Raw genomic sequence first — 72,089 nt, forward strand, 5'->3', positions numbered from 1 at the left:
CATATATTGTCTCCAGTCCTGGAGGCCGGAATCTGGGATCCAGGTGTCGGCAGGGCTGGTCCCTCCTGAGGCCTCTCTGCTTGGTGTGTAGACGGCCCTCTCATCCCTGTGTCCTCACTTGGTCATCCCTCTGTATGTGTCCTAAGTTCCTTTTATTATGAGGATACAATCATGCACAGTTTCTGGTTCATGGTTAAGGCTACATGGAAGTAAAAAAGTGAACAGTGCAGGTTCCTCAAAATGTTCATGAAAGGGCTTCCCCGGTGGCACAGTGGTTAAGCATCTGCCTGCCAATGCAGGGGACACGGGTTCGAGCCCTGGTCCGGGAAGATCCCACATGCCGTGGACTAGCTAAGCCCATGCACCACAACTACTGAGCCCGCGTGCCACAACTACTGAAGCCCACGCACCTAGAGCCCATGCTCCGCAACAAGAGAAGCCACTGCAATGAGAAGCCCGTGCACCGCAACAAAGAGTAGCCCCCGTTCACCGCAACTAGAGGAAGCCTGCACACAGCAACGAAGACCCAACACAGCCAAAAGTAATAAATAAAATAAATAAATTTTAAAAAATATTAATCAAAGAATTACTACATGACCCAGCAGTTCTGTTATGGGCTGAATTGTATCTTCGCCCCTGCCACCAATTCATATGTTGAAGTCCTAGGCCCCAGGACTTCAGAATGGGGCTGTATTTGGAGATGGGGTCTTTAAGGAGAGGATGAAGGTACAATGAGGTCACTAGGGTGGGTCCTGATCCCATAGGACTGGTGTCCTTATGAGACGAGGAGATCAGGACACAGACACACACAGAGGGACGACCCTGTGAGGACACAGGGAGGAGACGGCCGTCTACACGCCCAGGAGAGAGGCCTCAGGAGGGACCAGCCCTGCAGACACCTTGATTTTCAATTTCCAGCCTCCAGGACGGGAGAGAATAAATGTCTGTTGTTTAACCCACCCCATCCATGGCACTATGCTATGGCATCCACAGGACACGAATGCACCCATGCACTGGCCATACCTGTCCAGGTAGTCTGCATACCTGAGCTGGATACTGTTTCTCTCTCCCCAGGCGTTTACAATGCTGATGAGAACCAAGGCTGCTTACCTCAAGGTATTTGGTTCATGGTTGTTGTTTTTTTTTTTTCCATTTTCAACTTAGATTCATTATCTTTAAATCATTTCAAGGCTTATTTTAAAACAATATGGGTCATAGAGTTTTGAGAGTTTCACACAACGTGTTTGTGGCAATGAGTTTCAACTTTTAGGGATTAATATATTTTGCTCATCTCTCTTCCCATTAACAATAAAGGCTGCCATTCATTAGTAATGTGTCAGAAATACTGATTGAAGCAACTCTTAGTCATAGCAAATGTCCAGTCCATTCAAGGATGCAAGAGTAACTCAGAGAGTTTCAATGGGAAAGTTGACCCTCTTGATTAGGGTTGAGGAAATTCATACGTCACCAACATGTTGTGAAACACAAGGAAAACTGCACGTGGATGAATTGGTATTTTTAGAGCATCGTAATAAAGTACAAAATCAACTGAGGTCAAGCCCTGAGTAGGTTTGCATTTTTGTCCAATACACCCAACACCAATAGATGGTGAAGTGTTTAATAGGGCTAGAACAACAGAGCTGGCAAATAAGATGACACACACACACATACACACACACAATCCTCAAAGACTGAGGAGGCATATGAAATATCCCTGCAATGGAATAATGTTCCTGGCTTCAAAAGAAGCCATGCTAAGTTATTTTTCCTGTGTCTACTGGAGGTGAGCTATGGCAGACGGCATCTGGTGGCTTATCTTTGCAGCTGGCATTCCTACAAAGACGCCATGCTTGGGTCTAATCAGAAGATTATCTTCATGCCTAGACCCTGAGTTCCGCTCTCCTCATGCACACAGAGTAGGCTGGCCCTGTCGACCAGAGCTCCTCGACCACAAAGCCCGGGGACAGCTCTGTTGTCTAAGAGAAATGGCATCCATGCCACGAATTTGCCTTCTGGAACCCAATAGATACACTGGATATATGTGATTAAGAACCTCCCACGCATTACTTACCTAAAGGGTTGCTCACTGAGATCGTTTTTGGCCAGAGTCATGGACTCTGATAAATCATTATTTTCTACGCTTCCTATTGCTGGTCATTTTTTTTTTTTTGCATGTTATTCTGTAATTCTCCAGGGATGTTTGCACATCCTAATGGCCCATCTCCTCAGCCCACAAATCTTATATTATCTCAGCATCCTGTCGGTACATAGCATGTCTGGAAGAGAAAGAAGCAAAGAAAGAGCTAATTGTAGGATTGGTGATAAATGAAGACCGCGATGAACCGACTTCTGAAAGTGTTATAGAATCATCATCACAATACTATCAACTGAATGGCCTCTGTGTGTGCTTGGTCCTGGGCTAATGGCTTCACAGACATTATCTTTGTGAGTCAGGACACTTATTATCCAATTGGGAGCTGGAATCCGAACTCAGGGTTTGGCTTCTGTCTCTGAGTGCTTAACCACGAGTCTACACAACAGAGCATTTCAGAGCTCAGCATAATCATTATATGTGGGTTTTTTTTTTTCTTTTCACATCAGGACCTTGGAGTTCTTTCAACACACAAATAAATGTGGATTTTGGGTGTCTGTGAAACAGAAACGTTTTGCTAGAAATTCTTTTTTTTTTCTTTGCTTTTTCTATTTCATCTCCCTCCAAGCAGAAGACTGTAACTGAAGGGAAAAAAAAAACGTGATTCAAGTAAGAATAGCTTATGATGGGGGAAAAGATATGGACAAGACTTGCAGTTTTGTTCCAACATAAACCAGGAGTGAGGCCATAGGAGAAACCATGCCTAACCACCCTCCTTGGTTTTGAATCTGCAGGTGTGCTTCCCTTGTGGTTTCTATGAGGTGCCAAAGGATATTTCTCAATGTGAACTCTCTCAACAAGAGAATCTGTGCCAATCTGTTTCTTATGTTCCCCTGAAGCCCTCGTAGCTGTGAAAAAGAAATCATCTCTTTCAAGAAGTACAGACTTGTGGACGGCCCTGCCTTTTTCCCTGCTCCGTTTAGCTGCAAATGGATAAGACTGGCTGAAGCTCTGTATTCCCTGCTCTTTACCCCTGTTTGTTTCACATTTCCATAACTCTAAGCTGGGAGAAACTGTCTGCCTCTTGAAATCACCCTCACCAGCAAGACATGTTCAGGCCGTTCTCATTGTGTGGTTGGTGACAGCTGGACTTCAGGCATGGTTGGTTCTAGCAGCTCTTCAGGACATTTCTTTTGAAAAAAAATTATCTAGCACTAGTAGTAATAATGTGTTTCAGATGATGCAAGGGGGTGTGTCAGGGAATGCAGATGGGTGGACCAGGAATGGGTGCACCATCCCCGTGGAAACTATGACTCTGCAGAGGTGTCTCTTATGTAGGCGTGAGCCCAGGGCAGCCCTGACCAAAGGCTTCTGTTGCCACCATCTGTATGTCTTGCTTTTCCTCTCCCTTATTGTCCCTATTACCACCTGTCTCCCCATCCTATCTCATCCAACTACTTTCATCAAGGATGGGGATTGACCCCATCCCAACTGGCAAGTGAGAACACCACCAAAGAAGGAAAGAAAATGTTTGTGACTGATTTTTTTCCTCCAATCTCTTAGCTGTAGCCTTTGAGACATGAGTACATGCTTTGTGTTCTCATCCATCAAAGTTCTTCAGATCAGGGATGCTAAGGTGGTACAGAATAGATGCCAACACCTGGGAATCAGGGAAGTGGGCTGTGGTTGCCATGATTCCTCCTTGTTGTCATGGGAACATGGCCAACTCGTAAGAACACTAGGTCTTATGTTTCCTCTTCTGGAAAACCAAGGAGTCGGGGTCAATCTGGGTTTTTCGATCCTGACCGCATATTAATGTGACCTGGGGATTTGAAGAACAAATCCAGTGCTAGGTTCTGGGCCAAGAGATTCTGCTCTAATGGATCTGCTACTCAAGAGTGTGGTCCATGGACCCATAGCATCAGCATCACCTGGGAGAGTCTGAAATGCAGAATTTGGGGCCCCTACTCCAGGTGTACCAAACCAGAATCTGCATTGTAACAAGATCCCTGGGTGATTCAAAAGCACATTAAAACTTTAGAAGCACAGGTCTAGGAAGATTTCTCAGATCTGTACATTATGGGGTTTTCTTCTTGCAAAGCGTTACACATGATACCGTATCTCCTAAACTTAGGAAGTGCTGACTGTATTTTAAGAAGCTCTTAACAGGCAGTCCACCCATGAAACACATTCCCCCAGCACCCTCTTCACATGTTTTATAGATATTACATCTGCATTTTTATTTTTAGATTGCTTTAATAGATGCCTGTCCTCACAACCCTTTAATTTAAAGCAGGATAAATTAAGAGCCAGAAAGGAACCTTAAATGTCTTTCAAAGTAAACAATATTGAGAAAGAATCTTTTGATGGCTCATCATTTTTTTTCTAAACCAAAGCTAAACCCCCAAAGAGCATCGATTCCAATTCCAGGGCACCATGTGGACTCTTAGAAACAAGTTATATGTTAACAATTTGCGACCACAAAGTCCCAGATGTCCGGTAACCGGGAAGGTAGGCACAACTTACAAAGAATAAAGAAAAACTTGAAAAAAGGAACCGTTCTTTCAGCAATGGCTTTATTTTTTAATTTGGAAATTGGCTTCCTTTTTGAATTTGTCTTCCAAGATGTGGAGCGACTTAACGGATGGCCACTTGCCATCTGCTTTATTCAATTTAGTACTCCTCTGATCGTATTATTATTTTTTTTGACCACCACTTTTCCTTTCTTTACATCTACCTGCTTAGTGACCGTGAAAATGTGCATTTGCTCTAAAAAGCTGCAATTTTCAAGGTCTTTGCCAAAATCGTAAAAGGAGATTCAGTTGCTTTATTAAGTTAAAAATTTTTTTCTTTAGACACTGACATGCTATAGATCATGGTCTATTCTATTAATCTGTCTTTTGCTTGAAATGAATATTCACCATATGCATTATTTAGTGAAGATATGTTATGTTTTGCATTTGTGACATATTCTCGTAGAGTAAAATCATGGCAGATTTTTTCTTTGCTGAGGTCTCTTTAAGAACTGTTCAAATAAAAATGTCTAAAAATGCACATTTTTCCCCTTTTGCATGTAGTTGAATTAAAGTTTCCAAGGGTTTATAGATCATCAAAGGTTACCCCTGACTCCAGGGTCAAAACGAAGACGTTCCAGTGTTTTGAACTGATTTCACTTTTATTTCCAAATGCTAGTCCTGTAACCATTGGCAACCGCAAAGGACATCCTTTAAAAACACCCAGAAGGCAGGTGGCTGAAAATGATCAAAGAAGGATAGGATGAATACGTTAGTATCAGATATGGAGATGAATTTTTAAAACACATTCAGGTTAGTTAAAATAAATAAATAAATAAATAAAAGTTTTTTAAAATTTAAGAAATAGGGGCTTCCCTGGTGGCACAGTGGTTGAGGATCTGCCTGCTAATGCAGGGAACACGGGTTCGAGCCCTGGTCTGGGAGGATCCCGCATGCCACGGAGCAGCTAGGCCCATGAGCCACAACTACTGAGCCTGCGCTCCACAACGGGAGAGGCCGCGATAGTGAGAGGCCCGCGCACCACAATGAAGAGTGGCCCCCGCTTGCCACAACTAGAGAAAACCCTCGCACAGAAACAAACACCCAACCCAACACAGCAAAAATAAATAAATTAATTAATAAACTCCTACCCCCAACATCTTCTTTAAAAAAAATAAAATAAAATAAAAAATACATACAAAATAAAATAATAAAATAAACTACATTCGGTCCGCATTTCTACTTTCAAAGAAAAGCCTCCGTTTCCTGTGGGCTTAATGATTTGTCTCTGCCTCTTAGTATCCTGACCCGGAGATGTGAGAAGAAATGGCAAACAAGAGTCAGCACACAGGTTTGACTTTGGATGGGCATTAGGACAATTCCTAACACAGCGGGATCTGAGGCAAACGGAGAAATTCTTCCACCGAAAGACAACAATAAAATAATAATAATTATTATTGTTATTGATATATTGCTTTATGTATTATAAACAATCAATAGAATAATAATTTTTATAGAATAATTCCTCTATAAAAGTTACTTATAGTAATTATTCTGTACATAATACTGATGCAATAGAATAGTAATAATAATTATTACTACTCTATTGATGCCAAAGGGTCCAATATTTGGTCTAATATCAAGCCACTTATCTTTTATTTCTCAAACTCCAAATTGCCAGTGATAGGGTTGCCAGGTTTAGAGGATTCCAGTGAAAGGTGAGTTTCAGATCAACAATGGATAATTTTTTTAATTTTTATTTTATATTGGAGTATAGTTGATTTACAATGTTGTGTTAGTTTTCAGGTGCACAGCAAAAAGATTTGGTTATCCATATACATGTATCTATTCTTTTTCAGATTCTCTTCTCATTTAGGTTATTAGAGAGTACTGAGTAGAGTTCCCTGTGCTCTACAGTAGGTCCTTATTAGTTATCTGTTTTAAATATAATAGTGTGTATATGTCAATCCCAATCTCCCAATCCTTCCCTACCCCACCCTCCTCCCCCTTGGCAATCACTGCTCTGTTCTCTATGTCTGTGAGTCTGTTTCTGTTTTGTAGATAGGTTCATTTGTGTTATATTTTAGATTCCACATATAAGCAATGTCATATGGTATTTGTCTTTCTCTGTCTGACTTACTTCATTTAGTATTGATCATCTCTAGGTCCATCCATGTTGCTGCAAATGGCATTATTTCATTCTTTTCATGGCTGAGTAATATTCCATTGTATATATGAACCACATCTTCTTCATCCATTCCTCTGTCAATGGACATAAAGGTTGCTTCCATGTCCTGGCTATTGTATATAGTGCTGCTATGAACTTTGGGGTACATGTTTTTCTCCAGATATATGCCCAGTAGTGGGATTGCTGGGTCATATGGTAGCTCTCCCTTCATACAGTATTACTTCTCTGTCCTTGAATGGTGTAGGTCATCGGGTGGAGACACTAGCTTCCTCTGTTTAGGGTCAAAACTCTTGCTGGCATCTCTTTGGGTGTACCCTGATTTTCTAGGTGGCTTCTGGGAATGACACAAGGCATTCCTTAGGATGGAATTACATGGAAAAAAAGATTTACTGTCCCTTTGGGAGCTAATAGGCAAACACTGCCTACACACTGTTTCCCTTTATAAATTTCAATTTATGTGCGTTCCCACAATCTCAGACAATTAAAATTCTGTCAGTCCCCCTTATGTCTGAACCAAAGCCAAAAAATGGGATTGGCTTCAAATCAGAGAAAATTACCTTTTTTCCTCTAGGGCACTGGGTATAAAACACTGTGAAATAAAACAATTTCAGAAATATAAATTGATAGTATAATGATTCAGGTCCTTAAGGGATAAACACACACACATGCACACACACTCTAACTCAGGTTAAAAATTGAGTTCTTTTTACCCTGTAGAAGGAAAATATGACCACCTTGATTTTTTAAAATTAATTAATTTATTTATTGGCTGCGTTGGGTCTTTGTTGCTGCGCATGGGCTTTCTCTAGTTGTGGTGAGCGGGAGCTACTCTTCGCTGCAGTGCATGGGCTTCTCATTGCAGTGGCTTGTCTTGTTGAGGAGCATGGGCTCTAGGTGCATGGGCTTCAGTAGCTGTGGCTCACGGGCTCTAGAGTGCAGGCTCAGTAGTTGTGGCGCATGGGCTTAGTTGCTCCACGGCATGTGAGATCTTCCCGGACCAGGGCTTGAACCCGTGTCCCCTGCATTGGCAGGCGGATGCTTAACCCCTGCGCCACTTGGGAGGTCCCAACCACCTTCATATTAAAGATCTAATTTTTCAGGATTTCTCTTCTTCCCTGATTCCTTGTGGTGCCCCCTCCTACATCCTGAGCCAAGCTAACATCCCCGTAATTTTGTTTTTCTCTTGGGATCTGGGTATCACCCCATCCATACATGGGATGTTCCAATCACCTGGATACATCTACCATCCCACAGTCATGAACAACTAAGTCAGAATCTCTGGGAAGGACCACAGACATGGGTATTTTCTGAAGCTCATGGTGATTTCCCTGTGCAGTTGAGTCTGAGAACCATGCCTTGAAGGAGCTTCACCCTACAGCCAGGGTCTCAGAACCAAGGTGACACATCTGGTACGTGGGTGTCCTCTGATTCTGGTTTCCAGTAGATGTGCTTCTGTTCCCTTTGTAAGAAACCCCATGGCTCTCTCAATCCGTGATTAAACCTAATGTCTTTTCCCTCCTTCCTGAGACGATACTTTGTACTCATTCAGCACACCACCCCCTAAACCTGGGCACGCCCATTTCTTCCTCCAATATATACTGATGGTTCCAGGCACTTTCTTAGAAAAATGCAGTGAGAATGCTGACGATCCCGTTGACCTCATGTTCCAGGAGGAGCGATTAGAGACGATGCAATAAATACCACATCCAAGTATTTACGACTGTTTCCAAAAGTCCATCAGGCCACAGGGAGGGGGGAAGCTTATTCTGGAACAAAGGGAAGCAGGAGAGCCACTTTGAAGAGACGGTATCTTAATAAACCATTCAGCATTTGGAGAAAGAGGCTTCCAGTAGGTTTAAAGGGCCTGACAGGGATCTATCTTGTGCTGTAGCTTGACCAGACAGGATTTAAGTCTATTGTCTCCTAGAACTGCTGTAACAAACTGCCACCACTTAGCAGCTCAAAACAACACAGATGTATTCTCTTAGCGTTCTGGACACCAAAGTTTTGAAATCAAAGTGTGGGCAGGGTTGGTTCATTTTGGAGGCACCAAGAGAGAACCTGTTTCTTATCTTTCCAGCTTGTAAATTCTGTCCAGGGATTTCCCAGCTGGTCCGGCTGTTAAGACCGTGCTTCCAATGCAGGGGTCACAGGGTCGATATCTGGTCGAGGAACTGAGATCCCACATGCTGCGCGGCCAAAAAAACACACAAAAAACAAAAAAACTCTGTCTGAATTCCTTGGCTCACGGCCCCTTCGTCACATCAATCCAACCTGTTTCTCAGATCACATGTCCTTTTCAAGCTTTGAGCCTCTGGCCTCCCTTTTCCAAGGACCCCTGTGATGACGTAGGGCCCACGTGGCGAAGACACGTGCTTCCGGTCTGCACAGCAGCACTTGTTATCGCCACACCCGATGGGCAGAGACTGAAGCTGAATCCAGCCTCTGTTACCCCGACACTGAATTAATTCTCGGAGACAGACCTTTGGGGTGAAGCAGAAGAGAATAGCTTTCTTGCTTTGCCAGGCAAAGGGGGCCACCATGGGCTCATACCCTCAAAACTTTGTGCCCTGATTTGGAGGGGGTTAGGGAGGAGTTTTACAGTCATGGTTCAAAGGGGGCGTGGTCAGCTCGCGGACCTTCTTCTGATTGGTGGGTGGGGAGGTAAGTGGGAGTCGGCATCATCAACCTGGTTTCAAGTGTCTGAGGTCTGCGTGCTAGTGGGCAGCATGCAGTTAACCTCTCCTGCCCCGTGGAGGTTTCAGTATCTGCAAAACAGCTCAAAGATATTGTTCTGTGTATCCCTGGAGGGGGAACCAGGACCCTGTCCCCAGGCTGCACTGTTGTTTCTTCACGGTTCCTCCCTTGTCTCTGCATCCCCTCTCTTCCCTGATTAGCATCTGTCTGAACCTGCCCTTTGGAACTCAAAGGAAGCCTACTTCCTATAATCAAGAAACGGGGGACACAGAAAGGCTTTTGTGCCCAAGAGCCCCACAGCCCCCTGCTCGGTATCAAGATTTCTAAATGCCTCTGAAAGCTTTTACAAAAATCTACAATGGATTCAATGAGAATTGGTCATAAGAAACACCTTCCCAGATCAGATGATGTATTTTGGGTTGGCCAAAAAGTTTGGGTTTTTCCATAAGACGTTACAGAAAAACCCGAATGAACTTTTTGGCCAACACCACACTATGACACTCAGCTCCATCAGCTGAAGTGTAGATACAGCCCTTGTCCCTACCTAGCCCCACCTGGATACGCATGAGTGAAGAGTACTCTTATTTTGAAAGAATATAGAAAAGCGAAGCCTGGTATAAGGGCTTTTAACCAGGACGTGCACGAACATGTATGTATTCTAAAGGAAATAAAACACGGGAAGCACAGGGATTTTTTTTTTTAACTTTTAAAGGGCTACCATGGAGATGAAGTACCCCAGATATCTTACATGTCCACTTGGGGCATACCTGTGACCCATGAAAGTTACAAAGAGATGGATTTGGGGCTGAATGTGATAGATTTTGGCATGCCTCTAAAAGAATCAAGCCCCCATCATTGGAGGCAGTCAGCTCATTTAGGAGCTTGGCAAGGATGGTATGGAATTACTTTAGCCATTAATGGGGTGATAAAATCAGATGGGAACTATATAAACAAATAGGAAACTGCCCTCCGTTGAAGTTTTTCCTTTTGAAGTACACTTATCTGTTCTCTCACTTTTTTCTGAAACAGGTATCCTGAGTTAAGTCCATGGGCTATTATTTCCCTCTCTTTATAGGTCTCCTAACCACTAAAATTAAAGAAGGATCTAGGTCATGACTTCCTCCGGATCTGAACCCATTTCCCGCCCCAATCAAGATTGTACTTGGTATTGCAGCAGTGTATTCCTTTGCAATTAACTTAGCTCCCTAGATTATATACACAGACTATCATTTCCATACGTGGAAAGTAGGTAAACTGTATCTATTCCTTCAAAAAATATACAGTATATATATATATATATATGTATATACAGTATATATATAAATATATATTTATATATATAAATATATATTTATATAAATAATTTTCCAGGTGTTTAATAGGTGTGTTGGCCCCAGGGTTGAACTTTACGTATGAACATGTTACTTCTTCCTTCCTTAACAGTCATGAAATGTTTAGTCTCTCTTGGAAGCACTGTTATACAATGTCCGTGCATGACATGTGTCACTTAAGGATACAGGATATTTGGCTAAGTAAACAAAAGCAGCTTCTCTCAGATACCTTGCGTGACGCGTGGGGAGAAGGTGGGTGGTCCATTTAGAACGCAGACCTCCTATTTCAAGATTCCAATTCATATGCGCTTAGCACTTGTTTCCAGGACCTGCTGAAGGAGGAACTCAAAGGATGTTCTTAAATTCATGTCACGTTTAACGATTCAATGATCGAATCTAATTTGCAGTGCGTGGCTCAGTAAGCATTTTTAAAGAAAGAAGGTTTGAGGGGAAACTTGGGAAACTAGGATCATTAGATTTATGTTGTCCTCTTGACAGTGTGATCCTTAGGTTAGAAGAGTATCCAGGTGGTAAGTCATCACCAGGGTTGATAAGTTGGTGTAATTAAATTATAGGGGGAGAAGCAAGTAGAGGGCAAAGCTTTACAACACTAGATTTAGCAATGATTTCTTGGACAGCATACCAGAGGCACAGGCAACAAAAGGAAACATAGAGTGGACCTCATGAAAATTAAGAAATTTTGTGCATCAAAAGACAATATCAACAGATAAAAAGGCACCCCTCACCATGGGAGAAGACATTTTCAAATTAAATACTTGATAAGGGATGCATATCCATAGTATATATCAAACTTCTAAAACTCAACAACAGCAACAAAACAATGGCAGAGGACCCCAAATTGGTGATTTTGACTCAAAATACCCAATTAAAAAACAAGCCAAGGACTTGAATAGACATTTCTCCAAAGAAGACATACAGATGGCCAACAGGCACATGAAAAGATGCTCAACATCGCCAATCATCAGGGAAATGCAAATCAAAACTACAATGAGGGTAGCACCTCACACTCATTAGGGTGCCTACTATAAAAACGAACAAACAAACAAAAAATACAAGCACACAAACAGAAAACGACAAGTGTTGGTGAAGATGTTGAAAAATCAGAATTGTCGGTGGGAATGTAAAATAGCATAGTTAGTAGAGAACACATTATGGAAGTTTCACAAAAAATTAAACATAAAAGCACCATATGATCCAACAATTCCACTTCTGGGTATATATTCAAAAGAATTGAAAGTAGGATCTCTTTTTTTTAATGTGGAATGCAGTTTATTATTATTTTATTTAAGAAGAAATCATCAGACTCAAAAATTTCAAGCAGGGCTTCCCGGTGGCACAGTGCTTGAGAGTCCGCCTGCCGATGCAGGGGATACGGGTTCGTGCCCCGGTCCGGGAAGATCCCACATACCGCGGAGCGGCTGGGCCCGTGAGCCGTGGCTGCTGAGCCTGCACGTCCGGAGCCTGTGCTCCGCAACGGGAGAGGCCACAACAGTGAGAGGCCCGCCTACCACACACACACACACAAAAAGTATAGGGGGAGTGGTCAGAGAAGGACTTGCTGAAAGGGACCCCCTGAGCAAAGACCAGGAGAAGGTCCAGAGGAAGGCATGGGGGAATCTGGGGAAAGAGCATTCCAGGTAGCAGACACAGTCAGTGCAAAGGTCCTGAGGCAGCGTCTTTTGTGATAGTTTATCTGTAGTTCCCCACAACAAACCAACACATCTGAGGGCAGAACATCTGTCTTTATGGGGCTTGGGGTGGAACACCATCCAGTGGGCATTTCTGCTTTGATCCATAACAGGAAAATCTATCAACTCAGCTGAACCCCCTCAGGCAAGACAGGGAGGTTACCGGAACCCACATGAACCTTGAGAAGGAAGCAAAGGTGGGAAGTCCCTGGTGGTCCAGTGATTAGTACTCTGCGTTCTCACTGCCGAGGCTGCGGGTTCAATCCCTGGTCGAGAAAGTAAGACCCCCCCAAGCTGCACACCGAGGCCAAAAAAGAAAGGAAAAAAAAAAAAAGGAGGCAACTGCTTTCTGCTCCATCTCCCCTTTCTGCTTCTCCAAAATGTTGACCTCACTTTCGTGAACAGCCTTCCTCACCATGACAAGAAATACGGCGGCTATGGGGCTTCACACCTGCCCACTGGGCATCACCTGAAACTGCATCTCCCTCTCTGTTTGAGAAATTCTAGGCATGGATCATGACTGGCCTGGCCTGGGTCATGTGCTCACCCATGCACTAATCATTTGTATCCAGGAGCCAGGCATTTTGATTGGTGCAGAAGGTCCATCAGAGATGGCTCACCTTGGTGCCAGCCAATCATGGCCCAGCATTGTAGGATGACATGAACCTGGCCAATCCCACTTGAACTCAGTTTAGGACTCAGAGACGAACAATGCCAAGAAGGACTGTGTTTTTGCTGGGTCTGGAGGTTCTGGATGCTGGAACAAGAAAAAAAAAAATCCATCCTATATCAATGTACCCCATACCAGGGACCTACATTTTCAGGTAGGCAACATGATAGGGTTCAGTAGAACCCTATCTATTCCTCTATTGCAATATTTCTATCATTACTTTAAAAACATGACATTTTAAGGTTGTTAGGGGCTGATTTATTGCTTCTATGGTCGATGTCAATGTGACACATTTTACCCTCTTACAGCACAAACAGGTAGTGCCGTAAGGCAAACAGTAGCCCCTCAAAATTCACGTCCAACTGTGATCTCAGAATGGGACCTTATTTGCAAACAGGGTCTTTGCAGACGTGATGCAGTGAAGGGTCTGAGATGAGGTCCTCCTGGAGGAGGGTGGCCCTACATCCAATGACAGGGTCCTTCTAAGAGACAGAAGAGGAGAGACACAGACACAGAGGAGAAGCCCCGGGAAGACAGAGGCAGAGACGGGAGGGATGTGGCCACAAGCCCAGGGACGCCTGGAGCCCCCAGAAGCTGGAAGAGGTGGGAAGGACCCTCCCCTGGAGGCTCTGGAGGGAGCGCGGCCCTGAGATACCTTGATCTCAAACGTCTGGTCTTCAGAGCGGAGAGCCGTCAGATTTCTGTTGTTTTAAACCACAAAATTTATGGTAGTTCATTACAGCAGCCACTGAAAACTCATATAGGTACGATCCAAGTTTGAAGGCTAATTAGGAGTCATAACCACGCCATGCAGTTTCCGTTTCAACTAAGTATTTTCTTTGCCTTTTTCTTCTTTGGAAAACCATGAACAGAACATCCAGGCACATCATTTTCTGCTCCACACTTTCTAATTGTTTTGAGTCATGTGTTCCTTCCACTTTATTCCTAAGTAAATTCTCTTTGCATCTTTAAAGACCATGTCCCACAGCCTGTTGATACTTCTTTGAACTCATTTTGCGTTTGGGTGCCTGTCTAAGCTATTCTGCTTACAACACTTGCCTGTGTGTTGGCAGTGCCCATGCCACTGACAATTCGGCAAATCTGTGTTTCTCTTCCATGATGTGCTGGGAGAACTGACGGTCGCCAGACACAAGAATGTCTTCCCGCTTGTCTGTTTTCAGAATGACTTAAATTCTCTGCATAAGTCATCTGTTGTCCATAACTGAGGCTGCCCATCCCAATTCGTGAAAGAGGCATGTTCCCAAAGCATAAGGGACCTTGCCCAGTGTCTTGAATGCATCCACAGGTGACAGAAATACCCTGGGATCTATCCTTATGAGACCCACGGAAGGGCCAGGGATCAAACCCTCGCCCCCTGCAGTGGAAGCACGGAGTCTTAACCACTGGATCGCCAGGGAAGTCCCAGAAGTAGCTTTTAATGATCTTTCATTCCAGCCTTTCGTGCACCTACCGTATGAAATCCCGTAGAAGCTACTTGATTTGTATTCCTAGAGGCAGGACGTAAAATCAGCATAAATGCAGGTCAAAATGCTTTGTCAAAAAAAAAAAAAAAAACCACACCAAAAACCACAAGTCTTGACACTCCATAGAACGTTGAATAGTCACCATCACAGGACATCTCTCTGAAGTGAATAATTTCACATTGAGGTAGAGACCGCTGGTAACTTTTATTTCGAAAAGGAAGACCGATCTTGGTTTCTGACACGTTGCCATCCAGAGCTGAGGTCTTTGAATGGCTGCCTTGGCGTGGGCTGCTTACCCGTCTGCATGTTATCCCGTGGTATGGAGGAGACAGCTGAAATTCCATTATCTTATCCCCCTGCACTTGGTTTCCTACCCAGCAGACTTTGGAGACCCAGAGTGGAAGAGCCTGTGTCTGTGACTTGTCCTAGATGCTTCTGGCTCAGATAAGGAGGAGGGATGGAGAAATAGCTTCCAGTTTGCTGAGCAATCCCCATCAGCGCGTCCCCCATGGTGGGTCGGACTGAGTTCACGACTGTACCTGATGCTTTTTCTGTAGATGTCTACCCTCCCCGCTGAGCAAAATTCGCTCCAGCCCATTTTGCAGATATAATCCAACTGTGCTTGGGAGATCTGGGGAGTTCCTCTGATGTGTACTTCTTATTTTTTGTTCTGTTTAAAAATTTGCTGTTGAGAAAAATCTGGAAGCATTTTAGTAAATGCAGCAGAATGGGAGACTTCCACTGACTGTGGTATGAAGGAACGAAGCAAAACAAAAATACCCCGTCATTTTCAGAGAGGTTGCCAGTAGCTTGTATTCTCATTTAAGGCTTACCCTAGACAGACCGGGGGCAAGTTTCACATGCAACATTCCTGAAAGTCTGTTTCTGCTCAAGTAAAGATACATCCCCACTAGCTATTAGTCCACCCCTGGGATTTCCCAGTCATGCGAGTAGACATTTCCTGTGCAGACTTTTTTTTCCCCTTTCTTTCCAGTCATCCTAGAATATTCAGGGTCAGTCCTTCATCTGATTATGGAGGCTGGGTAGCAGCCGGTGATGCAGGATTTACTTTTACAATCCCTGTTAAGCAAAAAACCATATAATCCCGTGGTCATGCACAGCCTCCCCTGGAACATGAAACTCACCCATTCAAGATTCAGAGCTCCAGCTCAAGCAAGAAACAGCCACTATATCCCCAGAGATCCTGTCTTGGGGAGAAATCAAGTAAGAGGATGAAAGATACAAGAAAGGAGTAAAAAATAAAGGAGTGTAGGTTCCACAGATGCTGTGTATTAACCACAGGTACGACACAGGTACTGTGTTCAGGTCTTTGTCTACAGGATTGCATGCTGTGGTCACAAGAGCCCTGAAAGATGGGCATCATTGTCTTTATGTTACATTTGGGGAAGCTGATTTTAGGGAAGGTTTCTGCCCAGCCAAGAAAGAATGGGAAGGAGGAAAGCAGGGGGGCGTAAGCCCAGCTGTCTGTACTCTTTACCAATGGCTCTGCTGTTAAGGGGGTCCAATGAGAAGAGTGGACGGGAGGGCTCTTATGGTGATGCAGACAAAATTCTTCAAGAAGACAGATGCTGCTAAAATTAGAAAGATGGAGAAGCAATTGCTGATAAAATCGTTGGGTGCACCATGCAAGGAGCTGCCATCCACCAAATCACATGGTGTTTGGTTACTCTGGAGGACTCCAACCTCTTGTCACTGTGGAGGTCAAATCACTCCTTTCCTCAGAAAGCACGTTACACGCTGTCCTAACTTACTGACCTGTCCCTTATCCCCTCAACCCTCCTCAGCCTCCACCTTGTGGAACTGTGGGGAAACAGGTAAATTTAATTCAACCAACATGTATTTAAAGCCCTCTGTATTCAAGGAATTTTGTTGGCACTTCTGGGGATCCAACAGTAAATCAAACATGGCTTCTGGAGCTAACCACTGAGGGAGCAGAACAAATGTCAAAACAAAAGGAATAAATACACCAAACTATTGATTTTTTTTAAATTATGGAATCATGGAGAATCCGTAACGCTATATTCATGGATTTGTCATATCCGTTATGTACTGTGACTTTTTAAATCTACACATTTCTAAGTAGGATTGAACCTCATTCATTTCCTCACTCACTTATTCATGCATCTGATTGAGCACCTAGTGTGTGCTAAGCTCTGTGCTAGTTTCCGGGTTTCGAAACGTAACCATATAATTAGACAAGGGCAAGTAATTGGCCATAAGACAAGCAAAGGGCCACATGGATGGGCAGGAATGCTGGAAAGTGCTATGAGATGGAGGCTGAGGAAGAGATCATCAAACAGCGGCAGGGAAGGGACTGAAATACGTACCTCAAGATGAGAACATGTGTGGACATAAGAAGGAAGAGGAGGAGGAGAAGAAGAAGAAAAAGGGAGGGGTCTGCTACCATTTCTTCAAAGCCAGAACATCAGCAGATACAAGGTCCCTGGACAGGCTGGCAAGACCCTGCCGTGTCATGTGTCACCGTGGACAACTTCAGAACTTGTTTTGAGCGTGGGGCAGCCCTCCAGGTTTGGGTGACCCGCTGGTGATGGGACAAAGAAACAATTGATGCAGGAAGAGGCAGGCAGGAGCTCAGACTTGAGCACCAGACTACAGTACCAAGGGGGCGAGGCCGTTGGGCTCAGCAATTCTTAGGAGTCACAATCCACTGGACTTGGCCACCAGTTGACTTCAAGGTCCTAGAGGAGAGGCACATGGGGACCGTGACTTGAGTTTCCAGTTTAGCTGAGTAGGTGGATGGCAAAGCCACGAAAGAAAGCTAAGGAGATGTTCTGGGGACAGGTTTTTAATAAATGTAATTAAAGGGTTTGGGGCATTTCAAGAAAGAGGATCCCTAAAACCAGTCCCTGGAAATATGTCAACACACATTATTGCTATGGACGCAGTGAATGGACCCACTTATGAACTGGCCCCTGATCTACCTGGTGGATGCCCGCCACCTTGGGCAAGGGGCAGTGAGGAATTCCTAGACACTTTTTTGTTGTTGTTTTTGGTTGCAGTGGGTCTTAGTTGCGGCATGCATGTGGAATCCAACCCAGGCCCCTTGCACTGGGACCACAGAGTCTTATTCACTGTGCCACCAGGGAAGTCCCTCCTACACACTTTTCAGGAGAAACCAAGCCAGTCCATACTCGGTGCATCAGAAGCAACTCATCTTAAGGTTCATTTCTGGACACCTCCTAGCAGCTCTTGGACAGGTACCAGGCATGCAGCAGGCTCACTCAGGACAGCTGGAATGTTCCCCTCTTGGATGCCGGCCCTGGGACACCCCTGTTTTCTTCTCTTCACAGTGGGTGCTCTTGTCCCAGCTCTGCCCAGGGGGTCTGTGCTGATGACAGTCCTCACGTGATCCCTTGGTCCCTTTCTCCAGATCTGATTCCTCCTGGGAACCAGGATACCTCCTTGTCTCCCTTCCCCTTCTGCATTGCGGACGCCCGGTCCTCTCCAACCTCCGTTATTTCGCCCTGTCCACAGGCGGTTCTCACTTGCCCCAGCAAGTACCACCGGGCTCCCCAGAATGCCGGCCCCGGGCTCTCCAAACGGGACGAGAGCATTCCACCTTTTTGGCAGGAGGATTCTGGCAGGGGGAGGGAGGCTGGAGGCCAGGAGCCACAGCAGAGGCGGGAGGGCGTGGCCGCGGGGCTCACGTGGCCGCCGCGCCTGCCCCTCGTGGGTGGGGGGGAGGGATGCCGGCGGGCGCAGCCGTCTCTTGCCAGCCCCCGGGTTCGGAGGCGCGGCCAGAGGACACTCCGGCCCGCCCGGGGGAGTGCAAACCCTGTTCCCTCTCTCCTCCGCGGAAAGCAGGAGACCCTCTCCAACTCCGCTGGGAAGGGCGCTCCGGGTGCGGACTTCGGGCTGCAGCTCGCACCGCGCTCCGGGCCTCTGCCGCTCCCTCGGGTCCCCGGAGCTCGTCTCGGACCCGCCGCCCTCCTTCCCAAAGCCGTGTGCGCTTGGCCCCTGCCGTTCCTCCCGGCGGCGTGGACGAGGCGTGCCCACTCGGGACGCGGCGCCATGAACAGCCGAGAGGAGGGCTGAGCGCAGAGCGGCGCGGCCAGGGTCCCTGCGCCGGGGCCCGCGCCCCGTCTCCCCGGGGTGGGGCAGGGCGGGGGTGGGCCGAGGCGTGCACTCGGGGAAGTCTCTGCGCGACGCGCATAAAAGGGCGCCGGCTCGCCGCGCCGCGCTGGGAAGCCGCGCCGCCTCGCCCCCGGCCCCGGGAAGGGCATGGCCCCGGCGGACCCCCGGCGGTGACGCGCGCGCGCCGGCCCCGCGGATGCTCTGGGCGCAGGGCTCCCGTATGCCGCGGCTTCCGAAGGACAGGTGAGGCCCGAGGGTGGCCGGGGCGCGCGGCGGGGAGCCGGCTCTGTCTGCCAATGGTGGGGGGGCGGTTGACGAGAGTGCGGGACGGACCTGTGTCGCGGGGACCGAGGGCAAGCAGACGTGTTGGACGGTTTCCTGGCACTGCAGTGCAGGGGCCGAGGGGCCGGCTTCCGTCCAGGCGAGAGGCTGATGGAATCCTCCGGGAAGATGCGCTGAGCAGGTCTAAGGAACCCCCGAGCCTTTCTCTTCTCCTCCCTCCCCCTCGCGACCTCTCACCCATCCCTCCCTGGTTTCCAGGGAGCCACCAAAGGGATCCCCCAGCGTAAGCGATTGCGCTCTTGCGTTGGCGGGGGAAACCGCAGCTGCAGGGCCGCCTCGCAAATCCTCCGGCTCCGGGGGCTAAGACTCTCGTCCTCCAACCCCCTCGTCTTCCCCTGGAAAGGGGGAGACGCGAAGCCCCCCTCAGCCGGGGGCTGAGCCGCGCGGGAGCTGGGGAAGTCACCATCTGGGAGAGACGGTCTTTGCTGCCCGGGTGCCAGGACTCGGAGACCCGCGGGGCCACCCGAGCCAAGCTCGGCGTTCACCGCGTCGCCTGCCCGGCGCGTGAGCGCGGGCGCTGGAAGCCGGCCAGGGGCGCAGGGCCGCGCGCCCGGCCCCTCCAGGTTGTCCGCCGTCTGGTGTCCCGAAGCCAGCCTCCCGGGGTTCTCCGGGCGTGCCGGGAGGTCCTGCAGGCTCAGGGCGCTTTCCCTCGAGACCTCGGGATGGGGGTTCCCTGGGGAGCGTTCCTGCGGTCCTCCGGGGGGAGCCGGCTGGAAGGCAGAACGCGGGGCGCGGCTGGGGAGGGGCATCGGGAGGCCGTTGGCAGAACGCCAGGGCGGAGGTCAAGGGCGCGGGTGGGAGCGGGGGAGGCCTGGGCTCGGCGGAGCCAGCTGGCTGCCCTCCGCAAAGCTGCACGAGCCCGTTCGTTCCAGGGCGCAGCGGAGGAAGCTGCGCTTGGCTATTGCGCGGCCGCCTGCACCGTCAGCTCTGGAGGGGCAGCTGAAAGGCGAGACGCGTCCGGATTTTAGAGAGCGTCTCTCTGGAGGTCCTGTAACGGATGGAAGAGCTGCGGCCTCGGGGTGTCCCTACCGCGTGTCAGCGGAGGGAGAGTTTATGATCAGAAGTGAGGGCTTGCCCAGAGCAGGGGCGAACCGACAGGCGCGCTTCTCTTATGTGCTCTTTACTTTCCATGTGTGTTACTTATTTGCAAATAAACTTCATGCAAGAGTTGACAGAATATAAGTCGATGAAGGAAGGCATGACCGATGCATGAAAAAATAATCACGGACATTCTAAATGAGGTAGCGGATGCAACCTAATTTTTTTGTTTTTTGCGGTACGCGGGCCTCTTACTGTTGTGGCCTCTCCCGTTGCGGAGCACAGGCTCCGGACGCGCAGGTCCAGCGGCCATGGCTCATGGGCCCAGCCGCTCCGCATGTGGGATCCTCCCGGACCGAGGCACGAACCCGTGTCTCCTGTATCGGCAGGCGGACTCTCAACCACTGCGCCACCAGGGAAGCCCGCAACCTAATATTTATCTGACCGTTTCTTTCCTTCTCTCCCTCCCTTCCTTGCTTCCTTCCTTCTTCTCTCTTTCTCCTTCTTCCTTTTTTTTTTCTTTTGTCTTACTGATCTTTTTTGTTTGCCTCAAGATTCTTCATCAGGAAATAATTCCTTTCCTCTTTCTCTAATGGCAGATTTTTCAGAGGTTTGCCCCAAATTTCCTCTCTGGTAAACTATGATGCTGCACCATCTCAATATTTTGGCTTTTCCAAGGAAAAAGAAAATTAAGGATCATAAACAAAACCACATATAATGGAACATATTTCGCTTTAGTGAATGCCTCTGTAAGCACTTGAAGAAGATATAATTAAAGCTTTAAGGAATGTCATTAAAAGAAGGAAACCCTTCTGATAATAATGGCCTTCCTGAGAAGCTTTTTATTCAGATATATACACTAAGTAACGGCTTGGCAACAACGTTGGAGGTGGATGCATAACATTTACTTTTATTATTTATTTTATTATAGAAACATGAATGTATCCTCTATCTATAAGGACAAATATATATACACATTTATACAAATATATACGTGTGTATGTATACATTTATACATGCACATGTGTATGTAAGGATATTTATGGGCGTCTATGTGGGCATGTGTATTCCGTACCCTCCTTCACAGCATAGTGAGATTTCCAAGTCATCTCAAAGTCAGGAGGGAAGGTTATATTCTATAGTAACGATTCAAGTGAACAGCGAAAGATTTTAAAAAATCAATTTTGTGTTTCTTGATGCACGTGTTTTGTGTCACTAAAATATACCGTGTGATGTCTTGAGAAGCTTACCCCCATGGCGCACAATTCAAGTAAAATCCGCTGGAAATACGGAAGCGCTACCTGACCTCTGGTTTTGTGGTTCCACGACAGGTGTCCTGGGATGACCCACCCCGACAAGATGCCAACGCGGGCGCAGTGGCAAGCACTCTCCGTGGTGCTGATTCTGCTCTGGGGACACCCGCGCGCCGCGCTGGCCTGTCCGTATCCTTGCGCCTGTTATGTTCCCAGCGAGGTCCACTGCACGTTTCGCTCCTTGGCTTCCGTGCCCGCTGGGATTTCGAAACATGTGGAAAGAATCAATCTGGGGTTTGTACCACGTTCTTTCTGAGCGATCTCGGCCTCCTCGCATGCGTGTTGATTTGGTGGTTCGTTACGTGTGTGTGCGTTTATGTAACTGCGAATATATATTCCTTTATGTGTCACTGTGTCTTGCGTTATGTGCTCCTATATGGGCTGAATCGAGGGGGCATTTGTAACTATACTAAATGGGGTCCTTTGGGGCTGTTACCTGAATTGATCCATCGCCGGAAGCTTCTATCACAAGGCTTCATAACGAACCATCTCGGACAGCTTCAGTTCCTTGATAAGGCTCCTTTGAAAACAGTTCTTTAATGTATTGTAGATATGAAAGCATATGGCACACACATAAATATACTAATAGTATTCTAAGTAGACTTCGGGAACTATTACAGAATAATAAAAAGAATAAGTGAGACATCTGTGACATTTTGTAAGTTATCTGCATGACGCAGTTGTGACTGAGGAAACAGGAGTTCTTTCAGATTTTGCCTGTTTAAAATATTAATATCTTTTAAACAGATATTTTAATGCAGCATTTCAAGGTAGAATTTTTATATTTTTCGTTTCCTTTTATACCCATACATGCTTTCTGTACATTAGTGCACATTGCTATGAATTACAGGTAGTCATGTACAAGTTTCTTATTAAACAATGTACAACTTCAATAGTAAACAATCATTTGGACTTCTTCAACAAAACATATTAGCTACTTTCTACCACCCATAAAACCACAAAATTATTTAGGGTTTGATGAATAGCCACTGTGGGGACATTTTAATAAGATGAAATGGCCTAACCTGAGGCAACGAACAAAAAATTGTAAACATGCCTAGACGTCTCTGAGTACAGAGCTTCAACCATTCTTGCATTTATTGATTATAAAGTCCAGTAGTAGAATAAAAGGACGGGAAGTTAAGACAATAAGAAAAACACTTTGTGAATCCATAGCAATAGACCATTAAATAGCTTCCTCCAAAAAAGCTTGGCAAACTTTACGATTTGATGCTCTGAAAAATCTAACCACAATGATGACTGTTCCATGGGGAAAACAGTTTGGCTTTGCCAGGAGAGAGAATAGGAACAGTTTCCTTGTTACCATCTTTAAATCATTTTACAATTTTAAAACCAGTTTCCTTTTCACAATCTTACAATTCATTCAGAAGAGGAACTGGAGCTGCTTTGAGTCAGGGTAGGATGGGCTGTACTAGTTTGTAGAAAGGAAAATAGAGTTTACCTCTGATTTCTCTTCTTTCTTACACCTCCTGGGGTGCAAAATAGCTCTGTCTAGGGATCGCTCCTTTCATGAGCCATTTTCAGCATAGTGTCCCTCTTGCTGGGTTAACTACCTAACCCCTCAAGGCTGACCCCTTGTCAGGGCACAGAATCGGGGCTACCGTTAGGCCTTAGGGGAGCCCCCTAGACAGTGTGGGATTGAAGGCACAGGGGGACTGTTTTCTGCTGTGCTTCCTGTGTAGGATCCCCGAATGCCTCACCTGTTGTGTGTTGAGGGTCTGGGCTGTCAGGTTGGCTAGGGGTTTGGGGAAGAAACTGCATGTATCCTCCCCCAAAAGTTAGCTGTGTGATAGCTTGAGACTTGCAAGACCTATAAACTATTTTTTTGTGTGTGTGGAGCTGTTTGCATCTCATTCACAGTTTCCAGGATGGTTTTCTTCCACCCGTCTTTAAAATGACGTGTTTTGTAAGCGTGGAACCTATGTCCCATCTCAATGAGAACATAGTTCTTGGTGGTTTCGTTTTAAACAATTAATGGTGAAGACAATGAATTACAGTGTCCTAAAGGCTTTGCCACTAGAATGAAAGACAGATATCAAAATGATTCTTTTTCCTACCATCTCCAATAAGATCTTGAGATGGTTTTGTGTGATATTAAAGATAAAGGAAAAAAAAAGTAAGGAATAGCTTCACTGCACCCACATATATTACTTCCATCTGGCTTTGTAACGTTATTCAATGTGCCACATTTTAAAAATCACTCTTATAATATCACAGCACTATTTCTGGAAACCAGTCTCAAAGCAGATAACGAGGCTGGTATTGTGCCTTTTCTTGGGGGAAAAAAACCAAAAAACAATAGCAATGTCTAATACAGATAGAACTCAGGGTCTGAGTTTTCTATTAGCGGTCTGGAAAGGGTTTAAAACTCTCAAGGAATGGGATTATTGGCAGAGCAGTCATGAAAAATTTTCATTCCCACACAGATGTTTTTAGGGTTCTCACTCAGCACTGAAAGGAAGATCTGCTGTTTCCTGTTTGGACAGCCCCAAAGCTTTTTCAGAAATCACTTTCCAAATATTTCTGAGTAAGAAAATATCATCCAGTTAAATGTCTGATTTATAGACCTTTAAAGATTTTTCCCCCTTTGATTAAAAGATGAGTTTTGATGACATCTTTCTGAAATTTTTCCAATGCCCATACTGCTCTTTTTCATTTTAAATTTTGCTTTGGGATCCTAACGGGTATCCGTGAAGCAATTTCACATATATTTGTTTTTCTTTCTTTTTGATTGCGATATCACTGACACCATGATATGTGTTTCGGGTGTGCCACATAATGATTTGATATGTGTATATATTGCAAAGCGATCCTATGTTTCTGATATAAAAAATCATTCCATTTAGCTGGTTATGTAGTCGGTTATTGCCCGTCAACAGGTGAGGAAGATACTTTGGGGAGAAGGCTGTTAAAGAATGGGACTCTACACCAAGTCATTTCAGTGTGTCGGTCAGATTCTTTTCCTGACTGCCACGTGAGTTTCCCCGTCTCTCTGCTGGCTTTTAGACAGATGCAGAGAGAATTCACCCACACCCCTTGGGTGTGCAGAGAGAATACCATGCTTCCTGCACTGGCCGTTCAGGTGATTCCCTTGTCTCTTGTCTGTCCCGGAAATATCCCCCCCACACCCCCACCCCCCGCCTTCATAACCTTGACACCAGCAGCACCTGCATCTGTCACTCTCTTAAAAGCAAGCACCAGGAAGGTGATGCAGGAAGGAGGATTCCTGAGCTGACACGCCCCCCATCCAGGACTTTGAGGGGATTTACTCAGGTGGGGAGAGAATCCAGACAACGGTGATCCTCGGCACCCGGGCATCTTCCTCTCCTTCATCTTCTCCCCGCCGCGGCATCCACCGTTGTAGCTGGACGTCAAGTTGGAAGTGAGGCTTTGGGGAGACACAAAAATGCCAGGAGAGGAAACACTGGCGAGCCTAGCACAGCCTTGAACGCAAACGTGCTGCGAAACATCACGCTCTTTCTGACCCGTCTGAGAGACGGAGCCTTTGACTCGCCCCACCGTTGCCTCCGAGTCAAGACCTGTCTCTTCCCTCCGGCCTCTCTACTCTTCTTTACCTCTGGGGCCTTCGCAGGTGATCTCACCTCCTCCCAAGTCCTTAGTCCACGGGTCCGTTCAGGAATGCTTCCTGCACGTGCACATCTCAGGTCTTGATATGCCTCCTGAGTCCCACCCTCGCCGTGGCGTCTGACTAGCCTCTTCTGCATCCCATGGCAGATATAACTTGGAAGGGTTGCCCCTGCAGGCTTTTCCTTATTTGCAATTCCATCCCTCAGCCACGCCTGTGGCCTCTTCCTCTAAGCGCGTCTGGAAACTTCCCATGTACGTTTATCTCCACAGCTCCCGCCCTGCCCGCGGACACCGGTGTCCCCTCACCGGGATTCACGTGGTCTCCTCATCCCGCTCTTGTCTGTCTCTGACCCATTCTGCCCAGAGTGGAGCTTTGTGGTTTTACCACGTCACCTTCTTCATGTCACAGCCTTCCTGAAAGCCCTCTAGTGACTTCCTGGTGGACTTGGAACAAAGGAAGCGCTTTCCTTTCTACATCCTCCCAATTCTGAGATCACCTGGTCCCTGCCAGCCTCACCTACTTCCCCTGATGCTAGTCTCCCACTAACTGTTTCCAGACGAGCCTCAGGCAGCAAGGAATGGAACAGAGTTTACAGGTTGATATTCATCCCCTCTTGGGTGTTCATCCCAGGCAGATTTCTTGGTAGAATCCTGAGTAATGATGAGCACATGAGGTAGCACGTCAGCCCCCCATACTGTCCACCCTGGGTTAAGGCAGGGACTCTCCACTTCAGCACGTTTGACGTTTGGGGCCCTCTTACCGTTTCGGATACCATGGTTCCTCGTCATCGGGGCTGGCCTGTGCATTGCAGGAAGTTGAGCGACGGGGTGGACCTCACCTCCCTAGAGGCTGTGATCACCAAGGTGTGGGGCACGTAGGTGTTTCCGGAGAAATCTGGGCCTGGCTATATCATCTGCTGGGTTAGCTCTGAGCTCTCTACCGGCCTTCTCTAGAGATGCATTTCCTTTTGTTCAGGTGACAAGGGGAAATACAGAAATAATGTCAGGATAGATGTGTTTGATTTCCGCAGAAGCCCTGACCCCGGGTTCCTGCCCTACAACAAACACAGCAAGGTACAGGAGTCTCTGTTCATCTTATAATTGGTTCTCCAGGGATTCACTTTGGGGATTCCCGGGTGTCACAACAGAGCAGTGAGGAATTCCCAGACCGGTCAAGGAAGCGTCTTTACCAATCTCTATGCAAAAACAACACCACAAACGCACCAGAACGTTTACAGATCACTTCCATCACCCATCAGAAATGGGAGCTTGTCTTTGCGAAATAAAGGTGTCTGTTTCATTTGGTCCTTTAGTTCAGAGAATGTCCTTGTCTTACTATAGGCAAAGCCACTTCCAAAGCTGTCTTTTTGGTTTTTGGTTTTTTGGTTACCGTTCATGCTGGCCACGTGTCTTTGTTATGATTTCCAATGAGGGGCCCTTTTGACCAGCTGCGTTTAAAGGTCTCAATCTTATGTATCTCCCAAAATAGCCTGTGACCACGTAAGTGTACTCCAAGTCAGAATTCCCAGTGATCATGCCTTCACTGAATGAAGGCTAATAAACACGTGTCGGTTTCTTTGCAACCTTAGAAATAGACAAGGGCACAGAGAGAGAGGATTATGCTTTGGGAATGACACTGGTACAACCTTAGAATCAACATTTTGCTAAGTTGCCCCTGGGTGGGCTGGGACATCCTCCCCAGATGGGATTTAACTTCACTGTTCCTCATTCCAGTTATTTATTTTCTAGGTTTAACAGCATACAGGCTTTGTCGGAAACCTCGTTTGCGGGACTGACCAAGTTGGAGCTACTTATGATTCACGGCAATGACATCCCCAGCATCCCCGACGGGGCTTTGAGAGACCTCATTTCTCTCCAGGTGAACCCGGGCATTTATGAACAGCATGCATAGCAGCCTCTAGGACCAGTCGTGAAGAGGGGAAACTAGAGAGCGCTCCCTAACGATGATTAAAATGGCCATTTTTTTTTAACATAAGAAACGAGCTTAATGTCATTATTTTCCTGCCCTTTGTTCTGGTTTCTGTTCCTGGTTGTGGGTTGGTTTGTCTTTTGGTTTTTAATTTAATCTTAAACAGGATTTTCCATCCTCCCTGTCTTTGTAGGTTTTCAAGTTCAGCTACAATAAGCTTCGAGTGATCACAGGAGAGACCCTGCGGGGGCTCTGGAGCTTAATAAGACTCCACATGGACCACAACAAGATCGAATTTATCCACCCACACGCGTTCAGTGGCTTAACGTCCCTAAGGCTCCTCCACTTAGAGGGAAACATGCTTCACCAGCTACACCCCGCCACGTTCTCCACGTTCACGTTTCTGGATTATTTCAGACTCTCCACCGTAAGACACCTCTACTTAGCCGAGAACATGATTAGAACCCTTCCCACCGGCATGCTCCAGAACATGCCACTTCTGGAGAATCTTTACCTGCATGGGAATCCATGGTCCTGTGGTTGTGAGATGAAGTGGTTTCTGGAATGGGATGCAAAATCCAGAGGTAAGGACAGGAGAGCGGCTGCGTGACTCTTAGCTGCCCAACCTTTACCTCTCTGGACAAATTACTTTCTGCACCGTTGCTTCATCTTAGGTCGGGTGAAATCACATCCTCAAACCAGTGAGGCAGGACATGATATAACTGAAATGTCAAGACATCTCCATGGCATAATTCGAATGCATGTATCCTTTATCGAAATGTAGAGGAATTATCATTTAATCAGTTATAGACAGTTGACTCTGGTTGCCATAGCATGGATGTTTGGAGGATTCTTTTCGACCTTGGGTTGCAGCTAAAGGTTGGATTTTCCGTGCATCCCCGTCCTACAGGAAGTATTCAAGGATGCTCGGAAAAGAGAACACTGGGCTGGCTATGTGATTATTCTTTTGTGATGGGGGATACAGGTGTTCTGTATTGAACCGGGGGGAGGCGGGGGGAAACCAGGATTGATTGGTAGAAGTTGCAAGAAAGTAGATTTTGCATCAAAATAAGAAAGATTTTTTTCCTTTTTCTTTCACACCCCCTTCCCCAAGCCCCACGTTGGAACCCACCCTCAGAGCCCGTTGAGCTTATCCTACCTGAGTCTCTTAGCTCATCTCCATCCTTACAGCCACCAGCCTGGGTCTAACTCCTTTTTGCTGTCTCTAAGGAGGCAAATGGAGTGCTCTGAGTAGGTCTTTTTATTTTCTTTTTTAAAAAACATTTCTTATTTTATTATTATTATTTTTAACTTATTTATTTATGTTTGGCTGCTTTGGGTCTTTGTTGCTGAGCGTGGGCTTTTCTCTAGCTGCGATGAGCGGGGGGCTACTCTTCGTTGCGGTGCTCGGGCTTCTCATTGCGGTGGTTTCTCTTGCTGCGGAGCACGGGCTCTAGCTGTGCAGGCTTCAGTAGTTGTGGCGCATGGGCTCTAGAGCACGGGTTCAGTAGTTGTGGTGCGTGGGCTCTAGAGCGTAGGCTCAGTAGCTGTGGCACACGGGCTTAGTGGCTCTGCGGCATGTGGGATCTTCCCAGACCAGGGCTTGAACCCGTGTTCCCTGCATTGTCAGGCGGATTCTTAACCACTGCGCCACCAGGGAAGTCCTGAGTAGGCCTTTCTGCAGCCTTGGTGGGTTACCCTGCTTCAATCAACTTCCCACAGAGCAGTTGTCAGACACGTTTTCAGAGTAAACACCTGCTCATGCCTCACCGCTGCGTCCATCTCCACTGGTCTCCTGCTGCTCCTAGGATAAAGCCCACACTTCTTACCATAGTTCCTATAGTGGTGCTCCCCCTCACTGCCTACCTCCTGCAATGGGCTGGCCCCACCGTCCCCTGTGCTCACTCTGCTGTAGCCACAACATGCTGCTTTCTGTTCCGTGCACCGTCTGAACCTATTTGTAGCTCAGCGTCATTGGACCTGGTCGTCATCTACCAAGAACACTCTTCTGCTAGATGTTCAAGGGTCTGGCTTCTTTTCAGCGTTCACATCTTCACTGAAAGCTCTCCTCCTCTGAGAGGTCTTGCTATCATTAATTTCGGCTTAGCCTCTCAGCCTGTGGCCATCGAGGAACTTCCAGCCCACACACCTTGTCACAATTTTGTTTTCACACATATATATTCTTTTTCAGATTCTTTTCCATTGTAGGTTATTTATTGAGTATAGTTCCCTGTGCTATACAGTAGGTCCTTGCTGTTTATCTAGTTTATATATAGTCCTGTGCATCTGTTAATCCCAAACTCCTAATGTACCCTCTCCCCCCTTTCCCCTTTGGTAACCGTAAGTTTGTTTTCTATGTCTGTGAGTCTGTTTCTGTTTTATAAATAAGTTCTTTTGTATCATTTGTTTAGACTCCATATACAAGCGATATCATATGATATTTCTCTTTCTCTTTCTGACTTACTTCACTTAGTATGGTCATCTGTAGGTCCATCCATGTTGCTGCAAATGGCATTATTTCATTCTTCTTTATGGCTAATATTCCATTGTATACATGTGTCACATCTTCTTTATCCATTCATCTGTCGATGGGCATTTGGGTTGTTTCCATGTCTTGGCTATTGTAAATAGCACTGCTGTGAACATTGGGGTGCATGTATCTTTTCGGATTATGGTTTTCTCCAGATATATGCCCAGAAGCAGGACTGCTGGGTCATATGGTAGCTCTAGTTTTAGTTTTTTAAGGAACCTCCATACTGTTCTCCATAGTAGCTGTATCAACTTACATTCACACCAACAGTGCAGGAGGGTTCCCTTTTCTCTATACTCTCTCCAGCATTTATTGTTTGTAGACTTTTTTTTTTTTTTGGCGGTATGCGGGCCTCTCACTGCTGTGGCCTCTCCCGTTGTGGAGCACAGGCTCTGGACGCGCAGGCTCAGCGGCCATGGCTCACGGGCCCAGCCGCTCTGCGGCATGTGGGATCTTCCCGGACCGGGGCACGAACCCGTGTCCCCTACATTGGCAGGCGGACTCTCAACCACTGTGCCACCAGGGAAGCCCTGTTTTTAGACTTTTTAATGATGGTCATTCTGACTGGTGTGAGTTGGTACCTCATTGCAGTTTTGGTTTGATTTGGTTTGCCACAGTTTAATGTAGGCACTTGCAGTGGCCAGGTGTCTTTCCTCCATGGAGACGGTGAGATTCAGGTTCTTTCATCGATGGCTCCACTTTACATTTGGCATCAGATTTGCTAAATCAGGCAAAGGATGAGGAAGGACAGGTATACTGACCTCTTAATTTTCTTAATCAGAAAAGACACATGTCACCTCTGTTCATATTTCAATGCCCAAACCCCAGTGGGTCCAAGACAGGCTGAAAACCGTCATTTCCCAGCAGAAACACTACACGATGGTGGTGGAATCATGAAGCTTTTGGGGGTAGAGAGCCACCGCAGCCATTCTGGAGATACATGCCTGTGCCTTAGTGTGCTCCTATGTATGCATTATGTCTGTATATGTTTGTGTGTGTCCATATGTGTGTCTGTGCGTATGTGTGGTATGTCTTGTATTTGTGTGCATGTGTGTTTGGAGAGGTATGTGAAACCATCCTATTTGCATCTTGAGATTTTTACTTTGAAACTCGAATAGAAAACTGCATTCAGAGATGCAAAAGTAGACATAGTGACATTGGTTGGAAGGTTTGTAATACTCCAGGTGATGACAGTTTGGCTGTTTTATTCCCAGCGCGAATGGAAAGAAGTGGACACATGCCGAGAAGACTGTCAAAAAGCATCCTAGTTTTCTGGTCTCCCCAGTTACGAATACATAAAAGCCACGAGACGTCTAGCAGGGAGAAAACACAATTTGGTTCTATAGGTGTCAGTTCAAGGAAATTTTGTGCCATTTAATAGACGTGTCAAGTAGAGCATTGGGTGTGGGACTCATAAGAATGAGTTTGGGCTGGAGAAGCACAGATGGAATTCATCATTGGCGAGTGAACGGTAACTGAAACCATGCACGTGGGCGAGGCCATCTACGACCTCAGAGGAGGAAGGGAAAGGGCCAAGACCGACTCAAGGAACACATCATCCATAATGAGTTGGGCAGAGAAGGAGGAAACAGTGAAAGAGTCAGTGTTGGCCAGAGAAGGAGAAAATTCTGGAGAATTTAATGTCCGGGAAGCCAAGAGTAGAATGTGAATCCAAAAAGTAAACACTGCCTGAAATGAATAATTCTAGCAAGAGAAAACATAATTATAAAAGGTAGACATGATACGATTCATGACCACTGTTGATCCTATGACCTGGAAATATATTCATGGGTAGCAGTGACTTAACGTAGATTCTCCTGGACCCTCATAAAAGGTGACTTGTACAATACGTATGAATAGACATTCTTTTTTAACTTAAAAATACCTTTTAAAAAAGTACTCATTACTCACCGTCCAGAAGTTCCAAAACCCTGGTTAGTTACCATGCACTGTGCTAAACTGACTTAAAGTCAGAGGTGACGTCACAGAGGCCAGGGGGGTGAGGTCTTAAATCATTGTGGAAGTGCATCCAGGTGATAAAGATGCAAACAAAGGCTTTACCCTCTGACCATTCTTTGGGTCATTGACTTATAGCATGTTTGTTTGATTGCATGTTTCAGGGATTCTGAAGTGTAAGAAGGACAAAGCCTATGAAGGGGGTCAGCTGTGCTCCGTGTGCTTCAGTCCCAGGAAGCTGCACAAACAAGAGATTCAGAAGCTGAAGGACGTCACTTGTGAGAAGCCTTCTATCGAGTCCCCTCTGAGACAGAACAGGAGCTGGAGTAGCGAGGAAGATCAGGGTCAAGAGGAGGATGGTGACAACCCGTTCTCCCTGCAGGGCTTCCAGTATCCTGTATGGAACGTCTCTCTGAATATGAGCGACGAGCACGGGAATACAGTGAACTTGGTCTGTGACATCAAGAAGCCCATGCACGTGTACCAGCTACACTTGAACCAAACAGACCCTCAAGAGATAGAGGTAAATGCCACAGTCGTCTTGGATTTTGAGTGTCCGATGACTCGAGAAAACTATGAGAAACTCTGGAAGCTGATTGCCTATTACAGCGAGGTCCCTGTGAAGCTACACCGAGAACTCACGCTCAGCAAAGACCCCAGACTCGGCTACCAGTACAGGCAACACGCCGACGATGAGACCCTCTACTACACGGGCGTCAGAGCCCACATCCTGGCAGAGCCAGAGTGGGTCACGCAGCCGTCCATAGACCTCCAACTCGACCGGCGTCAGAGTACGGCCAAAACAGTGCTGCTGTCTTATTCCTCTCAACATGCTCTCACCGTGTCTGCCAAAGACGCGAGGCCGTCTCGGAGCAGAAGCTGGGTAATGATTGAGCCTAGCAGAGCAGTGCAGAGAGCCCAGACTGTCTTGGAAGGGAGTCCGTGCCAGCTGAGCTGCAACGTGAAGGCTTCTGAGAGCCCATCCATCTCCTGGGTGCTCCCAGATGGCTCTGTCCTGAAAGCACCAATGGAAGACAAGGACGGTAGATTCTCCATCCTCACCAGCGGCTGGCTGAAGATCAAATCCACGGAGCAGTCAGACGCTGGTTTGTACCAGTGCATCGCTCGGGTGAGGGATGAAATGGATCGAATGGTCTATAGGGTCCTTGTGCAACCACCTGTCACTCAGCCCCCTGGTGGACACACAGTGACCATTCACAAGAGCCCAGGGGAGCCGGTGACGCTGCCTTGCAAGGCACTGGCCGTACCTGAAGCCGAGATTAGCTGGATCCTTCCAAACAGAAGGCTAATTAATGATATGGCTAACACGTCACACACATACATGTTGGCCGATGGAACTCTTTCCATCCCAAAGGTCCAAGGTAGCGACAGTGGTTACTACACATGCGTGGCTGTCAACCAGCAAGGGGCAGATCATTTTACGGTGGGGATCACAGTGAGTAAGAAGGGATCTGCCAGGTCATCGAAAAGAGGCAGACGCCCAGGTGGGAAGACCCTTTCCAGAGGAAGAGGAGATGTCGTGGAGGATGAAGGGGGAGGATCTGGCATAGGAGATGAAGGTAACACAATGAGGAGAGTTCTCCATCCAAAGGACCAGGAGATGTTCATCAAAGCAAAGGACTATGCCATCCCTGGAGGTCAGAAAACCAAGAAAGGACGCCGAAAACTGAAACACTGGAAGACTTCCGAAAAGGAACCAGAGACAAACATCGCAGAAGGTCGCAGAGTGTTTGAGTCCAGACGCAGGATCAACATGGCAAACAAACAGATCAATCCAGAGCACTGGGCAGATATTTTAGCCAGAGTACGTGGGAGAAATCTACCTAAGGGAACAGAAGTACCGCAGGTCATTAAAACCAACACTCCTCCATCGGAGAGTCTAGAAGTGACACCCCTTTTGCCTGCTGTTCCTCCCCGCTCAGTATCACCTGTGCAGACCACAACCAGTGCAGAAGAAGCCTCAGGAGATGTGTCTTTATTTGGCGAGGAAGAGCAGGTTTCTAGCACTGTTTCCTCAAGCAGGATGGTTCTGGTCCAATCTGGCCACGATGGAGTAATTCTTGCTGACCCCAAAGTGACAAGCACACACCTGGAAGAATTGATTGATGATGAGTTCTCTGAGAAGACCAAGGCTTCAGCTCCCACTGTAGTTGACTCGAATTGGGCTACAGCCACGACACTGCTATCTGTGCCTTATGAATCTTCAACTCTACAGACCCTGGAGATGGTCCGCACAGAGCCCACTAACAAAAACATAGCCACAGAGGGCTGGTCTACACTAGATGCTGGATCCATGCCAGGGTCTACATCCAGTGAGTATGAGTCTCCATTGGATGCCATCTCCTTGGCTGAGTCTGAGACCCTGCCATACTTTTACCAAGATCTGGAGACAAATTCACAACCAGGAGAAAATACGACGAAAGAACAGACCTCCACACACGTTACTGCGGTGCCTGCCCTGTGGGCTGCTAACGCCAGGACCTCTGAGCCATTTGCAGATCCCATTTTAGGGGACCCCAAAGTCCCAGCACAAACAGCTCTACAAGAGCAAACAGAGAGCCCGAAGCTTGTGAAAAGTGGTTTCAGCACTCAGAGCCACCCACTGATTCCCAAGGGCACAGAGGAGAATTCTCAGACACTACAGGAAGGAGGTCTGCTAGAGAGAGACCCCAAAAGCTCCGGAAGTCCTGAGAGTAAGAGGCAAGGCATCGAATCTACCACTCTGCTTGACTTAGCACTGGAAGCCATGACGAGCATCACTGCCTTGAAGCATCCCAAGGAAACCACACTTGGCATTCTGCTTGACAAGGACACCAGCACGGTAGCAATGATGATGCCAACCCAAAAGGCCGCTTCCCCATCAGCACTGACCACTCATCCTTCCCGAAGGAGACCCAACGGGAGGAGGCGATTACGCCCCCATCGATTCCGGCACCGGCATAAACAAACCCCGCCCACGACTTTTGCCCCAGCGGCCACTTTTTTGACACCACTGACTCAGGTACCTGAAGTGAAGACTCCAAGCCAAGCGGAAAGCTTGCTGGTTCCTACATCTTGGGTTGATAACACAGTTGGTACTCCAAAGCAGATGGACATGGAGAAGCATGCAGAACCAGTATCCAAGGGAACCCCACACAGGAAACATGGGAAGAGGCCAAAGAAACTTCGATACATTACCTCTACCATGAGCTCTATAGCGTCTGTGTCCAAGCCCAGCCCTTCCCCAGAAAATAAATATAAAAACACTGTTACCCCCAGTTCAGAAGTTGTACTTTCACCTACCACCATTTCTCTCACAACTGGAGACCCACGTGAGATAACCAGAGTGGAAGATTATAGGACAACCACCACCAAAACACATTTATCTCCTGATAAATTCCAAGAGACAATTCCAGTCACATACGAGCCTGTATCAGACGGAAAGGAAATTAAGGATTATGAGGTCACAAACATCAAGGACTATAAAACCGACCGTCTAGTCCCTGGCAAGTCAGTCACTCATGTGGCATCACCTTCTGGGGCTGAGGTCTCCACTGTGGGAGTATTTAAGGAGGCATCCCCTCCTTCTGGCTTTCCAGGAAGTGCAAGGTGGACTCCTCCAAGGGCAGCCCAGCCTGAGCGGCTACAGACAGACCCACCTGTTACCAGCTCTTCAGAAGCTCTTACAGACTCACCCTTTTTAAAAGAGCTGGAGGACCTAGGTTTTCCTTCTGAGTTTTCACCTTCTGCTGCAGTCTCTATGCTCTCGCAACAGGAAGAAGTGATCCCTTCAACTACTCTCGCCATCATACAAGTAGAGGCATCTTCAAGTCAGGCAGAAACCACCCTCAGTGGTCAGAGTCATCGTGAAACCACTTCAGCCGTTATCCGTTCTGCAATTAGACACCAGAATGAAGTCTCCACACGTGCCCTGGTGGGGGAGCCAGCAACCCCATTCCCACCCACAACTCGTGTGACTCTGGCAGAAACCACCACAAAGCCCACACCTCTTACGTCAGAAACACTGCCAACGTCAAACGCTTCCAAACAAAACATTTCCTTCCATTATGCTGGGGGGACCCCAGCAACCAGAGCACCTTCAGTGAATAACGAAGGAATTCAGCATGTATCGAGGCCAAACGAATTATCCACTCCCTCTTCCCACCAGGACAAATTTACCTTCCCTCCAAAGCAGGAGTTGCGAAACGAAGCCTTTGATGGTACAACCAAAACCAGCCTTCCAAGGGGTCCACATAGTCACCACGAGGCTGGGAGGGTCCAAGGTTTCCACCAACCAGCCAGAGTTGCTGCTACACCGGTCCCCCCGAGAGGAACCATGAGGCCACCACACACGGCCACAGAAAGCTCCTTTAGATACGTTGTCACTCTCCAGCCCCACCTGACCAGCAAACTGGAAATCACTGCATATCCATCGAGGCATCCGCCAGAGAATAAGCACTTTACGACTCCAAAATTACCAAGTTCAACAGCTCCTGTGGTTCCATTGCCTAGGTCCAAACCTAGCATTCTTAGTAAGTCGACTGACCAGGGAACTGACCCATTCAACGGCAGCTCCAAATTGTTTGGAGACAATAACATCCCTGATCCAAGAGACCCAGGTGGCAAGCTTCCAAATTCGAGAGTTCCTCATTATCCCGATGGAAGATTCCCTTTCTTTTTCAACAGGACCCTCTCTTTTCCACAGTTGGCAGTTACTCCGAAGCCTCAGGTCCCCACCTCTCCTGCCCCAGGGATGAGAGGGAGAAAAGTCAACCCAGGTCCCTACAATAGGATACATTCTCAGAGCATCGTCCATGTGGACTTTGGTCCCCCAGCGCCTCCTGTACGGCACCTTCCCCGGACCACGGCGCCACCCTCAACAAACTTAAGAAACATCCCTCTGGTCTACTCCACCCGGAGCTCCATCCCTTTCATAACACCTTCTGCCCAGCCTTCCAGAAGCTTCCATCAGAGCGGCTCAAAGCTCTTCTCTTCCGGAGGACCACCTGCATCCAAATTCTGGACGCTTGGGGAAAAGCCCCAAATTATCACCAAATCGCCCCAGACCGTGTCCGTCACTGCCGAGACAGATGTCATGTTCCCGTGTGAGGCTCTGGGGAAACCCAAGCCTTTCGTGACTTGGACAAAGCTGTCCACAGGTAGGGTGTTTAAACATCTGCATTTTAACCAGGGCTTGTGTAGGGGAGGGGCTTACTGGAGTCTCTGAGTGCAGGTAGGACCAGAGATTCTGGGCAGAGGGACAGGTAGATGGGATGGGAAAGGACATCTGAGAATCTACCGACCGACAGGTGTATTCCTTTACGGGGACAGGAAGTAAGGAATTAAAATGGGTGTCAGGTTTTAATGGAGTCATGGAAACACGTACGAGGTTCTTTGGATTCCTAACCGAGGCTCAGGACTGTCCCACTCTTGCCTCTTCCCAGTGAGGTCCAGTACAGAAGTCAGCCACAAGCCATGTCGGAGTGCAGAGGAGCGTGAGGGGAACTGTGCAAATCCCTCTGGTCCTCGCACTGGCTTGAAAGGTTGGTGCAGCTTGGCGGGAGCTCGTCAGGCATTGCTTTGACTTGAACCTAGAGATACGATCGTATGAGTCCGCTCGGGCTGCCGTCGCAAAGCACCGGAACAGATGGTGCAGCTGGAACCCCAAATTTATTTTCTTTCAGTTTGGGGAGGTTGAAGTCCAAGATCCAGGTGTCACCGAGACTGGTTCCTTCTGAGGCCTCTCTCCTGGGTGTGTAGACAGCCATCTCCTCCCTGTGTCCTCACAGGGTCCTCCCTCTGTGTGTGTCTGTGTCCTAATCCCGTCTTCTTATAAGGACAGCAGTCCTATGGGATCAGGACCCACCCTAATGACCTCATTTTACCTTCATCCCCTCTTTAAAGACCCCCAACTCCAAATACATCCGCATTCTGAGGTCCTGGGGGTCAGGGCGTGAACATATGAATTGTCGTGGGAACACAATTCAGTCCGTAACAAGGCTCTATACGGTGGTCTCTACTTGGCAGGCTGGGATGCCCAGAGACCACTTTGCTTCATAAAATGACCATCGGCTTTCCCGATGGCAAAAGAGATTCTAGGTGATGGAAGAAAGTAATAGTGGAGAGCCTCCAACCTCCACAAATGGACCTCCCTTTTCCCCTTTCTCTTCCCTTCTCTCTCAACATGGCTGTGTCCTTCAGGCTCGCATCCTGTTCAGAGGGTTGGATTTTTTTCAGTTGCCATTTAGATAATCCAGGAAATGACAAGTGCTGATATCACTAGAGCGAGCTGTACATTCTCTGCTCATCTCACACATGTTGGTTGTGTCCCAGTGGTGAGCAGAGAGCACTGAGCGTAGGGAAATTACCAACATCTTTGAGCAGCTCAGCATTTGACAGCAAACGCTTTCGTAATGATCTAATAAGGAACTTGCTTGAAATAGCAAATGGGGAACACCACAGGGGTTTCATTCTAGGGTTGTGCCTTTGACGGAAGGCACATTCCTCCCCTGGGAGATCCCATTTGCATTCATCCTTAGGGTCTTCTATACCTTGTGCCATTTTAGAGCATCCCTGGACCACGCCCCCTCCCTGGACATTCAGGCACCTTCCTCTACCTGACCAGGAATCTGCTTCTACCGCTGGCTTCTCCTTTGTTAGCTAGCTCCAGTTTTTAGAAAGTTCTTCCTCATGTCATGCCCAAACCAGACAGTCTCCCATCCAGCCAGCGTTGTTTTCTGTGGTCCTGGAGCTGCACGACGGCTCTTATTTTATTGAACCTTTTCTACCCAGTAAACGAAATCATCTCATTGAGTGCTAATAGGAGGCCACCTTGTACCTGCCCATCGTGGTCTGCAGGAGGTTTTCATGGGCCTTCCCTCCCACCTGAAACCCAGTGAAATAGACAAGCACTTTGGGATCTCTGCATCATAAAATCCCTCAATGGGGAAGTGGTTAAGGGCCAGCAGGAGGCTTTCCACGCCCACCGTCACCTGTCATTCAGGAGGGCTTGGACCCGCAGCAGGAGGAACTGCATCACCTCGAAGGCAGGGTGGTTATACTGTCATCAACCAACACCTGTTTCCCTATGACCAGGTGGGCTGGGAAGACTCACCTGCAATACCCCATGCATGGCGGAAAGCCTTGTCGTGGCAAGTTTCAGGTCACTTAAGAGGTCAAGGACATGAATCCTCAGCACTGAGGCTGGGGACAGCGTCCAGGGTTCCAAGGTTCCATGCAAAGGCGGGACTCCCAGCTTAGAGACAATTATTAGGAAAAGAAGCGGAGGAGTTTGTCAAGACTAGAATGAATAGCCCGTTCACGGGCGCATGGACCCAGGAACCAAGCAGCATGGGATAGGGTGGGAGGACTGAAAGTCAGGGTTTTCTGGGGCTTTGCAGTTTTTCAATATAGGATTTGTTATTATTCAGGTATGGCAAGGCTAACGGGTCAGGAGATGACTGCCATCGAAAAGACACTTGGTCACTCACGGTTGCCAAGAGGAGGGGGCACAGCACACCATGCAGGGTTACACGGGGAAGCACCAGGGTCGGTCAGGAGGCAGAGGGAGGGGGGAAAACCAGACAGGAGCCTTTGTTGTGATTTTCGCAGGAAGGAAGAGGTGAGCCAGGGTGAGCGGGGTTAGGACGGCCTGGTGTGAATAATTCCAGCAGGTCCTGGGTGCAGGGACCGTCCTAGTTGTCTGATACCTGTCCTGGGGGGATAAGGGCAGGTGGATGGTGGCCCAGAGTATGGGAGCCTCTCAGAGCAGGGAGTGGGGGGTAGGCTCTGGATGGGTCAGTTGCCATTTGGAAGGTGGGTCCTTTGCTATCTCTAGGAATTGGCCATCTCTGGAAGGTCAGCAAGACCCCAACATGTCAAAGCATCAGAAACACTTGATTATTACAGACCCTGACTGTGGCAGCGTCCTGAGAGATGGGCTATAAAATACAGGGAGTATAGACAGTGGGGAGAAGGACGGGTGTGTGTCCCCTGACTGTAGAGGTGGGGCTCTCAGGCACCGTCACGAAGCCTGAGTCAGAGCGCAACTCAACCAGACGGGGCACAGAATCACCAGCCCCATGTCGCTCTCAGGAGCCTGGCCAGACAGAGGCGGACAGTGACTCCGAACCTGGGGCATCCCTGCAGCCGACCTGGGGACCTCAGGAGGACAGCCTCCACGCAACTAGGCAGAGGCTGAGCAAAGTGGGGCTGCCTCTCCAGTACCTAAAGTAAATGAAGAGGCCACCCTGGGAGACCCTGGGGTTCATGACGGCTTCCAGAACCCTCTCTGAAACCCATACCTGCTGTCTTGGCCTGAAGGTGGCATATGCCCTGATTTGGGGATTAGTGTAAGAGTCAAGCAGAATATCAGAGGACCTGGGTGGTGGGTCTTTTGCTTTCACTGTCTGGACATAAAGAGGAGAATCAGATGAACTCATAATCCTTGTTTCGTCCCTTTGGAAAGACCGTGTTTACACTGAACCTGATGGTGCTTGTTTTTGGTTTCCAGGGGCTCTCATGACCCCCAACACCAGAGTACAGCGGTTTGAAGTCCTGAAGAACGGCACCTTCATCATCCGAAACGTGCAGGTGCAGGACCGCGGCCAGTACCTGTGCACGGCCAAAAACCTGCACGGGGCAGACAGGATGGTGGTCCTGCTCTCAGTCACGGTGCAGCAGCCTCAGATCCTAGCCGCCCACTACAAGGACGTCACCGTCTACCTGGGCGACACCATCGCCATGGAGTGTCTGGCTAAGGGGACCCCAGCTCCCCAGATCTCCTGGATCTTCCCCGACAGGAGGGTGTGGCAGACCGTCTCCCCCGTCGAGGGCAGGATCACCCTGCACGAAAACCGGACCCTGTCCATCAAGGAGGCGTCCTTCTCAGACAGAGGCGTGTACAAGTGCGTGGCCAGCAACGCAGCTGGCGCCGACAGCCTGGCCATCCGCCTGCACGTGGCGGCCCTCCCACCGGTCATCCACCAGGAGAAGCTGGAGAACATCTCGCTGCCCCCCGGCCTCAGCATCCACATCCACTGCACCGCCAAGGCCGCGCCCCTGCCCAGCGTGCGCTGGGCGCTCTGGGACGGCACGCAGATCCGCCCGTCGCAGTTCATCCACGACAACCTCTTCGTCTTCCCCAACGGGACCCTCTACATCCGCAACCTGGCGCCCAAGGACAGCGGACGCTACGAGTGCGTAGCCGCCAACCTGGTGGGCTCGGCGCGCAGGACCGTGCAGCTCACCGTGCAGCGCGCCACCGCCAACGCGCGCATCACCGGCACCTCCCCGCACAGGACCGACGTCCGCTACGGGGGGACCCTCCAGCTGGACTGCAGCGCCTCCGGAGACCCCTGGCCGCGTATCCTTTGGAGACTGCCGTCCAAGAGGATGATAGACACGCTCTTCAGGTACGTGGCGCTCCCGCCTCGCCAGCGGTCCCGGGGCTCCTGAGCCTGTCTCCACTCTGGGTGCTGGGGAAACCTCCTCATGGGGTCGAGCAGAAAAAGGAATGACTCCTTGTTGGCAGTGCTGACGCACAGACGTTGCTTCCTGTGTGGGCCGGGTGGGGGGCATTTCTTTGTCACTCGATGAAATCTTGTCTTTTTTCTTTGTTTCCCGCCCCGCCCGGGCGGCATGTGGGATCTTCGTTCCCCGCCCAGGGATCGAACCCTTGCCCCTGGCACTGGGGGCGCAGAGTGTTGACCACTGGACCACCAGGGCAGTCCCAGTCTTGTCTTTATCAATTGAGATGCAGAGCAAACACCTCGCCCCTTGGCCCTGCTGCTCTTCTCCCCGCCTCCAAAGAAAGATAAAGCAATAGCTTTTGTGTTCATGCTCGTAGTTTTTAACTGTATTTAAATAATTAGATAAAACAATTTCTTATCTTCTCATTCTAATCTCAAGAAAACACATAGGAGCTGCAGATCGTATCTTAAAACGTGTTAGCAATAGAAGGAAAGGAGGTAAAACAAAAAAATTAAAGGCATGTGGCAACACAAAAGTAGCACATCTGCAATTCTAAAAGTTCATCTAGGCTAGGAAAAAAAGCAGCTTGCCTTGCCCCGTCTTCAATTCGCAGATGTATGAATCTAGAACAGTGGGTCTCAGCCAAACGGTATTTTGTCCCCAGGGGACATTGAGCAGATTTTGGAGACATTTTTGGTTGATGAGACTTGGGGAATGAGGAGGGGACGCTCCTGGCATGTGGTGTGTACAGACCAGAGACGCTGCTCAACACCCCACGGTGCACAGCACAGCCCCCCATCAGTGAGTCGTCTAGCCCCACATATCAGTAGTGCTGAGGCTGCAAGATACTGTCTTAGCAAGGAAAACTATCTATCTATCTATTTATCTATCTATCATTTATTTTTATCTATCTATCATCACCTATCTGATATCACTCATCTATCTAGTATCTTTCCATCTGCCTATCTATCCTCTATTCTGTGTATCTATCTGTCATCCCTCACCTTTCTATATCTAGCTGAAACTCTTTACCTATTTACCAATCATCTGTTTTTCTATATCTAACATCACCTATCTGATATCTATCGTTTATCTAGTATCTTTCCATCTGCCTGTCATCTATTCTATGTATCTATATATATCATGTGTCATTTATCTATCTTATCATCTATCTTCATCTATCTCTAGCTCTATCTACCTACCTATCCATCCACCTTACCTCTCTCTGTCATCTGTGTCTATCTATCATTTATTTTTATCTATCTGTCATCACCTATCTGATATGTATTATTTATCTATATAGTATCTTTCCATTTGTCTCTATCATGTATTCTCTGTATCTGTATATCATCGGTCATTTATCTATTCTATGATCTATCTTTATCTATCTCTAACCCTCTGTCTATCACCTGTCTACCTATGGAAGTGGTTCTCAACTAGACAGTCCTGTCTACCAGGGGGCACTCATCAATGTCTGGACATATTTTTAGTTGTCACAACTCGTGGGGAACGGTTGCTACTCTTTAATTAGTGGAGACCCGGGATGCTGCTCAAAACCCCACCACAGAGAGTCAAAACCCCACAGAGAGTCATCCAGCCCCTGAGATCAGAAGTGCCGAGGCTGAGAAACCCTGAGGTAGATTCCCAAAAAGCCATTGTCTCTTTAATAAGTGTTTCAAGATGCAGAGGAAAGAGACAATGATTGGCAACATGGAAGCAAAGACACATCAGTGGCGCCATGTTGGAAACCCCCTGGCTGATGGTGTGTCTTCAGCCCACACAGCCTGGCAGCTCAGACAGGAACCCACCTCCGCACGGGTTCCTCCCCGGGCTGTGATCAAAAGCAGCATCCAAGGCTCTGCGCAGCTATGTCTGGTCTGCCCAGTCTCCTTCCAATGCAGGAAAAGGGCCAAGTCGCCTTCTCACAGCCCGTATTTTAACTTCAGATGGCTGGGTGATGCCAAGTGAACCCTGCACAATCGATCCAGAATACCACATACCCAATTTTCCCCACAGTATCTTCCAGCCGAGCCAGTGTCCTGCCATGCAGAGGATTGTTTTCCATTGACATTGGCGAGGCTGACGCAGTGCTGACTGAACACTGAAGTGAAAGAATGTAGTTCCAGTGTGAATTGGGGCGGCCATTCTACTAGTATCTTGCTATAAATCATAAGCCACAGTCTCTATAGCTTCATTATTCCTAGATTCTGGCTAATTACATTCTTAGAAAAGTGTAGGGCTTCCCTGGTGGTGCAGTGGTTGAGAGTCCGCCTGCCGATGCAGGGGACATGGGTTCGTGCCCCGGTCCGGGAAGATCCCACATGCCGTGGAGCGGCTGGGCCCGTGAGCCATGGCCGCTGAGCCTGTGCGTCCAGAGCCTGTGCTCCACAACTGGAGAGGCCACGACAATGAGAAGCCCTTGTACCGCAAAAAAAAAAAAAAAAAAAAAAAAAAAAAGAAAAGTGTAATTAAACAGCCCATGTGAGTTTTTTAAAAGAACAGGCTGTTTGCCCTGCCTACACACTGGGACTGTTTTAAAACAGACAGACTGGACTTTCATGTCTCGAAGTTAAGTCTCCTGTAATGTGTAGCCATGCATCTTTTTCAGAGTTGCTCTGTTGATTCAGGTAATGATCAAGGTTAGGATTTGCTGCTATAGAAGTTTCTAAATGTTTACAGACGTGCTACTATATACATTTTTGGATTCTAACTCCAAGACTCATTAAAATACCTTGGTCTGCTCCACGCCTATCGAATGACCTACTAATTCAGGTTGACTTGATGCTCACTCATGGCCAACAAAACACGTTACGTGGTCCTTGTTAGTAGGTGCTTTGATGAACAATAATCAGGTTGAATTCCATCAGAGGCAGACACTTCTTTTTTTTAAATCAGTGGCACAGTTCCAGACGTGCTATTAGAATGACACAGTGTGCAGGAAATATTTAAGGATAATAGTCAAGCTCTCCCTGCAGATGCCAGAATTATAATTTATAAGTAATTGAGATTTTCAATCTGGACACGCTTAAAGTAGGAACCTCCCAAATCTCTTTGCCCTGTTGTTCAAAACATTAGTTCTGCGTTGCTGGAGGCCATACTGATATATATTGATAAAAATGTCACACGCCTAGTGAACATATTTCTGTCTCTCTTTCCATGTTGCCTTTTTAAACTGAAAAATCTTTCTCAAATATTAACTCAGCAGTGTGTGAGTTTAGGTCTACCACGTGGAGAAATGGAATGTCAGCAGGAGGGTACGAGCTGGTGAGGGTCATGAAGCTTTCGTTACAGGTTCTAGGGAAGAAGCGTTTACACCAATAGCACCAAGTTCTGAAGAACCCAATTGTAGCATCAAAACTCTGGGTATAACCACAGCTATGTGATCCATACTGTAGCTACTTTGCTGCCTGTTTGCCTCATAATGGGACCAACATCATAAAAATTGTCAAGTGTAAAAACCGTGTATAAAACTTTTAGGAAAGGGCTTCCCTGGTGGCGCAGTGATTGGAAGTCCGCCTGCCGATGCAGGGGACACGGGTTCGTGCCCCGGTCCGGGAGGATCCCACATGCCGCGGAGCGGCTGGGCCCGTGAGCCATGGCTGCTTAGCCTGTGCGTCCGGAGCCTGTGCTCTGCAATGGGAGAGGCCACAACAGTGAGAGGCCCACATATCGCCAAAAACAAAAACAAAAACAAAACTTTTAGGAAAAACTTCACCTCTTCCTAAGGTTAATGCATATTCATTCTGTCCAGGCCTCTAGAATTTTATCTGATTTTATCATTACAACAAGCTCCACACTGACAACCAGGCAAATATTTGATCCACGCACACCCACACAAACTGGGCTGACGTCTTAGACTGCATTTCACATCTTCGAATCAGTGGCCAGGCCAGCCAGAGGTCAGGCTCCCCTGGGGAGTTCTTAATTGTGGTAAATAAATCACTTCTGCATTTGGATGGCCATCCCCTCCGGGCTGCAGAATCCCTCTAACATTTTTGAGCAGCAGCCCTGTGCGCCGATAGTTCTGAGACCCACACATTTGTGCTTCGTTCTGGTGAGACCTCAAGCCGGGAGAGAGAACGTTTGGGAGACTGACATCTTATTCTGTTGTCTTTCTCTCGGTCAGCTTTGACACCAGGATCAAGGCATTTGCCAATGGGACCCTGGTGGTGAAATCTGTCACGGACAGAGATGCAGGCGATTACCTGTGCGTCGCCCGGAATAAGGTTGGCGATGACTTCGTCATGCTCAAGGTAAATGTGGTCATGAAACCAGCCAAGATCGAGCGCAAGGAGGAGAATGACCACAGGGTCTTTTACGGGGGCGACCTCAAAGTGGACTGCATGGCCACCGGGCTCCCCAACCCCGAGATCTCCTGGGGCCTCCCGGACGGCAGCCTGGTCAACTCTTTCATGCAGTCCGACGACAGCGGTGGACGGACCAAGCGCTACGTCGTTTTCAACAACGGAACCCTCTACTTCAACGAGGTCGGGTTGCGAGAGGAAGGTGACTACACCTGCTTTGCCGAAAATCAGGTCGGCAAGGACGAGATGAGGGTGCGTGTCAAGGTAGTGACCGAGCCTGCTGTCATCCGGAATAAGACGTACTCCATGGTCCAGGTCCCCTACGGGGATGTGGTCACCGTGGCTTGTGAGGCCAAAGGGGAACCCACACCCAGGGTGACCTGGCTTTCTCCAGCCAACAGGCTGATCCCCACCTCCTCTGACAAGTACCAGATATATCAGGACGGCACTCTCCTTATCCAGAAAGCCCAGCGCTCAGACAGCGGCAACTACACTTGCGTGGTCAGGAACAGTGCCGGGGAGGACAGGAAGATGGTCTGGATTCACGTCAACGTCCAGTCGCCCAAGATCAACGGGCACCCCAATGCCATCACCACGGTGCGGGAGATTGCCCCAGGAGGGAGTCGCAAACTCATCGACTGCAAGGCGGAAGGCGTCCCCACGCCAAGAGTGCTGTGGGCCTTCCCCGAGGGCGTGGTCCTGCCGGCCCCTTACTATGGCAACCGCATCACCATCCATCGCAATGGTACCCTGGACATCAAGAGTCTGAGGAAGAGCGACTCTGTCCATCTGGCATGCATTGGACGTAACGAAGGTGGGGAAGCCAGACTCATTGTCCAACTTACGGTCTTGGAGCCCACGGAGAAGCCTGTCTTCCACGACCCGGTCAACGAGAAGATCACTGCCATGGCCGGCCACACCATCAGTCTCAATTGCTCGGCAGCCGGGACCCCGACGCCCACGCTGCTGTGGGTCCTTCCCAACGGGACGGAGCTGCAGAGTGGCCACCAGCTGCAGAGGTTCTACCACAAGGGCGACGGGATGCTACACATCAGCGGCCTTTCCTCCATGGACGCCGGGGCATACCGCTGCGTGGCCAGGAACTCGGCGGGCTACACGGAGAGGCTGGTGTCTCTGAAGGTGGGGCTGAAACCCGAGACGAGCAACCAGTACCACAACCTGGTCAGCATCATCAACGGGGAGACCCTGCAGCTGTACTGCATCCTTCCGGGGGCCCGGCAGACCCGCCTCTCCTGGACGCTGCCCAACGGCATGGTGTTGGAGGGTCCCCAGGTCCGGGGACGCTTCACCCTTCAGGAAAACGGTACCCTCACCGTGCAAGACGCATCCGTCTTCGACAGGGGCACCTACGTGTGCAAGGCGGACACGGAGTACGGACCTTCCGTCATGAATGTCCCAGTGATCGTCATTGCCTACCCTCCCCGGATCACCAGTGAACCCACGCCTGTCATCTACACCCGGCCCGGGAGCACCGTGAAGATGAACTGCATGGCCATGGGCATTCCCAAAGCCGAGGTCAGCTGGGAGCTGCCGGACAAATCGCATCTGACTGCGGGGACGCAGCCCCGTCTCTACGGGAACAGGTTTCTTCACCCACAGGGGTCGTTAATCATCCAGCAGGCCACCCAGAGGGACGCGGGCTTTTACAAGTGCACCGCCAAAAACCTCCTGGGCCGTGACTCAAAAACAACCTACGTCCACATCTACTGAAACCCTGGGAGGACACCGTGGACTCCACAGCCGCTGCTTCGGAAGTTAGAACCAAGCCTCCTTTGGGTTCACAGCTGGGGCCGGAGAGTTAGGGCTCTAAAAGGATTTGTCCCGGGGCACGGTGACCCCCTCCGGCTTTGGGTTTGAGGCTCACGTCGACCTTGACCTGTGCTTGTTGACGAAAGGAAGCAACGCAGACACGGGAAGCCGGTGTCCGCCTCTCTGGGGGACTTTCTTTCATGTTTACAGGATGCCATATGTGCTTGCCTTGCATTTCACAGGACTTGGGCGCAAATTACAAATTCTGTGTTGCTGGCACCATCCTGACGCTTGAACGGGCGTCTGTAGGATATCTAAGGAGCATTCACTGCAGAGAAGCTGTAGAGATTCACAGTGCCTTGCTACCCCCGCGGAAGATGCATTACCTAGTTAACCCGCTGCCGTTTTAACATGATAGAACGTTCTAGAATGAGTATCCGTCTTTCCATTGTCTTCTGTCACTTGAGGACTCCAGTTTGCCCGACAGTGGCTGAGACCCAGAGGGGTTGTTTGTTTTTGTTTCGTGTACAAGTGTCCTACAGTACAGCTCCCATTTTATAGGAGAGAATGCTTTCTCCCTGGAACTCACGTTTTATATAGTGTTTTATATATATATATATATTTTTTCTTTCTAATCAGACGATGAGAGTAGAAAGAGAAAGACGTGCTTTCTGTCTCATTAAAAATAATAAATTATTGGTCTTTACAAGGCTTGTATACATTAGAGCAGGCACGGAAATGCAATTAAAACCAGTTTCCTTCCCGACGTCCTTCAAATTCATAGACCACTGTTATAGTACCTTTCCCAGCGACCCTCCAGTAGGGGATGCTGAGATATTGGATTTCCTTGTTGATGATAAAATTTATCCGGAGAGAGTGGTGCGGGACCGGGGAGACGACAGGAGAGGGAGGAAAAAGCTAAGTTGTGACCGCACAGAATAAACCCAGAGCCTTCCAGAGAAGCCCAGAAATATCTTTCCTCCTGTCAGTTTGTGTCCACGAAAAATAGATCTGTTATTTCCATGACTGCTTTACTGTATTTTTAAGGTCAAAATAATGTGCATTGGCTAATAAAATAATATTTTCCAAAGAACCAGGCGATCATGACAGTGATATTTTCAAGGGCAAAGGCACTTCAAGTGAGTTTGCGCTTAGATCAGATTGGTTGAAAAACTGCTTTGATCCACCACATTGGAATTATGCTATTCTCTGTGAGTATTTCACCAGCAAGGAAACTTAAGTCCAAGGTGGCCACTCCAGCAGAGCCTTTGACAGGAAGGTAAGGTGGGACCAGCTCCAGTATGAAGCAGGATAATTTGAGGCTGAAGAAAGGGTGCCACAGCAATCCTGCAGCCAGTTTTCTCTAGGGAAGAAACCTCTTGGGTCCCTGTAGCAGTATTCCTCAAATATGCATTCTTTGGCATCCCCCGAGAGGAAGGAAAAGAGAAAACTCAAGATAAATATTTGGGAAGAATGTGACTTTTGACCGTGCTGCCAATCTGGAAAGGATGGCAGTCATTGAAATGAAAGAGAGCTTTTGGCTTTTCAGGACTGTGGGAAGCACGGACACTGTCTCTCTCATGAATCCATTTCTTTGCTTAAGGATAACTACAGAGCCCCTTGGGGTGTGCCAGGTACCAGGACGGGCACCAGGGTACCCTGATGTATAGGAAACACATCCTGCTTGAAGAGTTCATCCTCTGTAGACAAACCCTTCATCCAGGACAGGGTTTCTCAACACTAGCGCTACAGACATTTGGGGCTGGATCATTTTCTGGGGTGAGGGCTGTCCTGTGCACTGTAGCGTTTTTCGTGGCATCTGTAGGCTATATCCACGAGATACCGCTAGCATCCTCCCCTCCAGGGCTGACAATCAAAGACTGGCTCAGGATATTTTCAATGTCCTCCTCATCACCCTTAGTTGAGAACCACCATCGTAGATCTAGATACAATTTGATCGATCGATCGATAGATAGATGATTGATAGGAAGAAAATAGGTAGATAAGACATAAATGATAGATAGATGAGATAAATAGGTGTGTGGATGGATGGATAGATGATTGATAGATACGTACATAAATATAGATGATAGATATGATTGATAGGTAGACAATAGATAGATGATAAGATACATGAGATAGATGATAGAGATAAATAGATGATATATATATGGATGGATGGATAGATGATTGATAGATATGTAAATATATAGTAGATAGATAATAGCTAGCTAGATGATGAAGATAGATTGTAGATAGATACATGACATACATGATACATAGATTGATGATAGGTAGATAGGTGACTGATAGATACACCAGTAGATAGATAATAGCTAGATGATGATGGTGGTGATGATAGATTAGATAGATGATAGATATATAGATAGGGAAGATAGATGACAAATGGATGGATGGATAGGTGCGTAGAGAGAGACAGAGAGACCAACAGATTGAGTCTCTCATGCTAAGGCAGTCTCCAAACCTCATCACTCTTGCTCTCTGGGACTGAGTCCTCCTCCATGGTGGGGACTGTCCTTCACTGTGGGCTGTGAACAGCATCCCTGGGCTCCACCCACTAGGTACCAGTATCACGTTCCACCCTCCTCTCCCTGAGATGGACCGCCAAAAATGTCTCCAGACGTTGCCACATGCCCTCGGAGTTGCAGAATCACTCCTGGTTGGAAACCACTGTGCTAGAGAAATAAATGCAGCAAAGGAATTTTAGAAACAGATTCATGTGGACTGACGGCCTCAGAAAATGAGACCCAGGATGGTACAGCAACCAAGGCATAGGCTGCTACCTATCCATCACCTAGAAAAAAAATGGTAGAGCATCTCACTGTCCCATCATTCTGGGTTCACCTAAGGTTAAGAACTGGTGTTAAACTTCTGTGGGTGAACTCAACCTACATTCTTCTTCTTTTGTTTTTTTTTTGGCCGCGCTGTGTGGCTGGCAAGATCTTAGTTCCTCGACCAGGGATGGAACCCGTGCCCCCTGCGGTGGAAGCACGAAGTCCTAACCACTGGACTGCCAGGTATTTCTTCAACATACATTCTTAAGGACTTGCCTTGTCCTGATGTAGGCGAGGTGGCATGACATGGAGAGGTATATGGTGGTCTACACTCTCCATCTTCTCAAAAGACATAAGACTACAAGTCAGGTTGCTACAAGGCTGAGACACTCAGAAGCATTAATGGTGGTTCTAGGGGGTGTTTCTGTCCCAGGGGACTCAAAGGCCACGTCATATGGAAGTCTAAGGGATATTTGACGGAGAACCCATTTTTACTGGGCTAAGAAAGAGGGATGTCTGGGCAGGGTAACATACATAGAAGGGAAGGAGTGCTCCCCCTGCAGCAAAAACATTTCGAAGAAAGTTCCAGCCTCCAGCAAGGTGACCTCGGGTTGAGCAACAGGTAAAAAGTAATAGGCATATTTGGACTAGAGTTTAAATAAGTGTTTCCTTTTTGGTTGAAAATGCTATGATATCGTAGTTGGTTGAATAATGTTCTCCAAAAATCAATGTCTACCTGGAATGTCAGAATGAGACCTTACAAGGAAATAGGGTCTTTGCAGACATGATGAAGTGAAGGGTCTGAGATGAGGTCCTCCTGGATGAGGGTGGCCCTACATCCAATGACAGGGTCCTTATAAGACACAGAAGAGGAGAGACACACACACAGAGGAGAAGCCCTGTGAAGACACAGGTAGAGATGGGAGGGATGAGGCCACAAGCCCAGGGATGCCTGGAGCCCCCAGAAGCTGGAAGAGATGGGAAGGACCCTCCCCTGGAGCCTCCAGGAGGAACTGACCCTGATGACTCATTGATCTTAGACTTTTGGTCTCCAGGACTGAGAGAGGATGAAGCCCTTTTGTTTTAAGACAACCTGTTTGATATTATTGGTTATAGCATCCGTGAGAAACAAACACAAATCTTAAAATTTTTCTAGTAGAGACAGTCACAATGAGAGGTACTCAAGTACTTTGAGATTTAGTCGTCCTAAGAGTCTTTTTAAATAGTTTGCTCAGAATGGAGGTGTATGTGGTTTGAGATCATTCATTGCAATCACATATGGTTCTGTTGTGATGTGTAAATAATATACTAACTAAAAGGGTTTTTTTTTCCTCCCACATGACCGACTTCTCACATCTGGTATATGTGCTTGTAAATCTGTGTGCACATGCACAAATCCTCGGTTAGCAGTCAATGGTCACTCTTCGACTGTTCCCAGGTCCTCAGTGAAAAACAAAACCCAAACCAGGCGTTTAAACCCACTCTTTTAAGATTTGGTGTGTAATTGCAAATGCAGCTCTCATTCCGAAGAATCTGGACAGGACTTGAGTCCTGGTGAGGGGTGACCTGCTACGGAATTCACACTGCAAGATGCTGAGCGCTGCAGGAGATTTTTCTGCACTTTTAATCGTGTAAGACCAGACTGAGGATGGGTAGTGTGTTGAGTTCCTGAATCCCAAGAGGACCTGAGGTTATGGGGGGTATGTCGGGGGAGTGGGGGGAGCCCAAAGGTCCTTTTAGCTCCATCCTGAGCGTCTGGCTATTCAGCCTCCTTCCTAAGAGACTCTACTGTACGTTAATCTTGTTATGACGTGGCAAGCTAGTGGTTCTCCTTGGCTTCCTGTTATAACCACCTAAGGACATTAAAAATTTCTCATGCCCTGGTATGTTCATTTCCTGCAGCTCCTGGAACAAATGACCACAAACCAGGTGGCTCAAAACCATTGAAATTCATCCTCCCCCATCCTGGAGACCAGACATCTGAGGTCAAGGTGTCCCAGGTCCATACTCCCTCTGGAGACTCCAGGGGAGGGTCCTTCCCACCTCTTCCAGCTTCTGGGGGCTTCAGGCATCCCTGGGCTTGTGGCCACATCCTTCCTGTCTCTGCCTCTGTCTTCACAGGGCTTCTCCTCTGTGTCTGTGTCTCTCCTCTTCTGTCTCTTAGAAGGACCCTGTCATTGGATTCAGGGCCACCCTCATCCAGGAGGACCTCATCTCAAGATCCTTAAGTTAATTACATCTGCAAAAATCCTTTTCCAAAGTAAAATCCTATTCAGTTTCCAGGGATTAGGATGTGGACATATCTTTTGGGAGTCCACTGTTCACCCCACTAACTAGACCAGAATCTTTTGAGAGAGAAGCCCCAGCGATAATATATGTTCATCGAGGCTGAGATGAACGTGTGGAGGTTTTAGTGCTGGGATCCTGGCAATGGTTTGGCAAATCTGTACCAGGATCCACTGCATTTCTTCATGGTTGAATGCTCCATGGGACATTCTAATGTGCTCATTTCCACCATACTGTAGGACCCCTCTCCATCCAGAAATCAGAAGCTTGGTGTGTGTTGCTTAAGCTCTCTATGCTTCTGTTTCCAGACTTCTGAGAAAGATGAATTACTGCACAGCCACCTCACAGGGTCATTGTGAAGATAGAGAATGAGGTGCTTAGAACACAGCCCAATCCATTGCCTGTTCTTAGTATGCATTGCTATTTCCATGATGCTTGCTATCTTTCTCCAGGGTTTAAAATATATAGCTATGGTTTTCAGAACACTTTCACACTGTATTCCAGTGAAACTTCACCACTGCTCTTGGAAGAGTTGATTTCTGGGGAAAGGTTCATAGAGATGATATGGTTCGATCCTACACCATGCGACATTGGCTGTGACTTGTCCATCCAAAGCCATGTTGCAGAACCAGAATCAGAATCAGAACCAACCTGTGTACTGTGCTGGGCTCTGCTCAACCATGAGGCTGATTAGAAGTTTATGGCAGAACCAACGAAGCCTTGAGTAGCTGAGAAGTGGGCTGGAATTTAGGTTCTGTCCCTTAACAGCTGTGGGAAGTTCATGTCATCTCCATGAACTTCCATTTCTGTATGTGTCTGATGGCAGTGATACCGCTCAATTTATAGGATTACTGGGAAAACCACTGAGATAACATATGTATGGTGGAACAAAGATCAAAAGTCATATTTTTAAAAAATCCCACAGCTATGCCCCCCCCAAGTCGGATAGCATAAATCATCGGAAAGATATGTTTTTGTTTTAGAAAACTCGCTAGGACACTTTTAGATTATGTAAAAAGTTTCTCATGGCTGGACTGTCAGAAGGAAGTTGAGATGGAGGGCAAAGTGGTGAGGACACAAACAGGAAATCAGAATAGAGAGAGAGAGAGAGAGAGATGATAAATAGATGATAGTTACATTGATAGACTGATAATAGACGATAGATACATAGCTAGAGATAGTTACACAGACACATACATACATACATACATAGACACAGATAGATACATTGATAGGTGACAGATAAATAGATAGATATAGGTAGACAGGTATAGTATATAATATATAAATGTATACAGTGTATACAAATTAATATAAAATTGTATATGTTAATATGTATTGGAATTCAAGAGTCAAGGACTCACATTTAAGCATGCTATACAATCAAGTTTAAATTACCAGCCGAATTGTTTACTACACAAAATATTCACATAAATCTCACACTCTGCTCACCACTGCCCACCTGGGCCTGGTCCACACACCGTAAAAATATCATACAGGGGCTTCCCTGGTGGCACAGTGGTTGAGAATCTGCCTGCCAATGCAGGGGACACGGGTTCGAGCCCTGGTCCGGGAAGATCCCACATGACGCGGAGCAGCTGGCCCCGTGAGCCACAATTACTGAGCCTGCGTGTCTGGAGCCTGTGCTCCGCCACAAGAGAGGACTCGATAGTGAGAGGCCCGCGCACCGCGATGAGGAGTGGCCCCCACTTGCCGCAACCAGAGAAAGCCCTCGCACAGAAACGAAGACCCAACACAGCCATAAATAAATAAATAAATATTTAAAAAAAAATTTCCTGTAAGGAGCATTGCACAACTATCACCCCTACTTGCTACATCACTGTCTACTTAGGTCTGCCTATATGAATAAAAAATATATATATATCATACAGGATCCATTTGTCCCAGTTACAGCTTCTCATCTGTTTACAAAAACTCTTCCATCCATAGAAGAGAATGCCACAATCCTTCATAGTATCAAGGTCCTTTCACACATCGTAACATCATCTTAAAAGTTATTTCTTATTTTAAATGTCTTTTCTCTTTGTCTTTGGAGTGTCTGTAGTGACACATGGAGAAGTAAACAGATGGGATTCCAACTGTAGAGTTGGATAATCCAAAAAGTCACACAGAGGAGGGAACACATAACTTAGGGGACATTTTTAACCCCCAAAAATGAATTTTAAAAATCTTCGTCCTGGGCTTCCCTGGTGGCGCAGTGGTTGAGAGTCCGCCTGCCGATGCAGGGGACACGGGTTCGTGCCCGGGTCCGGGAAGATCCTACATGCCGCGGAGCGGCTGGGCCCGTGAGCCATGGCCGCTGAGCCTGTGCATCCGGAGCCTGTGCTCTGCAACGGGAGAGGCCACAACAGCAAGAGGCTCACGTACCGCAAAAAAAAAAAAAAAAAAAAAAAAAAAAAAATGTGGACATGCTGCTTTTGGAAGGAAAAAACAAGGCAATTTTCCATTAATGTCTGGCAACGTGCATTGAAAAACAATGATAAAAAAACACAAACAAGCACATCTAAGAGAATTCATGTGTACCATGAAGGTTCATGCAGTCTCTTTTTACTATTTTGTGTTGTATAGCATCTATGAAATACGTCAAAATAATTCAATGATACATTTTCTGGGTCTGGATGAAGAATTGGAGTTTATGGACTTCCTTGGCTCTGAATGGTTATAAAAATAGATTCTGTATAAAAGCTCTCTTTCTATTTTTCTTTCTGAATGATGGCAGGAGCTGGAGGTCTATTTTAAATCAATAGTTAAAGGAAGAGATTAAAAACACAATTTTCAGAGAAATGGATTAGTATCCACTGCTTTTTCATTTTCTTATTGTTGATTCTGGAAAATGAGACATTTTGTCAAAGCTGGGATTTAAGCTACTAATTAAAAAAAAAATAACCACTGAGATTTTTCCTGCAGAAAATACCACATTGAGTACATCTCAAAATGGAGGAAAACAATCTTTCCTGACATCTTTCCAGCAGAAACCAGAAAAGTGCACACAAGGCCACCCACCATGAGGCCAGGTTGCTGACGGGACAGTAAGAATTGGCCAGAAAGAAGGTGGATCTGGGAGTTGGGGGCCTTTTGGGAGGAAAAGACCAAGTTTCTAATGTTGTCACATAGCAAGCTTGTACTCTACTGAGATTTAAACCCTTATTTTATAGTATAAATTTTATAAATAACTAAAAATAATATAGAAATATAGGAACAAATGGAAATTATTCATACACAGAAATTCACAATCCCATTACCCAAGGATAAACTCTCTGAACATGTTCAGATTTTGTGAAAAAAAATATATATATATTCTATATATATATATTCTATTTATAAGCCAAACTATATGGTTTTAAGTCCATTTATTTTCCACGTAACAACATGATTTGCATCTCCCCATGTCATTAGTCAGGCGAATACCCCATTCAATGGATGTGCCATTAAGTATTTAATCCTATCTTGGTGGATATCTACATTGTTTTTCATTTTTGGCTGTCTCTGCAAAGACGGTCCCATAAATCTCTGAATTCTGAGATATATCATTGCAACAGTGAAGGGTGTGAACATTTTTAAGGCTCTTGCAAACCGTTTTGGAAGTGCTGTTGAAAACCTTAAAAGGCTTTCCACGGGCTTCCCTGGTGGCTCAGTGGTTGACAGCCCGCCTGCCGATGCAGGGGACACGGTTCGTGCTCCGGTCCGGGAAGATCCCACGTGCTGCGGAGCGGCTGGGCCCGTGAGCCATGGCCGCTGAGCCTGCGCGTCCGGAGCCTGTGCTCCGCAGCGGGAAAGGCCACAGCAGTGAGAGGCCCGCGTACCACAAAAAAAAAAAAAAAAAGGCTTTCCACTTCCCATGGCCACCGTACTGGCATGTAAGGATGCTATCTTTCCACCCTTAATGCCTCAGAACTGCTCTCACTTTAACAATTCCTAATTTTATACTCAAAGGTGGCTCTGTATTTTCTGTCTTTCATACCTTTTTTTTTTGCGGTACGCAGGCCTCTCACTGCTGTGGCCTCTCCCGTTGCGGAGCACAGGCTCCGGACGCACAGGCTCAGCAGCCATGGCTCACGGGCTCAGCCGCTCCGTGGCATGTGGGATCTTCCTGGACTGGGCCACGAACCCATGTCCCCTGCATCAGCAGGCAGACTCTCAACCACTGCGCCACCAGGGAAACCACCCCCCTTTTTTTAAATCTTTTTGTATGTTTAGAAAGTCCTTCTTCATTCTGAGATTACGTATTCTCCTACATGCTGTTAAAATATTTCTCATTTTTAAATATCAAAACTCAAAACATTTGTAACTCACTTGGCTCTATGGTATGAGACGAAAAAAACTAACTTTTTTGACTCATTAAGCCAATTTTTCTAATATCATGTATTGATGTGTTATTTTCCCAGTAATCAGAAGTTTCTCTCACATTAAAAACCCCTGTGGGTTTTGGTTCTCTGGCTTATTGCAGGGTATTCTATATCATATTTTAACATGACAGGGCTAGTTTCTTAGTATTTCCCATATTGCCATCTGCATTCTGGCCCAATTTTGCCTTGAGATAAATTTTATGTTCCAAGATTTTATAACAAAAAGTCATCGACATTTCAATTGGAATTTTTAAAAAATATGAAGTAGTTTTGCAATATTTGTATTTTATGGGATTGAGTCTTCCCACACAAGGACATGAATTGTTCCTATTAATAAGCTGCTTTATATATCCACCAGAAAAGCTGTGATCTTTTTTTCATGGAAGTCTTGAATACTTTTGCTAAATCTTCTCATGGAGGTCTTTTTTACATACATCATTTTCAGCAGAGCTACTTAATTGATCACATTGTCTGTGAAAAAATATAGCTTATTCTCTTCCCCAATTGTTAGATCTCTTATTTATGTTTCTTGTTCTGTTCTATTGACTATACATCCCAAAGCCACCGGTTGACAACATTTCTGATTGTTAACAGAAGGACAATGTGTCTGGAGCAGCATTTCTTAGGTAAAGCTCAAAACTCTGGTTCTGACAGATGCTCGAAAAAAGAAACAAGGGCTTTTCTACTTAAGAAAATCTGCATCAGGCAACACAAAGCAAATATTTATCTAAGAAGAATCTTTCTAGAAATACAAATGGCCAATAGGCGCATGAAAAGATGCTCAACATCACTAATTACTAGAGAAATGCAAATCAAAACCACAATGAGGTATCACCTCACACCGGTCAGAATGGCCATGATTAAAAAGTCTACAAATAATAAATGCTGGAGAGGGTGTGGATAAAATGGAACCCTCCTACACTGTTGGTGGGAATGTAAGTTGGTGGAGAACAGTATGAAGGGTCCTCAAAAAACTAAAAATAGAGCTACCATATAATCCAGCAATCCCACTCCTGGGCATATATCCAGACAAAACAACAATTCAAAAAGATAAATGCACCCCTATTTTCATAGCAGGATTATTTACAATAGCCAAGACATGGAAACCACATAAATGTCCATCGACAGATAAATGGATAAAGAACACGTGAGATATATATATAGAGATATCTATATCTCTATATATCTATATCTATATCTATATAGATAATGGAATATTACTCAGTCATAAAAATGAATGAAATCATGTCATTTGCAGCAACATGATGCAACTAGAGATTATCATATTGAGTGAAGTAAGTCAGAAAGAGAAAGATAAATATCATATTATATAACTACGTGGAATCTAAAATATGACACAAATGAACTGATCTACGAAAGAGAAACAGACTCAAAGACATAGAGAACAGGGGCTTCGCTGGTGGCACAGTGGTTGAGAGTCCGCTTGCCAATGCAGGGGACACGGGTTCATGCCCCTGGTCTGGGAAGATCCCACGTGCCGCGGAGCGGCTGGGCCTGTGAGCCATGGCCGCTGGGCCTGCGCGTCCAGAGCCTGTGCTCCGCAACGGGAGAGGCCACAGCAGTGTGAGGCCCGCATACCACAAAAAAAAAAAAAAAAAGAAAGAAAAGACATAGAGAACAGACTTGTGGTTGCCAAGGGGGAGGGGGGAGGGAGGGATGGATTGGGATTTTGGGGTTAGCAGATGCAAATTATATATAGGATGGATAAACAACAAGGTCCTACTGTAGAGCACAGGGAACTATATTCAATATCCTGTGATAAACCATAATGGAAAAGAATATTTTTAAAAAGAGTGCTTATATATGTATACCTGAATCCCCTTGCTATATAGCAGAAATTAACACAACATTGTAAATCTACTATACTTCAATAAAAAAATTAAATCAAGAAGAATCCTTCTGACCCTGAGTTACTAACCATGTTCTTTTGTTGAGAAGGGGTGTTTCCATGCCCCAAAGACCTTTCTCACACACTGTGGATGAACTGTGTATGCAGTGCCTCACCTTGGCTCTAAGAAGCCAAGTCGAACATCCAGGAATTCTGAGAGCCATCTGGTCAACCATGGATAGCTTGGCCTCAACTCTAGTGGAGTATTTACACCATGGAAATTGTCAAGCTCTACAAATCTGAGTGCATGTGTTTGAAAGACAGTCCACTTCACATACCACTTATTACATAGCTTATCTCCTTCATGCATTCATTAAATGCATATTTTTGAGCATATCTTATGTGCCAAACAAGGTGAAAAGAGCATAATAAAAATGTCAAAAATGGAGGCAAAAATTTAATGAATAACTACACAGTAATCCATGGATAAACACAGTCGTGATACGTCTCATAAAGAAGAACAGGACACAATCAGAGTTTGTAAAGCAGGTATCTCGACAAACCTGAGCTCCCAAGTGTTCCCCGAGGACATGACGCCTCGGCTTTGACCGAGTTACTCACCAGGACTCTGGACTTCATAAATATATAAACAGTTCTTTTCTGACTGGAATTCCCTACATCAAACGCAGAGAGACCACTTTTTAAAAAACAGCTTACCACAATAAACAGAACCCGCCTCAGTATGCAATCCAAGCCTCAAAATTGAATAATAAAGATTCACTCGTATGGGAGAGATCTGAGATCAAAGGACGGGATAGAGCATTTATAGTGGACTCCACAGGAGATCCTCAGAACCCACCATGTTTCCTGAAAGATTCTCCAGGTCAAAGCTTCCCAGGTCTAATTCTCACACATTAACCTACCACCAGTTCTGGCCCTTTGGGTTCCCAGATACATTATTGTCTCTGTGTAGCAGAGTGCTGCATGGAAAAGAAATCTAATGAGTTCCACATGGTTTGAAAAGAAGCAAAATAATAAAAGCATAACTTGGAATACTTTATATTCTCTCACTTACTGCCCAATTCTGCATGTGTCTGTGTTTAGGAACTTGGAAACGTTTCTTTCCCCCCTGACTCTGTGTCTTGGGTTTATAAGCAGTACAAGGTAGCAATAGGTTTTGCCCTATCAAGTGTTGTTTATGTTAGCTTTATGTGACAGAAGTGCCATTTTTATTGTGTTTGCTATTAAAATAGCTGATAAAATGGCGTGCCAACTTGTTTATGAATTGAGTTTCCTTTTGAGATCCAACCTTTATTCTTAGCTATAGAGGTCCACGGGCAGTCAGATTTACATGGACTTCTTAGAGAGATATGATAATTCCATGTCCTTACGTATGTATCAGTGACATTGCTTTATGTCTTCTCATATTTAGTGAAGACCTATTATTGATCATCGATTCACAATTCGGTGGAGAAAAATGAATGAGATAACCCAGTGACCCCAAGGACAGAATAGACCACCAACTAAATGCTCATTAACAGGGGTAGTTGAAAGAGTTTTAAAGAGGGTATACAACTGGATGAGAAAAGGGTCTTAGAAGAAGTATCAGTCAAGGAGGGCTACGATTTGATCAAGCACAGATGGCAGACAAACATCCTTGGAAGAAAATGATATTGAGGAAGACACAAGGATGTGCATACCTGGGTCTCTGAGTAACAGTGAATGGTTCGATTTAGCTTAGGGCTGAGGTTCACGGAGTGTAGGGTATAAGAGGAAGCTGAGTATGCCCGTTGTGCTGTGTTATGACAAATTGTCCATGATAGGATGAATGGAACAGTCGATATGGAATAGTTCTAGGGGCTTTGTTTGTTTTTGACGACATACCGTAGATTCTTTGACTGCTAAGAAACTTCAAGAAAGTTAATGGGGACATGATAAATTGGCATGATTCCCATTGGGAAAAAGTAATGGGGCTCCTGGTAAAATTCATTGGGAGGTGATTGTCATAATCCAGACAAGAATTAATGAAGGCTTGATTGAAGGGGGTCGACCAAAAAGAGAAAGGAGAAAAGGTGGTTGTGAAATATGACAGGAAGATTCTCTAAGATGTGGTGATTGCTTGCATGTCAAAGAGGAAATATCCCTATCTAAAAATAGTTGGATCTGAGTGACTAACAGGAATGTATCTCCTTCAGCAAGAAGGGGTAAGTCCAGAGGTGAAGCTGTTTTTTTCCAGATGGTGAATTGAAGTTATCTGGCAAATAATTAGAAATTAACTAGATTCTATTCAGTATCAGCAGATTCAGAAATAATTACATTTTAAAAAATGTATCTATTCCATTATTTCAAAGTTTAACATTTTTGACTGTTAGACACTCATTGATATGATCTGAGCTAAAGATACCAAAAGAAGAATGGATAAACAACAAGGACCTACTGCACAGCACAGAGAACTCTATTCAATATCCTATGATAAACCATAATGGAAAAGAATATATAAAAAAAGAATGTGTGTGTGTGTGTGTGTGTGTGTGTATATATATATATGCACAACTGAGTCACTTTACTATACAGCAGTAATTAACATAGCATTGTAAATCAAGTATAATTCAATTAAAATATATATATATACCAAAAGAAAGAAGGTAGAGGTATTGGGGCACAAATCAAACCCTAGCTGGCACAGTAAGAATGCGGAGCATCAGGCCGATGCATACTAGGGGGTAAAGTGGAGATTTTGATTTTGATTTAAAGCTGCATCGTCATAACCCCAAGTGCTTGCTGGTTGGAGACTGGTGAAAGCTTTCTTAGCCTCCTCTAAAGCCTTTGTTACTTGGCCCAAGTGGAGGCAATAAAGACCCAACCCAGAAAACCTACCCAAAGTTGCTGCAAAGCCCAGTAAAATCCACTCAGAGCGCAGTCCCAGCTGGCCTGCAAAGCTGTGTGCCTGGATGTAGAGGACCCAGGGTGATTTGTTGCATATGGCGCTGGCGGGTGGGACCGGCTCTCCACCAGGAGGCCCAGACGCAGACCCCCTCCCCATTCTTTCTTTTCTTGTCAGCAAGAAAGAATTGCAGACGCACAAAGACAGCTCTGGAGCTCAGACTTCCCTCTCAGCCCATGGCAGTGATGTGCTGACCGCTGCCGCCACTGCTCCCAGCCACAGAAGCCAGCAAGAGAAAACATGCGGGGACGGGGGCGGATCACAAGTTTACTTTGCCAAGCCAGGGACACGAGCAAAAGAGAGAAGACCTGGTAGGTACAGATTTAAGAATCCCAAAGGACCATGAATTCCATCCATGGTCAATGAATGGAATTCTCATTAGGCTAAACGTTGAAGTGACTTGATATGGTCTCCGTGCCAACAAAACAACAGCCAACTGCCAACCAATTTTCCAGGATAAATAAAGCAGGCTGGGCCCGTCCAGGTTTGGTGAATGGCGTTTGTCCTAAGGGTGGTGCCTAGGAAAGCTTGGGCTTCTACCAAGAGCTCACTAAAGCTCGGTCCACATGCCTATAGGATGAATCACGCTGAAGCCAAGCCTGCAATAAACGCACCAGCAGACCAGGGAACAGGATGACTTATGTGCGTGGGCAGTGGCAGGCCTGGCAGATTTTTATTTTATTTTTCGGGGACTGTACCCATGGGAGCACAAAGGCAGGGTCAGGCGGAACAACGAATATTGCCATACGTTTTGGAAAACCCTCCATTACAATTTTCTTATTTTACTACGAGAGTTAAATGATACATAATATCAGAAGCCACAGACACCAGGGATACAGAAACATGTCGTGCAACAGAGCACGGGGAGACGTCAGTAACCCAGGTGAAAGGAGACGTGCGTTCCGAGCGACAGAAGGGAATGCTGTGATTAGGGGATAGACCGGCATCATTCAGACAAAAACTTTCATCAGAATCATACCTGTAAATACTGCAAATCGTTATCTTCATGAAACTAAGATTGCCGTGTACCTAGCTGACTAATGAGATGCTTGAATGGCCATGGACATGGCTGACGTTAACAAAATGTTTGAAACCTAGGTAAATGCTGTAACATTTTACCACAAATCAAATCATCAATATATTCTTTGGACAACAAAGGGGTAAAGTTTTTCTTCATTTGTAAATTGTATAATTTATAAGGGGCATTTACAACAGAAGATCGTGCCACACCATGTATTGCTTTTGGTCAGAGGTCATTAAAAAAACGACTACAATAATTCACAGGAAAAGCAGGATCCTCAGATTAAGACAGTGGAAGGTAACTCAGGTGTCCCGAGGGACCAAGGCTGGCTCAACCCCAGGCTTACCCTTTCTCTAGACTCTCAGGAATGCCTGGTACAAGAGATATTATTTCCCTGTTTGCCGGGTGGGGATTGGGGCTTTCGGAGGCCAGGTGATACTCCTAACGGTCAAACCTGGACCTCTGGAGTCAGAGCTGGGACACCTAAGCTCCGCCACTCCCCACGTCGGTGACATGGTCCATTGTTGAGCAACGTGCCCAGCCGTGAGCTGCAGATCTTGAATCAGAAATGAGGTCACACCAAGTGCAGACACTCTGCTCTGTCCACTGTGCCGTGATGTCCCTGCAGAGGGTCTGAAATGGATAGACCTAGAGATCGTCACACTGAGTGAAGTAAGTCTGACTGACAAAGGCAAATATCATAGGATATCACTTATATGTGGCATCTAAAAAAAGGGTACAAATGAACCTATTTACAAGACAGAAATAGAGTCGCAGATGTAGAAAACAAACTTGTGGTTGCCAAAGGGGAAAGACCAATAAAATATGTTAAGCACATAAAAAAAAAAAGGTAGTTGCAGCTGTATGGTGTTGACGCTGCACAGACTGAGATCGGTTTGGAAAGGGACAGCTTATGTGTACTTTCTTTACTAATAAGATGGTATGACTGTCATACTTATTGAAACAGAGCGGGACCCTGCGGTCCTTGCCCCCCCATGTCCTTGGCCTGCCTTCCATCTGTGGAAAAAATTTTAGCCAAAGAAAAAGTTTAATCAGAGAAGTGAGAAAATGCAGAAACAAAGGAAAACAGTCCAACAGGACAAAATGGTAATAGTTTAGTCAGTCATTAAGCAAAGTCAAGGACCTTTAGTTCCTCCTCAAGGGCTATAGATCAACTTCTGAGCCACATCCTGTGAGCTGCCTTTTAGACACTGAAACACCACCAGGCGGAAGACGTGAACTACATGATGACCAGGCTGTAGCCATGATATAACCTGCCACAATTCCGAGAACTGGCCTCAAAGAAGTGGAAACAAACCAACCCTGGAACTGAAGATTAACTGTACTTAAAAACAGTCAAGATGACGCAGATCAGACCACCGCAGAACCAATTTCAAGATGACCATCAGGGCTGACTGTGCTGTTTCTGCCTGGGGCCCCCTCCGTCCGCCTATAAAAGCTCTTGCCCCCTGATTGTCGGGGAGGAGGGGGGGGAATCGGCCTCTGGACTGGCGTCCATGCCGCCCCCCAGCCCCGATCGCTGGCCTCCAAAATAAAGCAACCTTTCCTTTCCTGCAACCTGGCCTTTTATTGGCTTTGGAGTGGCGAGCAGCCAGACCCGACTTTCGGTAACATTATAACAACAAAATCTTGAGTTTTTACCTTATCCAGATGTTTAGTATGCTAGAAATAAGGCACCTTAATTGATTATTCAATCAATCCATTCACTTTCGGGCAAAAAACTCAGTTTAGTGAGTCGGGATACCATGTAATACCCCAACCCTAACCCTAACCCTAACCCTAACTATATCATGTGGTATCCTCTGTGGGTTCGGTCACCTGGATGAAGGAGGCTATGACCTCTAAGGAGGAATCTCCATCCTGAAGAGAAAAGTGTTCTGTTGCAAAGACCACTATTCCCCGGAAGACGCCCGAAGCCCACCCACTTGGACAGAGAAAGGGGATAGCTATGAGTCCAAACCCTCCCAACCTTGCCTGAAGCTTAACTTTGAATCTGATATTTTGAGTGAGGACAGTTCTTTGTTCCCGTAGAACTGGTCTACCTGCCCTTTGCAGGACTCTGGGGCTGTACCCAGACATAGAAATCTCTTCACCAATCCCATGAATACACTGCCAACGTCAAGATTCTTTTCACTGTGCAGAGAGCACTCTCTGCGCGAGTTCTCTTGGGAAACACAGGACACTGGGAGGACTATTTAAATGTGGTCTTGACAGATCAGTAGGTAATTCAAGTAGGTTCTCAATCCTTCTTCCTTCACTTTTACCTGTCTCTTCTGCATCATCCTCTGGAAACTCCCAAACTAGGCAAGACAGTCCTTGGGAGGGAGAGTCCAAGTTGAAACTCACTATTAGTTCTCTCCAAAACTCACACACACACACACACACACACACACACACACACAGAGTCCATCCTCATTATTCATGGATTCCATATTTGTTTTTTGTTTTTGTTTTTTTTTGGGGGGGAGACTTTTTTTTTTTTTGCCACACCGTGCAGCTTGTGGGATCTTAGCTCCCCAACCAGGGATTGAACCCGGGTCTACTGCAGTGAGAGTACAGAATCCTAACCACTGGACTGCCAGGGAATTCCTGGTGTAGACTCTTTTATTTATTTTTTTTAAGAAATAAACATACCTTATTTAGTCCCACAGAGGTTCACAGGAATATCTGCAAATTTTAAGAAGAGAAATATAAAAGTTTATATTTAAAAGAATATACAATTATTTCCCTGATTGACTATTTAGAACTAGCTATCCTTCTTTTGTTTTCATTGAAGTGTAGTTGATTTACAATGTTGTGTTAGTTTCCAGTGTATAGCAAAGTGATTCGGATATATATATATATATATATATTCAGATTATTTTCCATTATAGGTTAGTACAAGCTATTGAATATTGTTCCCTGTGCTCTACGGTAAAAAAGAAATCCATATTTGTGAGTTCACTTATTCTCTAAAATCCATTTGTAATGCCCAGATCCATATTTATTGATTGCACAGCTGTTTGTGGCCACATGCTGAGTAGTGAAAAGCTTCTGTGGCCAAAGCTGAGGTTAAATGGTGACACTGTCTTCTTGTGTCATCTCTCTTACCGAAAACCAGTGTCCCTGTTGCAGCCTATGGAGTGCCATGTTTCTCCCATTTTTTGGGTGCTTTGTGTTGGTGAGTTTTGCTGTTTAAAGTGGGCCCCAGGCATAGCACTAAAGACCTGCCCAGTGCCCATGAAGCATGAGAAGGTCGTGATGTGTCTTGGGGAAGAAGTATGTGGAACTGCACCTATATTGTGATGTGTGAAGTGCTTATCCAAGCATACACAACGCAATCATTGCCTCTGCAATGGAGTCACCTGCAGATAGGTAACTGACACAAGGGAGACCGGGGAGGACCGTGTAACGTGCGAGTGAAGAGTATAGAAGAAGGAAAGGGGACAAGTTCCATTTGGGGTGGAGGAACTTGGTAAGGTTTCGGGGGCAAAATGATTTTTGGAAGCTGGGACTTCCAATTGTAGGAGTTGGTCATCGAGAGAAGAGGCTGTGGTCCGAGAGAAAGGGCAGGGAATGGGAAAAGCAAATGGACCAGGAGGGCTTGCAGAAGTGAGACTGGGGGAAAACCAGCAGGAAACCTAGAAAAGCAGACGGAGGTCGGGGACCCTTTCATCCCTAATAATAACTTCTGGGTGTTTGTCTGACCTGGGATCGAGTCCCAGAACAACCGCTTTCAAGGTTAGCCAAGTTTCCTAATTCCTTCCGGTGTCATCTTTAAAAACCAAAAAACAACAGTAGCAACTATTTCACGGAGTTTGTGTGGAGTAAATCAAAACAAACAAAAAATGGCATGTAAAACGCTTAACACCATGGCTGTCACACAACACGCTTTTCACAAAATAGCTCAACACAGCAAAACTCCAAAGGCATAGAATAGACTAACGGCCCAAACAGTTAATGATGTGTATTTATAAAAGTTGACGGACCTGAGCTTTACGGCTATTCTCTGGTTGCTTTCTAAACCCAACGCATCCTTATTATTCACAGATCCCATATTCATGAATTCACCTACTTGTTAAAGTGGATTTGTAATCCCCAGATCAACACCCCTGGTGCTTTTGCTGTCCTTGGTCGACACACAGAGAGCAGCCAAAAAAAAAAAAAAAGAGAGAGAGAGAGAGAGTCTCCTGATACACACATTTCCGGCTGAGGTTGAAGAGGGCAACATTCGACCTTCTTGTTTCAGCTCTTAGATTGTAAACAAGTCTCCTTTTCACGGGCTCTTGAGCGCCATGTTTTTCTCAGTGTGGTGTCTTCTGTTTATGATTTTGCTGTTTAAGACTGCCCCACGCATGGTGTTGAAGAGCTGTCTGTTGTTTCTAAGCACAAGAAAGCTGCCATGTGCCCAACGGAGAAAATCCACACGTTGCATAAGCTTGGTTCGGGCTTGAGTGATTATTTAGCACTGTTGGCCATGAAAGCAACATGGATGAATCACTAATATCTATTCAATACACTGTCTTTAAATAAAAACACAAGTCAAACAAGGTTAGGTATTGGGGCGTTCCCTGGCAGTCCAGTGGTGGTTAGGACTCGGCACTTTCACTGCCGTGGCCTGGGTTCAATCCCTGGTAGGGGAACTGAGATCCCACAACCCCACAGACAAAATTTTTAAAAAAAAGACGTTAGGTATTGATCATTGATGAAAATGTAATCAGAGGCTGTAGGAACCTAATCTTGCATTTCCCTTAAGGACACTGGTGGTAGCTTTATAGGACTTATAACTACTGCAAATAACAAGAATTGCCTGAAATCCCAGTTTTTCTTTCTCCTCAGTGGTGACCTCCAACATGGGACGTGTGGAGTCTGCACATCCTTGCAGTTCCGGTGCCCAAGCTGGGCCGCTGTAGGCACTTGATAAATATTGGGTGACACAGTCAAATTAATGGTCTACATTCAGTCTTACAAGGGGCATTTAATAGCATGCAAAAGGCGTCACATTTGTTGAAGAATCAGGATGCGGAGAAATAAAATGCACGGCATTTCTGTACTAAATCATGGCTGAACATCACGTGAAATAGCCACGACAGGAAAAGGATGGTCCTTTGTGCACCGACATTATGACAAACGATGCTTGAGGGAAGCAGTCACGTTATTCCTATTGACTTTCACCAAACGTCTGTTTCAGACAGAAGAATGCATGACGTCAGCACAACCTAAAGAATGCCATCTCACCTCCTGTGTTAGTTTTCTGCTGCTGTTGTAACAAATGACCACAAACGGGGTGATGTAAGACAGCGGGAATTTATCCTCTTACAGCTCTGGAGGCCAGACGTCTTCAATCAAGCTGTGGGTAGGAATGCACTGTCCCCTGGGGACCCCAGAAGTAGACTCTCTTCTTTGCCTCCTAGAGCTTCTGAGACCTGCTGGCATTTTTTTTTTGGCTTCTGACCGTGTCACTCCAATATCTGCCTTCATGGCCACATGGCCTTGTCCTGTCTGTCTTCTCCTCTGTGCATGTCATATAAAGACATTTGTCATTGAATTTAGAGCCACCTGGACAATCCAGAATGATTTGTTTGTCTAAAGAGCTTTAGCTTAATTACACCTGCAAAGACTGTTTTGTCACATTCACGAGTTCCGGGGATTAGGAGAGGAACATCCTTTTAGGGACCGTCATTCAACCCACTACACCCCCTATGCAGAGAAACACAAACTTATACGAAAGGAGCAGATAACATTTATTGTTTTTTTTTTAATTGAGATACGTTGACATAAAACATTATGCAGATGACATTTCTCTTTTTAAAGCTGAGATACAATTGACATAAAACATTGTATGAGTTTTCGGTGTACAACACGATGATTTGAAATTTGTATATGCAGATGATGTTTATGATTCAACCCAAGAGTAGAGAGAACAGCCACACAAATGCCCAGAGAAGAGAAAGAAAATAAACCCAAGCCTTTCCAGCAGGCAACATGGGAGGATCCCACTGCAGTGCCATACCAAATTCCTACCCTCGTGTGTTCCCTGAATCTAGTTAAAACGGCATTCATTCCACAAAAACTCATTCAATGACAGTGTGTTAGAGCGAAAAGGAACGGGCTGGAATGTAAAAATCTGCCTTCAGTGGAAACTATACCAGAAACAACATGCAGACCACTTCTTATCATTGGCGTTTCAGAATCGTGGCTGACAGACGGCGTGCATAAATCCCATCCTTTTTTTCAAAGACAATCAATGTAGAAGCCCAGCTAACACAAAGTGGAGATGAGCCAGAAGGGTCTGGAAAGGATAAAAGTAAAATCTGGACTTGTCCTCAGGGGTGGGAACTATCGATGTACTTAGAGAGAGTGCCTGGTGATCAATTTCACGTTTGCTTTCTGGCAAGGAACACGTTTACACATTGGGTTGACGTGTGTGAACACTGAACGCCCTGTTTGTAACGGTCTGCAGTGCCTTGAAGGGTTTGGGTTATGTGATGCCAAATGCATTCGTTCGCTGATGGTTTGACTCATTTTATAGGAGCTCCTGGAGCATGTCAGATACACCAGCGTCATGCTGGACAGCTCAGAGAGACATGGATAAACACCACAAAAGAGTTCCATGCCCAGATCAACTAAATCTCAACTCTGAGCTCCATCCAAGGTACATGGGCTCCTTGACCTTTTGTCCTCCAGGGGATGGATGAGGGTAGAATCATATTTTTTTATTTTAATTTTTTACTATTTTTAAAAAATTTTTATTGGAGTTGGTTTACAAAGTTGTGTTAGTTTCACGTGTACAGCAAAGTGAATCAGTTATCCATATACATATATCCACTCTTTCTTAGATTCTTTTCCCATAGAGGTCATTACAGAGCATTGAATAGAGCTCCCTGTGCTACACAGTAGGTCCTTATCAGTTATCTATTTTATATATAGTAGTGTGTATATGTCAGTCCCAATCTCCCAATTTATCCCTCCGCACCCCTTCCCCCTGGTAATAATAAGTTTGTTTTCTACATCTGTAGCTCTATTTCTGTTTTGTAGATAAGTTCATTTGTGTCATATTTTAGATTCCACATATAAGCGATATCATATGGTATTTGTCTTTGTCTGACTGACTTCACTTAGTATGATCATCTCTAGGTCCACCCGTGTTGCTACAAATGGCATTATTTCATTCTTTTTTATGGCTGAGTAGTATTCCATTGTTTATATAGACCACATCTTCTTTATCCATTCCTCTGTCGATGGACACTTAGGTTGCTTCCATGACCTGGCTATTGTAAATGATGCTGCAGTGACCATAGGGGTGCACGACTCTTTTTGAATTATGGTTTTCTCAGGGTATATGTCCAATAGTGGAATTTCTGGGTCGTATGGTAGTTCTATTTTTCATTATTTTAAGGCACCTCATACTGTTCTCCATACTGGCTGCACCAATTTATAGAGGGTAGAATCATTTCTAAGCACAGAGCATGGACAACCACCCAGAGACCACGCATGGATAAACACAAGGGCTCGCAGAACATGCCACAGCTCTACGCAGCCCCACCGCAGGCAGAGGCGTTGCTGGAGGAGCATGTGGGAATGCTTCTGTGTTTTCTGGGGGAAATTCCTCTCCTGAGCAGCATCCAGATTGGCAAAAACGTCTCCGTCTTCTGCCACCTTAGGAAGAGCTAGGACTCCTTATAAGAACCGGGCAATTATTTGGGCCTTCCCAGCTCTGAAATTTAGATCTATATCAGTTGAACTACTTTATACTCTGGGCAAATATCTAGTGCTACCAAGGTGCAAATCTTTATAAAAAACTCTTAGACACCCATTTCCTACTCTAACCTTGCAGTGACCGTAAGTGGATGATTTTGGCAAGTGGGAAACGTCATCTAGATTTAAGAAAAGCTGACATGTCATCGCTGCTTGTGCTGCTGTTTTTGTTGTTTGGTTTCAGTACAAGGGCATTGGTGAAACACCAGTGCTGATGGTGATATAATTGACTCTGACGATGTGTGACCTACTCCCCGGTGAATTGGCAGTACTGTAGACTCCGCAGTGTGAGGAAAAGGAAAGAAAGCAGGAATAATAAGACTTCACATTATTTAAACACATCCTTGGAAGAAGATCAAAGGAGAGAGTTCAGTAACAGCTAAGTTCTGTAGAACGGGTGGAGCTTTGACTGGGAAGATGCCCTCATATCCCAAAGCTCGCAGCCTGTCAAAGCACTGGACAGCCTGTATGCACATCCCTTAGGGAGCATCCAGAGTACAGTGGGTTGAATGGTGGCCCCAGGAAGCAGAGTCTCTGCAGAGGTGGTGCAGGGAAGGGTCTGAGATGAGGTCCTCCTGGAGGAGGGTGGCCCTACATCCAGTGACAGGGTCCTTCTAAGTCACGGAAGAGGAGAGACACAGACACAGAGGAGAAGCCACGTGAAGATGAAGGCAGAGATGTAGAATCCCTCTGTGGCAACAAGTCAAGGAATGCCTGGAGCCCGGGACAAAAAAAAAAAAAAAAAAAGAAGCTAAAAGCCTAAAATTACTAAGAAATATAAATACAGTCATATATCAAAAGGCACTTTTTTCCAGCTTTTGAAGCATACTTGGTATGGCCTCATTTGTGGGACCTCACCAAACACGCTGCTTGCTCTTATCCTGGAAAGAGAATTCCTTATCACTGCATCAGTAGGAATGCAGGCTGCTGAAACCCCACCAAGGCAGAGAGGCACACATATTGTGCTAATTTAAGACGTTTTTGGCTCCCCTACATTTCATAGGAAAAGAAGGAACAGGACCAAGAGAGATTTTTGCCCGACTTCACTGATTTTTATCTAGGACAGAGCATGGAGGATTAACCTCCCTGGTGAGGACCATTAACATCAGTTTCTCTTTGGAACCAGATTTTTATGTGTCCCAGGGCCTTGCTCTTTCCTTTCTGGAGCAGTTTGCAATTCGCTTCCCCCTGAGATTCCGGGGAGGGAGAAACTGCGGTTCCTGCCCGGCTCTCTCAGATAGCTTGAGCAAAACAATAAAATCCCACAGCCCAGGGTCTCAGAGTGCTGGTAGAATGCCACGGATGGGGAAAACAGTTAATGGGTGATCCCCCAAAGGGCAGCCACGTGGTATAAAAGACTCAGATTCTAGTGCTTTTGGTGCCAGAATCCTTTTCACCATCGGTTATGGGTCGTTGAACAAAATATTTCAAATCAAAGAACTTGAGTTGTTTTTTTAATGGGTTCCGAAACTCAGCGGGCAAGAGGTGAGAGGATTCCATTGTCCAGTTCTGATCATCTTTTATCCTTTCGAGGCGTGTGCAAGAGTCTGACTCCACACATTCTTCAGGGATTTACGTGCAAACAAAACCTAGACAGTTTTCTGGCCACGTCCATGAGTGACCAGCCGAGCCTCAACTAACAGCAAGTTTCATGACCGTCAAAGGCAATGTTTTCAAGTAGCGCACGTGCAGTTTTCAACCTGGACCCGTAGACCAAACAGGACAGGGGACCACATCCTCACCAGGTCAGGTCTCTTCTCTCTATCAGCTGCAGCCTCCGCAGCAGAGAAATGACCCAAAGCCCTCATCTCACCCAGTAACCCCCTGTCCTTAAAGAGAGGCTTCCCCGATCTGAGCAGACCTTTCATGTCCTGGAAACCAGCCCCAGTTTCTCACGTCAGCTCCATCTCTGCTTGGTCTCAAATCCACCACGCTGGCCTCTGCATCTCCCCTCTCTAGTCCCAGGTTGAAGAATCTCCAGCCTTCTCATGTTATTGAAAATTTAA

At 46.4% G+C, this 72,089-nt stretch overlaps 1 protein-coding gene across 2 annotated transcripts; it reads left to right on the top strand.

Moving 5' to 3' along the window:
- The first annotated feature begins 18,928 nt into the window (after nt 1–18,928).
- LOC308608564 (matrix-remodeling-associated protein 5-like) lies at nt 18,929–48,156 on the top strand. 2 transcript variants are annotated; one of them, XM_081221794.1, is made up of 7 exons: nt 18,929–19,043; nt 21,512–21,727; nt 26,852–26,981; nt 27,226–27,616; nt 31,683–36,677; nt 40,031–40,931; nt 45,116–48,156. In XM_081221794.1, exons 1-7 carry the CDS (start codon nt 18,997–18,999, stop codon nt 47,022–47,024), a joined length of 8,589 nt encoding a protein of 2,862 aa, XP_081077920.1. In that variant the 5' UTR covers nt 18,929–18,996; the 3' UTR covers nt 47,025–48,156. The 2 variants fall into 2 exon arrangements, with proteins under 2 accessions (XP_081077920.1, XP_081077919.1); XM_081221793.1 differs by lacking the exon at nt 18,929–19,043 and adding an exon at nt 19,082–19,263.
- Nucleotides 48,157–72,089: the final 23,933 nt, after the last annotated feature.

Source organism: Mesoplodon bidens, assembly GCF_964165515.1.
Source record: "Mesoplodon bidens genome assembly, chromosome: X".
In the NCBI taxonomy this organism is placed as follows: Eukaryota; Metazoa; Chordata; class Mammalia; order Artiodactyla; family Ziphiidae; genus Mesoplodon; species Mesoplodon bidens.

Bases quoted from the DNA above. Each gene is read 5' to 3' on its own strand.
- LOC308608564 (XM_081221793.1), top strand. From the start codon at position 19,097: ATGGTGGGGGGGCGGTTGACGAGAGTGCGGGACGGACCTGTGTCGCGG. The intron at 19,264-21,511 runs GTCTAAGGAACC...GTTCCACGACAG, and splicing joins CGGGAAGATGCGCTGAGCAG to GTGTCCTGGGATGACCCACC. The intron at 21,728-26,851 runs GTTTGTACCACG...TTTATTTTCTAG, and splicing joins GTGGAAAGAATCAATCTGGG to GTTTAACAGCATACAGGCTT.